The 72089-nt window shown below is 31.5% G+C and overlaps 5 protein-coding genes and 1 long non-coding RNA gene across 9 annotated transcripts; 2 read left to right on the top strand and 4 right to left on the bottom strand.

Moving 5' to 3' along the window:
* Positions 1–8640: 8640 nt before the first annotated feature.
* LOC140178768 (uncharacterized) lies at positions 8641–8997 on the bottom strand. Its single transcript, XM_072216016.1, has one exon. The coding sequence runs from the start codon at positions 8995–8997 to the stop codon at positions 8641–8643; it is 357 nt and encodes a 118-aa protein (XP_072072117.1).
* A 130-nt stretch (positions 8998–9127) lies between these two features.
* On the bottom strand, positions 9128–12132 carry LOC140178767 (uncharacterized). Its single transcript, XM_072216015.1, has 6 exons — positions 11972–12132; positions 11736–11929; positions 11420–11567; positions 10767–11356; positions 9708–10063; positions 9128–9307 (listed from the first exon to the last, which is right to left on the bottom strand). The coding sequence occupies exons 1-6, from the start codon at positions 12130–12132 to the stop codon at positions 9128–9130; spliced, it is 1629 nt and encodes a 542-aa protein (XP_072072116.1).
* A 29629-nt stretch (positions 12133–41761) lies between these two features.
* Positions 41762–46714, top strand: LOC112744477 (wax ester synthase/diacylglycerol acyltransferase 4). The gene is made up of 5 exons (XM_025794122.3): positions 41762–42202; positions 42948–43517; positions 44113–44466; positions 45443–45580; positions 46349–46714. The coding sequence occupies exons 1-5, from the start codon at positions 42005–42007 to the stop codon at positions 46508–46510; spliced, it is 1422 nt and encodes a 473-aa protein (XP_025649907.1). The 5' UTR covers positions 41762–42004; the 3' UTR covers positions 46511–46714.
* Positions 46715–47333: 619 nt separating this feature from the next.
* On the bottom strand, positions 47334–52804 carry LOC112744476 (uncharacterized). The gene is made up of 5 exons (XM_025794121.3): positions 52421–52804; positions 52272–52321; positions 49096–49219; positions 48731–48838; positions 47334–48245 (listed from the first exon to the last, which is right to left on the bottom strand). The coding sequence occupies exons 1-5, from the start codon at positions 52596–52598 to the stop codon at positions 47626–47628; spliced, it is 1080 nt and encodes a 359-aa protein (XP_025649906.1). The 5' UTR covers positions 52599–52804; the 3' UTR covers positions 47334–47625.
* A 1352-nt stretch (positions 52805–54156) lies between these two features.
* On the bottom strand, positions 54157–66000 carry LOC112744475 (uncharacterized). 2 transcript variants are annotated; one of them, XM_025794120.3, is made up of 4 exons: positions 65498–66000; positions 64608–65089; positions 55642–56251; positions 54157–55003 (listed from the first exon to the last, which is right to left on the bottom strand). In XM_025794120.3, the coding sequence occupies exons 1-4, from the start codon at positions 65564–65566 to the stop codon at positions 54539–54541; spliced, it is 1626 nt and encodes a 541-aa protein (XP_025649905.1). In that variant the 5' UTR covers positions 65567–66000; the 3' UTR covers positions 54157–54538. The 2 variants fall into 2 exon arrangements, with proteins under 2 accessions (XP_025649905.1, XP_025649904.1); XM_025794119.2 differs by having other exon boundaries at positions 54157–55006; positions 65498–65695.
* A 2725-nt stretch (positions 66001–68725) lies between these two features.
* Positions 68726–71752, top strand: LOC112744474 (uncharacterized). 3 transcript variants are annotated; one of them, XR_011871470.1, is made up of 7 exons: positions 68726–69324; positions 69499–69843; positions 69986–70210; positions 70321–70454; positions 70658–70730; positions 71353–71395; positions 71494–71752. It is a non-coding gene; the product is annotated as an uncharacterized lncRNA (long non-coding RNA). The 3 variants fall into 3 exon arrangements; XR_003172792.3 differs by having other exon boundaries at positions 69499–69915; XR_003172793.3 differs by having other exon boundaries at positions 68730–69324; positions 69499–69865.
* Positions 71753–72089: the final 337 nt, after the last annotated feature.

The raw sequence follows: 72089 nt of genomic DNA, 5'->3' as shown, positions 1-72089 counted from the left end.
GGTTTATTATTATTGTTATTATTAGAGGTTTAATTAGCTTTAATGTGTACAAGGCACCATATTCCCACATCTTATATCACCCACAAAGTGGGCTGTGTGAAAGCTGATCAAAACTACAACCAAATTGAACTTGGTGATTGTAAAAAAGCAAGTGGGTGGAATCAAGAGGGAGAAGATCAAATTGAATGGAGATCATTGTTTGAAATCTCTTGGAACAGAAGGTGATCCTGCTGTTGTCTCATCTGATTGCTCATCAAGTGACTTAAGTAGTTCTTGGAAGTTCATATCTCATTCTGGTTTGCATTTACAAGACAACAATACTGGATTGTGCTTAGACAAAGATAGAAACTCATCAATACTAGTCACAAATAAATGCATTTGTGTTGGAGATGATACTGGGTGTTTGGATAATCCCCAGAGTCAATGCTTTCAATTGGTTACAACAAATGTTGAATAATTATGTTATTTCTATCATAATTATATATAGAGGCCATTATGTGGAGAACATCATCATCCTCCATTGGACGTTAGTGTTTTATTCATATTTATAAAAAATGAATACATTCATTCTCTTATTATTTATTAAGTGAAAATAGCCTAAAGTTAGGAAGTCATTATTTCACCACTTTAGAGGTAGTCTAATCCACGATGATAAACATTTTGAAAGAAAAACAATATCCAACATTTCAATAAAGGGAAATTTTATGGTGAGGACGTCGAAAATAAGCATGTGATATTGATGCTCCGTTTTAAATTTAGACGGTAACGCATATAAGTTTTATTGATTGTGGAGCAACTCTGAATTTTCGTTTTTTATTCTTCGCAAGTGAGATTAATGATATTGATTCATGATTAAATGTTCATGTATGAGGCATATTTGGGTCACATAAAAAAATTTAGGTAGTAAACTAAAGTGGAAGAGATGCTTTTTATAGAGTGTGGACTTTAGTAGCCGTCATTATTTGAAATAGAAGAGAGAGGAGACAGTCAAAAAATAAATTTTGGTTAGGTTGGACAACATAGTTTTTTATTCTACAAAATATAATAGACACAAATATAAATGATGACTAAAAGAGGGGGAAAACAAAGATCAAAATTTTAAGTTAAATAATTAAAAAGAATAAATAATAAATTTAACTGTCTTTTTTAACATATTTTTTTTAATATTACGTACATATAAGTTGATTTAAGTAAAATGAGAATATTTTACTTTTTTTTTACTTATTATAAATGTATCTAAGAAAATCTGTAAAACTTGTATCTTATCACATATAAACATGTTATAATATTATATTTATATTGTGTATTATATACTATTGTTGAGGTAAAAATTGTTCACATTTTACTATCAATTAACAATATTTAATATGACTGTGAAAAAAATATTAATATTAATATTCATATACTTTGTGCATGGATTTATGACACAAATAATTTATATGGCAATATAATTTAATTTTATATTTACACCAAATAGATAAATTTAAATTCAAGAAGTTTAAAATTTAGCTTATTAATTAATGAATATTTTGAACCTAATTATATTAAAATGATTATTATTATTTTGTAATATTTTATAACGGTGGTTGGTTTAATCTATTATATATTATTAAAATAATTTTTGTACTTAATAATGAAGCTAGTATGTCATGTTTGTAAGAGTGTTTTTAAATTATTCTTTTCAATATTAAATCAAATCAATTATAATAAATAAATTATAAAACTAATTGATTTAATCAATTCATATGGTTAAATAGTTTTTGGATAATATTCATTTTTATAATTTTAGTTAGAATAACAAAAAAATTTATTTTAATTAAAAGTTAAAGCTAATAATACTAATCGTCTCATAATCATAGTTACTTTATTTATCATACTCAGTTAGATTTTAATAAAATTAATTTTCTAATAACTATAAATAATTAAATAGTGGAAAACAATAATAACTACGTACTTTGAGGTACTCCGAGGTACTCCATTGTTTATTTTTAATTTTAAATTTTGTATGTATTCATATAACAAATTTATTTTCTTTAAGTTTTTTTTTTATCTTAATCTTATTTTTATCACTAAGATAAAATTTAAACCACAATTTCATCAGAAAGCTACAAAATTATTTTATTCAGAACTAATTTCTTTAAGTCTTTTTTTTATCTCAATCTTATTTTTATCACTAAGATAAAATTCAAACCACAATTTCATCAGGAAGCTACAAAATTATTTTATTCAGAACTAGTCGATCAGGATAACAACATCAGGTAGACGAATACTTCAAGATCCACCTAGCTGCTGTTCTTGGAGTCTGAATCTAGATGTAGGGCACCAGATAGACGAGAGTGTAGTTCAAGATCCACGGCCGCTTATGCTTGCTGTATTGTTGGATTCGCATCACAACAACTTTCGGTTCCTGTCACGGGATAATTTTCTCTTGTGAGTCTCCGCTGTGTTGCACCTTAAATTATACTTTTGTCTACCTATTCGGAATCCAGTTGCAGTAGCGAGATATTGTCATCTTTGAATGAAATCGTGGTTTGGATCTTATTTTAGCGAAAAAAATAAGATTAAGATAAAAGAAAAAGACTTAAAGAAAATAAATTTGTCATGTTAACGTATACAAAACCTAAAATTAAAAATTAACAATGGAGTACCTCAGAGTACGTGTTTATTGTTATTATTCACTAGTTATAGCTATTAAAAAATTAAATTTATTAAAACTTAACTTAATATGTTAAATAAATTAATCATAATTATGAGACAATTAATATTGCTAACTTTGATCTCAAATCAAAATAATTTTTTTTGTCATTTTAACTAAAGTTACAAAAATAAATACTATCAAAAAATTATTCAATTATATAAATTGATTAGATCAATTAGTTTTATAATTTATTTATTATAATTGATTTAATTTAATGATTGAAAAGAATAAATTTAAAAACACTTTCACAAGCATGACATACTAGCTTTATTATTAAGCACAAGAAATTAATTTTAATAATATATAATAGATTAAATCAACCACTATTATAAAATATTACAAAATAATAATAATAATCATTTTAATATAATTAAGTTCAAAATATTTATTAATTAAAAAACAAAATTTTTTACTTCTTGAATTCAAATTTATTTATTTGGTGTAAATATAAAATCAAACTATATCGTCATAAAAATTATTTGTGTCATAAATCTATACACAAGGTATATGAATATTAATATTAATATTCTTTTTGTTTTTTCACAGTCATAGTGAATATTGTTTATTGACCATAAAGTGTGAACAATTTTCACCTAGATGATTGCATATAATAGACAACATAAACATAATATTATAATATAGTTATATATGATAAAATACAAGTTTTGTACATTTTTTTAAATACATTCATAATAAGTAAAATAAAAAGCAAAATATTCTCATTTTATTTAACATAAACTACATCAACTTATATGTACGCAATATTAGAAAAAATTAACATGTTAAAAAATATAGTTAAATTTATTATTTATTCTTTTTAATTATTTTTTAAACTTAAAAGTTTGATCTTTATTTTTCTCCTCTTTTAATCATCATCTATATTTTTGTGTCTATTATATCTTGTACAATAAAAAATTATATTGTCCAGCTAAAACAAATATTATTTTTTGACTATCTCTTCTCTCTTTTATTCTAAATAATGACTGTTACTAAAGTTTAAATTCTAGAAAAAGTATCCCTTCCACTTTAGTCTACCACCTAAATTCTTTTAACTAGCTCAAATATATCTCATACATGAACACTTTTTTTTTGTATTATTTTTTTCTGGTGTTACCCATATATAAACACTTCATCACGAATCAATATCATTAATCTCACATTCTCACTTGTCAAAAAAGAAAAACGAAAACTCAGAGTTACTCCACAATCAATGAAACTTACATGTGTTACCGTCTAAACTTGACACTTAATATCAATATCACAAGCTTATTTTTGATGTTCTCATAAAAAAAAATTAATTTTAAATTTTTTAATTATTGTTAAATTTTTTAATTTTAATTTTTTTTATCCTAACTTTTAATCTAAACTATCAACTAGGTTTCGGTTCGGTTTGCTGATTGGTTTCTGCCGATTTTACCAATTCTAAAACATTTTTTATAGTTTCTTATGCAAATCAAACCGCAATTTCATTAATTTCTAATTTGACCGATTCAGTTCGAATTGATTTTTAGAACCTTTTTTTATTCATAACACACATATCACACATTTAAATATTGTAATTTTTCTCAATTTTTTATATACATTTTGTTAGAGATATGCATTTATATTGATTTTTCCTTTTAACTTAAGTTTTTGGAATGAGTGGTTTTACGATATGATATCAAAACTCTATGTTTAATTCTTGATTAATTCTAAAAATAAAAAAAATAGTATAAGACAAATAAAAAAAAATTCGTATAAAAATAATACAAATACAAAAGAAACTCTTGTTTAAGAAGAAATATTAAAAATATAATTATTTATGGTGTCTCATCCTATCATCTTAAATTTTTAGAATAAATAATTTCATGATACGTTTAAATAACTTTTAAATCCAATTTCCTTTTTTTTTTGGTTAGATAAATCCAAGCCCTTATGACTAGTCATAGGATTATTGGCGCTCATGTTAATTTCCAAAAGCTTTCACACAAAAGGAAGGGGCTAATTTTTTTTTATATTGGAGGAGTGTGTGAGTTGTGCTTGGTTATGATTTACACAGGTGTTAGACACAGGTGTGGGACAGGGAGAAATCGGACCGTCCGAGTTCTTTATTAAAAAATTCGATGACCACAAATTGAACCGTCCGATTAGTTTTTGCTTTTGTTTTTATTTAAAATGAATCGGATCCTCCGTTTACATTTTTTGTTTTTTTTTCTTTTTACTGAAAACGGACCTGTGTTTTGAATTTTTGTTTTTTTTTTATTTTTTCTTTAAAAGAAAACGGACCCTCCGTTTTTAGTTTTTTTTTTTTAAATCAAAACGGATTGTCCGAATTTTATTAAAAAAATATTTTTTTGTAGATCTCCTCTAATCGGATCGTCCGAGTTTCTTGTTCTAAATCCCTCGGTCCGATTTAGCCTACTAACACCACATGCAGGAAAAGCACCCCTATTCTCCACAATGCTGTATCACCCAACACATTTCTCCATATTAAAAATAAAAAGTGAAAGGAAGGACTTTTTTACCTATATACACACGAAAAATTTATTTATTCCCACTCATAAATGAAAACTGTCCTCAAAATGCGCAGCTCCATTTCATACATAGTGGCCAAGAAATGAATTTCAACACCATTTCAGACTAAGTGCTCACGAAATGGGAGCACTATGTCAGGTACAGCAGACACGAAATGGAGATCCCATTTTATGGGTGGCAGTAACGAAATGGACAGACCAAATCAAGGACGACAGACGCGAAATGGACAGACAAGTGTGTGTTTAGATTCATGTTGGTCAAACTGGAGTTTGAATAAAAGTGATTTTGTAGAATTGATTTTGGGTAGAAGTGAGTTTGTGCCAACATGATTTATGTTTGGCAATTTTTACCAAAATTAATTTTGATAAAATAAATATTGTTTAGATAATATTAGTTAAAATCAGTCCTAGATAAATAATTAATTAATTACTAAAAAAATATAATATTAAATTATAATATTATTTTTTAAGTATATTTAATCTTTTTTATATTTTTTTTAGGATTTTTTATATAGTATTTTTTTATAGTACTCTATTTTAGTATATTATAATTTTTTATTATTATAATAAAAATTAATATTTATTTATAAAATTAAAAATAACATATAAAATTGATAATTTTTTAATTTTTTATATTAAAATTAATATTTATTTATTAAATTAAAAATAATATATAAAATAACATATTTTAGTACTTTTTTTAAGTACTCTTAATAATCTTATTTTTATTATTATTTTAGGTTCTAATTTTTTATTTGTTATATTTTTATTATTATTTATAATTAATTTTTTATTTAATTTATCATTTTTAATAGGAACAATAATACATATTATAAAAATTAAAATAATAAATAATGCACAAAAATTAGAATAATTGTTTTAATATTCTCAATATTTTTTATTTAAAAAAAATTATGAAAAAAAACAATAATAACTAGCAACAAATCTAAACGTACATTAAGTAAACGCAGAAGCTACAATTTATTGCTTTTAATGAACGAGCTTTTAGGATGCAAAATCACTTTAGCCTTCAGAAAAGAAAAGTTGCCAAACATAAAAAAACAGCGTTCAAAGCACTTAACCGCGTTCAAGAAAAGTTGCCAAACATCAAAGAACACAAAGCACTTAATGCACTTTTATCCTCTCCAATGTGTTTCACAAACATACCCTAAATCAGTTAGAATATGTAAAAAAAAAGTATGAATAAACTGTACACCCACTAAAGTTATGCAAAGATTCACTAAGAATATTTTCTCCTATGTTAGAACTTAGAACTTAGAACTATGTTGGTAATTAACCTTTCTTATTTATCCTTTTTCTATATTTCATAACTTGTCTCATTGAGCACTCTTATTTAATGATGAAAATTTTTTGCCATCTTGTATATAGCAAATTGTGAAGAAGAAAAAGAACGAAGTCAGTCACTTGTTGGGCCATTTCGTGGCTGGCTCCTCGGAGGTCTGCATTTCGCAGGTGTCAGGGACGGATTGGACTACTTCGTGGGTGTCTCATCTGAGGTGCTCTATTTCATGGTTGCCTAGCTTGATATACAGTCTCTGACATGCACAGGTCCGCTTCTCCCCATTTCTCGTGGAGCAGGATGGAAATGGTGGGTTAAACCATTTCGTGGGTGCCTCAATTGAAATGGAGCTGTGCAATTTGAAAACTCTTTCTATGAATGTGTATTTTGGGAATAAATGATTTTTCCCTGCGTATATAGGTAAAAAAGCCCAAAAAGAAGCACTTAAACAAACTACTATAAATAAAAACCATGAGCAGAGCGCATGCACATATAGCTTCTAACAAAAAGAAAAGTATAGGAAACAACTCTCCTACAAACTAACATAAGCCAAATCTATTATAATTTAAATTTTATAAATAAATAAAAATTTAAAAATTAAAATTCAAAATTCAAAAAAAATTATTTTTTCATTTATTCTAATCACATTTATAATACACAATAAAAACTAATCCATTTTCATTCATTTGGAAATAGTCAAATCTCTCCCTCCTCAAACCCGTCGTCTCCACGAATTTTTGACGTCGCCATCCACCGACCACCGTCGCATCTTTTGCACGCTGCGCGGCCTCTTCCACACGTTCCGTCATCACCGTTCTTCTTTTGTCGACGCCGTCGCCCACCGTCCCGTTGTGAGGCAGCCATCGCCGGTCCTCCATTCACAATGCGCGATCAACTACTCCGATCCATGGCGACTCCTCCACTCACCATGTCCGGCCTCCGTGGCTTCCTCTTTGCAATGCGCCACCATGAGTCTCCCACCGTACACACAACACCGTCCAAGGTCACCATACGACTCTTCTTCTTCTTCTCCTCTCCTATTTGGTTTTGAATGATTCTTTTAACTAATTTTTTTGTTTCTTTTTCCTAAATTTTGGATGATTCTTTTTATTAGTTTTGGATGATTATTTTTTCTATATTTTTTTATGTTTTTTTTTTAGAATTTGGATGATTCTTTATCTTATATTTTGGTGTTTTTTTAGTTTCGATATTTTTTTTAAAGAGAAATTAAGATTTGCATAATAAATGATAAAAAATGAATTAGAGTAAAAAGAAATAATTAATAATCATTAATTATATATTTTTAAAAAATATAATTTATATAATTAATAATTAATGACAATTAATTAATATAGAATGTAATTTAAATATATTTATTAGTTTGTTGTTGATTATATCCCTCTTAGTTTTCTAGTAGAATTCCTAACAAAAACATCAATCATTGTCTACAAAAGTATTTTTCCTATACGTACTATATCTTGGCAATATCTTTTCTCAACCAAAAGGGTGAAAGAATCCTATTGCTTACCTAGCATGTCGACAAAACAGAGAGATTCACATCAAGGGCGGATAGTATTGTTAATGTTGTTGTGATATCAAAATGGTCAAGGTGGATGCCCATTAATATGGACGGCTGATTTTATTTTTAATATTTAACTAGTGTATGACCCCGTGCTCAGCACGAAAAAATTTATAAAAGTAAAAAAAATTATATGCTTCGATATTTAAAACAAAAGTACAAAATAATTATTATTTTAAGAAATTTATAAAATTTTTATCAAAATCAAAGTTTAACTTAAAAAAAGTGAGTAATAATTATTTTATATTTTTAAAGTAAAATAATTATACACTGATACAGAATTTAAAATAAAATTAAAATATTTACATTAGAATACTATTTTTTCAAAGACTTCTCTATAAACAACATTGATGGTTGAATTTGCAGACATTCTTACGTGATCCATAAGTAAAACTTTTAAACCTCTCTTACTCTTAACTCTTGAAAGTGCCATATATAGTTGGCCATGTGTAAAAACTGGTTTGGACAAATACAATCCAACATGAGATAAAGTTTGTCCCTGAGACTTATTAATTGTCATGGCAAACGATACTATTATGGGAAACTGTCTTCATTGGAATCTAACTGCGACGGTTTCATTTGTTGGTAACATATTCATTCTTGGAATCAAAGCAATATGACCAACATTGTTACCCGTTAAGACTTCATATTTTATGACATGATTTCCAAGCTTCCTAACTTGTAGCCTTGTACCATTACAAAGACCACTGGATTTGTCAATATTCCTCAGTAACATCACCGGAACACCAACCTTGAGTATTAATTTATGTGGAGGCAAACCAGAGCAATTTATGCTATTCAGTAATTCAGGACTATAGATATCTAGTTGACTCTCCATATTCCCTTCATCCATACAAATGGAATCCGAACTAAGATATAATTTTTCCCCTCCAGGAATGATAGCCATCAGATGGTTGTTGACCTCTTCAACGATGTCTAGTGTGGGAGCCAGTATAGTTCTTGCTTTGAAAAAAATCCTTTGAAGACATGTTTTCCAAAATATTTGGATAAGAAAAATGAACCAACTCATCAAATGCCTAGTCCGAAGAAGGAATAACAATATCTCCTGGAAGACATATCTCAGATTCACCATCCATATTGTCACCTATTAGACCATCACCAACTTTCAATAACCACTCACCAAATTGCTCTGTCTCATCTTGATCTGAAGCAGTCGTCCCTACAGAGAGTCTCATATTTTTTGTTAGTTTGAGAACCTGACAAAAATTTCAAAGGTAACACGAATTCACAGTTGAATGAACGATGTCTTGTCTCGATCCTCGTGGAATGACAGGAAGAATTTGTCTAAAGTCTCCACCTAGTACAATCACTTTTCCTCCAAAGGGAAAATCTTTGCTATATGTTGGAGAACACCTCATGATATGACCCAAGCATTTATCAGCGCTTCATAGCAGTACCTACTAACGATTGGAGCCTCATCCCAAATTATAAGTTTGGCTTTCAACGGCAACATTGCTTGAGGGGAACCAGGTTTGATGTTACATACAGAATCCTCAGTTATATTCAGCAGTATTTTGAACCTTGAGTGTGTCGTTCTTCCATTGGGAAGAAGTAAAGATGCAATACCACTCGAAGTAACATTTAACACTATATCACCCCTTGAGCGAATCTCAGCAGACATAGGGTTCCAGAGAAATATTTTTCCAGTATCCCCATGACCATACACAAAGAAAAACCCTCTTCATCATAATACACAGCTGTAACAATTTTATCGAATGCATATCTCTGCTCAGGTGTTGCGATGGCTAACATGTCTGAGGCATTTTTCTTTAAATCATCCATGTTAAAGTTTAGATCTTCCCTAATAACACTTTCGGTTAACAAAGAACTATCAACTTCAGTTGCTAAAGGCATAGGAGGATAGTCTTTCAAGGTTTTACTATAGGAATGTAAGATATTGTCTATATCCATTAAGCACAACTGCTTAATCTCATCATCTGACATTGTTAACTCTGCATATTATACAATACTAAAAAAATTCAATTAAACTAAAAATGATCAATAAGAAAAAACTTTTATCACTGTAATTAATAAAAACTCACCCCTCATGTTCATCACGGCTCTCTGTCGATACAAAATATCATCTGAGAGTTCATGCCAACATCTATCCCAGACATGTTCTGGTCTTGAGATATTGTTGGATGTTAATAGAATGACAAATAACCTCCTAACATATGATCCTGAGGCCCATGAGATTGCTTCCTTAATTGCATCAATAAATTCTTTGTCATCTTACAAGAGTTCAAGGACGAAGCATGCATCTCTATACATAGTATAAATTGTTCCTCCTACTGTTCTTATATCTCGAAAACTCATACATCCTCTTTGAGTATTCAAGAGAAGTCGTTGGTAATATTCTTCAGTATTTGCTGCAAAAAACTTGGTTAAAATCCCACTTTTAAGTTGTTAAATGGATTAAGCTACGCTATTTTAATTATTATGTAGCTACACATCCGCATAAGAATAAGTTTCCTAAAAAATATAGAAAATAAAAAATTGTATAATCTACAGATTATAACTGTTGAAAGTTATTTAAATATTTATTTTTTAGTGTAGATAAATCGAATAAAATGGACGTGGGGTACAGGCTATTAAGATTTTAAATTTAAATCATTAAATAAGTAAGATCAAAATTGAATATAAACTTGTCATTACCTGCAGGTACATGAGTCAACCTTCCAATTGCAAAGCTTTTCTTTCGAGGAAACCACTTTGAAGAATCGTCCTTCCAAACAAACTTGGTTGGAAACTCAAGATAAGTCAGACTTCGAGCATAGGGATATGACATGTTCGCCGCCATCCATCCCAAAAACATGGACTTATGAGATATTGCTCTTTCGACGATATCATTCACATTAGAAGTTTCACCAGAAACCAAAGGTTGCTCATCCTCCAAATGGAATGGAAGTCTAATCACAAATGGTTCTTTCTCTTGGATTTCGTATCCAAATAGACGCCAGACTGCCTCACATGCCGAAATGTACCTACAATTGTAGTAATTCCTAATTTCGTCAACAACTTGTGTGGCTTCTGACAGATCACCAGCATTGTATAGAGTAACTGTTACGCAGTCATTACCCTTGTGTACATACTTAAACAGATACTTAATAGAACTTGTTTGACATGTATATTCCACCTTTATGTGGCACCCAAACTTGAGCAACAATTCTGGATTATACGGAACAATGAACTTATTGTCTAGTACACATTCCCTTTTCTTCACTGTTTGACCGTTATCAGTATACCTTTATTTGGGAAATCTGGCCTCATCAATGAGTGTTCGCTGTCTAAACTCTTTAGGATAGAACTTTGAACATGATCCATTCTTCATGCAAGGTGAATTCTTGTTGTACGGACCACATGGACCATGTACCATGTAATTTTGAATAGCTCCATGTAGATTTGGCCTTTCATTTTCATCAGGAATCTCAGCTGTTATATGTTTGTCTATGTCATCTGGTGTTTATGGCTTGAACTCGTTACTCATGAATAAAAGGATATGTGCATGCGGAAGCCCTCTCTTTTGAAACCCTACAGTGCAAACGTCTGAAAATTGAAAAAGACAAATGAGCAAAGCATTACAACATAAGATTTTAATAAAGCGTTGCATAAACACAGACTTACATCCCAAAATTTTTCCAAAGATTTTTTCCTCTTTTAGGTCATCAATCAAACCATCAAGCTTGATCTTGAAAACTCGACACAATATATTAGGACGGTCTTCTGCCTTCAATCCAATGGAAGTCACTTCTTTTTTTATCTCATCCCATTCAGGGTTACAGGTCATGGTGATAAAATAGCTAGGATATCCTGCATATCTGCAAATTGCAAATGCATCTTTACAATTATTCATCATATACCTAGGTCCACTGGTAAAAGTACTGGGAAGAATGATTCTTTTGCTAAGCCTTGCAGCATCTACATCCCCGATTATAAGATTTTCATGTAGACATTTGTATTTATCAACCCTCAACTGTGGTTGTTTACACCTAAAGAATTTTAACCTCTCTGATTCCACCATTGTGTAGGCATCTACCAGAAACTGTTGGAATAATCTCTTTGATCTCAAAATTAACGGAGATTCACCCGTCCTTTTTTGTAGTCGAAAAGCAAAGAATTGTCACAAAGTGATTGTTTTGTTTTTCTTTGTAGGCCTAGCAGAGATAGAATCTGATGTTTCAATACCTAAACAAAATCCATCCTCCCCATACGAAAACAACAATGGATATTGCAAGGCTAAATAAGATGGATGAAAAACATCAATCCGCTGGAGCTTTCTAGATTGACTCTCTATAATAATATCTCTATCTTTGCTAAGTTGTTCGACATCGCCAATAATCAATGCAGCCACTTCAGATGCAGATGGCAAGTTGTATGTCTTGCCATCTTTAGTCCTTTTACTAATCAACTTAAACTTTATGTTTGTGCAATTTTTCTGTTGGTACCTATCTCTTGCATAGCGAAAATTTTTTGCCAAACTATTATATTTGTCTAGCATGTTTCTTAATATTGCAACAATTTCTCTATCCCGCTCATTTATAGCTTTATTGGAGCTACGAAAAAAATAATAAAATTTATGTTATTTTCTCTCACAGATAAGAAATAACTAAAAAATTTGACTGTTTGCATGAAAATTACCGAAGTGTGCCTATTCGATTATCAATCTCATTTTCTGTGTTATAGATATATAGCTGGGCAAATGTTGGTCGCAAACTATCAGGAGGAAGTAAGCTACCAATGCTATGGTAGTTTTGACCCCAAGCTTAAAAATTGGAGGAGCAGTCCCATTGTTCACCCCTCGGTCAATTTTTCTGGCCATTGATGTAAAATAAAACATTGAATTAAATGTCCTTATATTTTTTCGTTAGATTATTAGCGGGTCCTTGTACACTGGAGTATGCTAGAATTGTAATAAATCTATGTTATATAAATGATTTTCAATGAAGTATACATTTTGTTAAATATTGGTGTATGAATCATTTGGCAATCATTAATTATACGTACTATTTGTTAACACGGACAGTGGAGTTCTTGTCAATGAGGGATCCGTCCGTAGAGTTAAAGATTTAGATCTTATCTCTGATGTAGAAGGTCTTACATAATTAGGAGTATTTTTCTGTCAAATTCCATGTGAGGCACAGTGTAAACCATACATAGATAGTTGCTTCCCTATGAATGAGTAATGAGAAATATATAGAAAATTTTAATCATTAAACTGATATAAATTAAATTTAGATAAATATGAGTCAATTACAGTGAGAAAAATGTCACCTTTATCTTCACTGGATTGTAAACTGAGAATATTAGATGAGGTACCAGTTTCTCGACACACTGTTCTTTGACTTGTAGTAATCTGATGCACATTTTTATGTACGTCAAAATTTGTATTATTATTGTTCTTCGACACTTTTAAGTCAATGAAACCCTTTTATTTGGTTAATTATGTTTAACTCTTGCTATATGTTATGCTTTGAAAGAGATGGTTAGGCTTATTTAAAATCAATTATCTTTAACTTATTAGGCTAACTGAATCATGAATGATAGAATTCAACAACAAAATTTATCAAGAAATAATACAAATAATTAGTTTATACCATTATTTTCTTAGACAGAGTATGTAGTGTGTCAATGTTAAAAAAGTATCGTGAGTCATACCTTGGTACATAGAACCCGTAGTCTTCAACGCAATTGGGACAGAAATATCTTTTCTCAAGTTCTCTTAAGCCACGACGACACTTCTTACATCCTTTGTACCACCAACCAAACTCGGTCTCAACTTCCTTAATTGTCCCAGCAGTAACAAATACAGCATCCTAAAATCAATGGATGTAAGGGTACAACACAACAATTGAGATTATGATCCAACAAACATTAGACATAATAATTGAAAAAAAAAGGAAGATTAATAAAGAAAGAATTTTACCTGATTATGCTCCTTTATCTCGACAATTGTTTTGTAGATTGACATACGCAAAAAATCTTCCTCAATTGAAACAGGTTGATCACAGACCAGTAGCATTATGCTTTGTCCGTCAACAGGATCCAATTTGTTCACCCTTACATTTTTAAATCAAAATTTATGAAATTTGCTAATAGTTAAATAATCAAAAGCCTTGTATAAATATTCTGCTGGCCACACTACTGATCTATACACTGTACCTTGTAAAGAAATTCCTGGCAGCTGGAAACTCAACATTGATAAATAGTTTCGAATTGTAGATTATGTTGGAAACACCCATGACCCCTACAAAAAGGCATAACAAATTAAAGAAAATACCAGAAGCATATGATGACACAAAACATGCATTCAAATACCAGTAAAATAAATAAACCACTATAAAATTTCATCTTGCCCATTTGGAGAATAACCACATAGGTAAGACATGGGTGTTCCTCCAAATATTTGATCAAGTTAAAAGCCAAAGTCTGCCACAACGTTACCCTTAATTTCTGTCCACCCCTATAAGAAATAGGAATGCTTGTAAAGTAAAGAGAGGCACAAAATTGCAAAATAATATTTTAAAACAAAAGCTACTATAAAAAAGATATTAAGCATTACTCAAGATCATCAAGTTCTATCATGATATAACTTGACGGCTTCCCGTCCCATGTGAACTCGACCAAGTTACCCTTAGAGGCAAGTTGACCTATCACATCTACAAAATAAAGGCACCAATCTTTCCATTAACAAAACTCTATCTGCTCAAATTTTTGTCAAAAAATGACATATCTTTTTCAAAGTTTCATCCATGTTGAAATCAGATTTTTTTAATTTTCTTAAAAATAAAAATATAAAAGACTGTTAATAAATAGTTAGAGCCTAGAAATTGAAGTTCGTGAAGAAACGAAAAATAAATAGGTTAGTACTTGTTACCAACGATTCCTTTAAAGGTACTAATTCTTTAGTTGTTATATATATGAAATCTATGTTTAGATGTGTTAAAATAAAACACAAAATAATAGAAAACAAAGCCAATAATTAATGAATTGAAGAATAATTTTACTAAATAATACAATTTTTTTAGTACTATACCTATAACAAAAAATGACGCATCAGCCAATTCAAATGACATACATTAAATATAGACATATTATGTAATACAAAAATTATGATAAATTATTTTGCGTTAAATATAGACTTCAAAGAATTAAACAACACATGCGTGATAGATTACTCTAACAAAGTACTTACCAACTAAATAACCATTTTCTTTAGACTCTGCATGAATTTTTTTGAACGGAACAAAATTGAATCTGTTCAATGAAACTGAAGAGTCTTGTACCGGACGCACATTCGTGTCCCTGTTGAAGTTTATTCTAAATTCGTGTCTAGTAGGCTTGAACTTGATGGTATTCAAAGAAATTGTGAAATTAGTGACCACGTACACGTTGCCCTCAGCGAGTAGTAGGCCCTCGAAGATAGGAACAAATATGCCTTTAATAGAGCATTGAATTGTATCCCCCTGAATGCATTAGTTTTATAGAGTCATAGATAAATGAGGTTTATTGCTCAGTCATTACGAAAATAAATCTCAAATGCAAAGAGAAGATTTTACCTCTTCATCAAGGACAACCATCTCAATAGGTGCCTTCACCCCAGAATTTGCAAAGTGAGAAACGGTCCAAAGTCTAATGACATGTACTTTGAGCTTTCACACCTTATGCTCTGGACCAGCATTGATAAACTTGATGAGATCATACCTAAAAATCAAAGTCTTCATATTTAGTGAAAGATAAAAAAAATATTGTGAAATTCACCACATGGCACATGAATTCACCTAGCTGCCATTGCTACCTGCCACAACAAAATTACTCAAATATTATGAATTTCAATACAGATAAATAGTAAGTATGGTGATCATCCATGCTATATTATAGAGAGTCACAACACTGTTCAGCCCCAGTATTGGTAAGGATTGCAAAAATCTTGACGTTTCTATCAAAATCCAACTAAGAAAAAAGACGAAAAATTTTTGGACTATTCAGGATTAAAGAATCTGAATCATATCAATAAAATAAAATAATTATCAAAATTAGGATAGAAATTAACGGCCATTGCTACCTGCCACAACAAAATTACTCAAATATTATGAATTTCAGTACAGATAAACAGTAAGTATGGTGATCATCCATGCTATATTTATAGAGAGTCACAGCACTGTTCAGCCCCAATATTGGTAAGGATTGTAAAAATCTTGACGTTTCTATCAAAATTCAACTAAGAAAAAAGACAAAAAGTTTTTGGACTATTCAAGATTAAAGAATCTGAATCATATCAATAAAATAAAATAATTATCAAAATTAGGATAGAAATTAACGGCCATTGCTACCTGCCACAACAAAATTACTCAAATATTATGAATTTCAGTACAGATAAACAGTAAGTATGGTGATCATCCATGCTATATTTATAGAGAGTCACAGCACAGTTCAGCCCCAGTATTGGTAAGGATTGCAAAAATCTTGACGTTTCTATCAAAATCCAACTAAGAAAAAAGACGGAAAGTTTTTGGACTATTCAGGATTAAAGAATCTGAATCATATCAATAAAATAAAATAATTATCAAAATTAGGATAGAAATTAACGGCCAACATTTATTGTGTTTCATTTACATGGTAAAATGCGGTTTAATTTTGAAAAATCAAAATAAGAAGCAATATATGCTAAAGAGGAAATCACCGTATTTACATGCAATAATTAGGTACTGTAAATCACAAAAAATTTTGAAAAGGCATGAAATTATTTTATTTTTGTATGTTGGCAAATCATCATGTATCATAAATACTGGCATTTCAAGACGTACAGAATAAAAAGGGTATGAAAATAAGATTTGATATATAGCACCAATTTTTTGTTTCTTAATCTGATATAATTCCCAAAAGGTTTGTTAACAGTTGCAAACCTTCAATATGACCAAAGGATGTGTTGATCGCAGCAAGCCATTTATCTCTTTCACCCTGCATCTGTTCTATAAGCATTCTCTTTTTATGATCCTCAGTCAATTGCTTCATGCGCTTGACCTTCAGCCTCTGCTATTGCTTTAACTATAATATTTTCTTCTTCTATCTCAGCACGCTCTCTCTAAGTCTGACGCTGCGACGGCTGCGGGCTTACGATTTGTGGAGTTAGGGTTCTTCTTTCAATTTCAAAATTTCACGTCAATTTCAGAGAGGAGGGGAGAGGAGTGTGGGAGTGGGAATGGGTTACGGGCTTAAGCCGTTGGGGATTCAGTTTTTTTTTTAAGTCAAAACGGTACCGTTTGGAGGAGTTATTAACAAACTAGAAACCCTTTAAAAAAAATCGACCAGTTCTAACGGTTCACCGATTAATCACATATATGACCGATTTTATAATCAATTTTTTTGTCAGACGGTTTACTCATAACATCTGTTAAGTCATTTTTAAATTTTATAAAATTATTTATAATAATTACAAAAAGTGCTCATAATAAAAAATTTTAAAATTTTATAAAAATATTTTATTTAAAATTGTTAGTAAAATCTTAGTTGTACTCTGTTTCAAAATAAATAATTATAATGATATTAGTATTTTATACAACAATCTATATAAAAAAAATTCAAATTTTATACAATATTTTTTCGTTCATTTTTAATTGCTCATAAATACAAAAAAAATATTGCACGGAATTTAAATTATTTTTGTATTAATTTTTATATAAAATATCCATAACATTATAATTATTCAGAAGTTGCATATAATTCGAACCTTATAAATTCAATTTACTACGTATTTGCCTAAATCGAATTTATTCAATTCGATTTATATAGAAATGTAAATTCGATTTATTTAATTTAATTTATTTTTGTATGTGGTATGATCGATTTGATTGAAAGAGCAACAATTTATAATTTTATCTAGCATTAATAAATGCAAATTATGATTTGATTCTTCTATAATTTTATCTAGCATCAATAAAATTCTACTATCATTGGTTTTAAAAAAAATAAAATCTAAAACGATGGTTAAAAATAAATAAAAAGGAAAGATATAATTCTTCTATAATTGTATGCGTTTTTTTTATTTGCGTTTTTATCACAATCCACAAGTTCTATGTTTTATAAATTAACGTTAATTCATATATAGTATATAAATAATTTAATTAGAATAAATAACAATTTATTTATTTTATTTTAGACTTTATAAATGAAAAGACTAATTCACTAATATAACGAATTATAATTAATGTAATATAATTAATTAAGTAATATAAATTATAATAAATTATATTAATTATATTAATATTTAAATATCTAATTAAATCAATTAGTTGATATAATTAAGTCAGTGCAATAAATTATATTGAATGAGTTAAAACAATTAAATCGGGAAACACTCTCTGAAGCATGCCACGTCAGTTTCATCATTAAGTGCAGACATCCGATTTTTATATAATAGAATAGATTGTTTTAAGGTAAATCAAATTAATGAAGTTGAAAAATGTAAAATGTTTTTTTATAAATAGAGAAGTAACTGAGGAACAATATACACCATTCTCTCTCTTTCTCTGTGTGTGTTATTACATATAAATATATGAATCATTTTTATTGAGCTAATTATATTAATGCTAGAGTCTTCTATTTATACTTCTTTAGTTTATATATCATCGTTATTTATTCTACAACACGTTATCAACACGAGACTCTAACCAAATTTTAGAAGACTCCAGGTAACAAATTTTTATTATGTCGAAACTCTCTCATCTTGAATTTAATTCTCTTGATATATCTGAAAATAATTATTTATCATGGATATTAGATGCTAAAATCCATCTTGATTCAATGGATCTTGGAGATACCATTAAGACTGAAAATAATACATCCCAGAAAGATAAAGCCAAAACTATGATTTTCCTTCATCGTCATCTTGACGTATGATTGAAAAATAAATATCCCACATTAAAAGATCCTGCAAATCTGCGGAAAGACCTTGAAAAAAGGTACAATCATCAAAAGACGGTGATACTTCCTCAAACTCGATATGTTAGAGAAAATTTTTTCGACCTTCCATGCCTCGAATGTGCTCCTGTAGTAGCAGTATCGAGAAAAAGACTTTAAAAAATATTCTGAGTTAATTTCTTGCCTTCTTGTTGCTGAACGCAACAATGAATTGCTTCTAAGGAATCATGAAGCGCGCACAGCTGGCGCCGCCCCATTTTCTGAAGTAAATGCAGCAAATCATTACCCCAGAAGAGGTAAATGATAAGATTTTGGTAATAAGAAAAATTATGAAAGGAAGAAGAATTATATTCACAAGAAAGGATCTCACCAAAAGTGGGATAAAGAAAGGAACAATGGGCAAAGTAAATCAATTGAGGATAAATACTTCCGTTGTGGTGGAAAGAGCCATTGGTCACGTACCTGTTGTACCCCAAGGCACCTAGTGATGACAAGTCATCATATCATGTTTTTCTATGCTTTTCATACAAGAAATTGATGATTAGTGCTTAAATATTGAATGCTTTTGTGCTTAAATGGTATATTTCTTTGATCTTTTGATTTGATAAACTTTGTAGGAAATATGTAGAAAAAGAAGCAAAGAAGCACAAATTAAGCTCAATTAAGCTCAAAAGGAGCAAAGAGGATTTGCAACCCTGACCTCTTCACACTCCAATAAGAATAACTTGAGCTACAAAACTCCAAATGAGGTTATTTTAGTGGCATTGGAAAGTAGGGATCTAGACCTTTCCAAGCATATATGGCATTGCATGGTGGACACTAAATCTGAGGGAGAAAACTTACCCCGAAAGTGCAAAGATGAACATAGTATCAACCTGCAGTAAGGCCAGCTGACCTCTCCATCTTCCAAGGAGGATAACTTGAGCTGTAGAGCTTTAAATGATGCGCTCTCAAATGCATTTGAAAGTAGACATCCAAAGCTTTCCAACGATATATAATAGTATGGGGTGAACATTAAGTTTGGGCCTCAGAAGCTGGTGCTAACTTTGGCCTCTAATGCAGCGTTCACTAAGTGAACGCCACGTTCACTAAAGTGAACGTTTTCGGCCTCCAAAACAGCGTGACCATGTCTTCTTCAAAGGACCATAACTTGAGCTACAAATATCCAATTGATGCTCTTCTAGTTGCATTGGAAAGCTTACATTTAGAGCTTTCCAACGATATATAGCAATCTATATTTGGCATGAAATTGAAGCATAAATGATAGGCATCTTTAAGGCCCAAAAACCACACTCAGCAACACTTTTAGGCCAGCGTTCACTTTGGAAGTGAACGTAGCGTTCACTCTTTCCACCTTTTTCGTGACTTTTGGCCAAGGAAGCAAAGCGCAATACTCAAACAAGACCCAGCACTCAAAGAAGGCAACGTAGCGCTCAACCAAGGGAGCGCTAGACAGCACTCAACCAAGGGAGGCACGCACCAAGGAAGGGTAGCGTTCAAAGAGTGAACGTGCCGTTCACTAAAGCAACGCTGGAGGAACAAAGGCGCACCAAAGGCATGCCTTAGCAAAGTGAACGTGGAGTTCACTTTTCCACGGAGTGCTCTCCTGGGAGGGAACCAAATGCACCCAGACCCATGCCACTTGAACCAAGCCATCCGGATCCACTCTTCTTCAAATCCAAAGCAAGCAAAGCCCATTAACATGACTCAAAGGCACAAAGAAAAGCTAGATTAGGAATTTCATTTGTAATTTGTTTTTAATTTCAATTTCATTTTCATTTTGTAAAGCCTATATAAAGGCATCAATTTCATTTCATTAAGGAGGCTGGCTCTGCTAGAGAGCAATAGGAGTAAGAGTAGGATAGAATAGAAAGCTCTCTTTGATACACCTTTATTTTTCTGCACTTTTATTTTTCTGCACTTTACAATTCAAGCATCAAATTCAATTTGGCTTATGAAATTTCAGTTTCTGAATCTTCTCTTCTGCAATTTTACTTTCTGCCATTTTTCATTTAAAGCTACTGTGATTTGAATTTAATTTTCCTGCACTTTAAATTTCCTGTCACTTGTTCTCAAGATCTCTTCAATTGCTTGCTTTACTGCTTCATTTAATTTTCCAACACCCAGCCCCTTTTACATTTGATGCAAGTTACTTTTCTTGCTCTTTAAGCTTCTGTCAAATCTACATTCTACTGATTTACATTTACATGCAATTACATTCCTTGTTCTTTAAGGTTTTGTCACTTTACTTCCTGCAAGTTAGATCTTCTGCAATTTATCTTTCTTGTCATTTAAGCTTCTGTAATTTATATTCTGCACTCTAATTAGCTTGACTAAACTAATCACCTCACTAAAGTTTCTTGATCCATCAATCCCTGTGGGATCGACCTCACTCTTGTGAGTTATTACTACTTGATGCGACCCGGTACACTTGCCGGTGAGTTTGTGTGGAAATCTAATTTCCACTCCATCAAGTTTTTGGCGCCATTGCCGGAGATTGATTTAGATCGACAATGATTAAGTGGGTGAGAAGTCTAGATTAAGCATTTTTCTTTGTTTTTGTTCTTTTAATTTTCTGATGCCAAGGTGTTTGAGTTATTGCCTCACTAAGAAATTCTCCTCTGTGATATGAATTTCAATTTTTATTGGTGATGTGTTTTATAAAATTCAAATGGAGTTCAACTCATCTTGTGATCAATCAAATTTTATGGGATATTACCCACCATCACCAATTGATTATTCTAATGGTGGTTGGGAATATCACCAAGAAATCACAGATCTTGAGCACTCCAATCAATGTAGATATGCCTCAGAACCTCAAGATGAGCAAGAGAATCATATGGGATATTTTCCACCACCACAAATTGATTTAAGTCATTATTCTAATGGTGACTGGGAATATCACCAAGAAACTACAGATTTTGAGCAATCCAATCAGTGGGGATATGCTAATCAAGATAATTCCATGGAATACTGCCTAACATCACAAAATAATTCATGTTATTAAGCTAATGGTGGATGTGAGTATCAACAAGGAATAAACGAGTATGAACACCTCCCAGAGCCACAAGATGATTCATACTGCTATAACAACTACTCAGATTGTGACTGGGAGGGTCAAAATCAAGGAGATCTCGATGATCCATACTTTGTTCATCAAGAGACATCATCACTGGAGTGTGCTTTCAATAAGTTCATGCAAGATTGTCCCCCAATGCCACAAGATGATCCATACTGTGATGAATTCCACAATTCTTCAAGTTGTGATTGGGAGGATCAAAATCAGAGAGCATTCAATGTGTCATACTCCATTAATCAAGAGCCATCATCACTTGAGCAAACCTTTAATTCATTCATACAAAATTGTCTAACCTCACCTCCCAACTTCTCATGTGAAAATCCTTCATCACTTGATGATACCTCAACAAAAAATTTCCTCTACGATCCATACCAACTACAAAATTCATTCTACAATCCACAAAATTTATTCCATGCCCCTCAAAACATCACCACAACACATCCATGCCCACAAAAATATTCTCAACCTTCATCCCTTGAGCTAGCATTTGAATAATACTTGCAAATATCCATAGACTCTTGGAAAGAACAAAAAATCCTCTACAATAAGATGGATGGATATTTGGAGCAGACAAGGAAAAACAAAGAAGTGTTAAGCAAGAAAGATGAAGAACAATTGGTGGATGTGAATAAGGAAGTGGAAGAAGCGGCCACTGCATCAAGTGAAATTTCAATGAAGGAGGAGGTGGTGGAGGCATTTGAACCTGCAGCTGCATATCCACAGAAGTCACTTGAGATGACAAAGGAACATGAAAACTCACAACCCTCACAAACATCCCTGAACCAAAAAGTCTCAACAATTGAATCTGTGATTGAAAGATATGAAAAGGAGATGAAGAGATTTTGGGAAGAACAACAAGCCTCCTCTAAGAAAGTGCTATTAAGACAAATGTTGAGTGTAAATGAGGAAGTGAAGGAACAAGAAAGTGAGGAAGACAAACAAGGAAGCTCATACTCAAGTGAAGTAGAGAATTACATAGATGAAGGGCTCATTGAACCACCCATTCAAGAGGCTCTTGATGAAGAAAACACTCCAACCATCACACAACCACCAAGTATTGATATCCAAGAAGTGAAGGCAACTAACAAGAGCACCAATCCTACCCCTGATCCAGCAAGCAAGCTTAATCAAGCCATTAACAAAAGGAAGCTTGCTGAGGAGAGACCAAGACAGGGGACAATAGCTGAATCTTCTCCCCCATTGAGGTCATTCCTCTTAACAAACTAGAAGAAGAAGAAGAAGAAAGTGAAGAACAACATGTCAAGCTAATGACACTAAAAGAGCGCTTGTTGGGAGGCAACCCAACCGTAGGTAACAATTCATTTCTTTGCTTTGTTTACTCTCTCTGTCTGCTTTGTTTATTTTCTTTCTCTGCTTTGTTTAAATTCCAATAAATTGGTGTATGATTATATTCTAAGTTTGGTGTTGCCTTGCAACAATTTATTTTCAATCCTTCTGGATGATTGCATCAAATAAAAAATGAAAGTGTCACACGATTCTAAGTTTGGTGTGCCACTTATTTTCTATGCAATTTATTTAGCAACACCACTTGTCTGCATAATCATAATGCCCTTTGCAGTGTTATTTTTCTTTTTAGTTCGACAATTTTAGTTTTCTCTTTGTTTTAGTCATTTCCTTGTTTTTAATGCTTTCTTTTATTAACTGTTTTTGTTAATATATCACCAAGAGATCCTTATTCATGACAGATTCTTCCCTTGGTAATGGCATTTAACATACAACAGTTTTCTTTGTTTAGTTTTAGTTCAAATAAATTGACATATGGTTGCATTCTAAGTTTGGTGTTGCTATGCAACAAAATTTGTTCCCAATCCATACTGGATACTTGCATCAATTCCAAGTGAAAGTGTCACACTAAGTTTGGTGTGCCACTTATTTTTTTTATACAATGTATCATACACACCCTCTTATTTTTGCAATCACAATGTCTCTGTTTCCTGTGCCTTGATGGTTATTCTTAATTTTGCTTGCTTAAACACATGTACTACTAACATTTTATTGTGTAAGACACTCATGATCCATCTTAGTCCCATCACCATTGTTCTGATTGTTCCTTGAGGATTAGCAAGCATTCTGAGTTTGGTATGGGAAGGGAGAAGAATAGTAGGAAAATGACAACTATAGAGAAGATGAATTACAAGATTGTAAAGTCCCTTTTCCTCTCATTTTTTTCCAGCACTTTAAATTGCATGATTGTCTTTATCTTCTCTATTTACATGTGTGTATGAATAAGCATAGCCTGAATTTTGATCTGTAACATGTTGCTATGCCACTATGACTACCAACTTGAGTTTTGTAAAGTTCAAAGCAGTAAAGTATCATGATCATAAACAAACAAGGTCATTAAAGAAGAATTTAGCATGTGCATACAAGTACTGGAAAGCTAGTATGATTAACTGTTGCTCAATTGCATTGGATTTTATTTAATTGAAGTTTTCATCTAGGACATTTTATGAAATTTTTTTGAAATCATGAAAACCTTGAAGGAAGCAAATGCAAATAAGGCAAGAAAGAAAAAGAGAAAGAATGAGAAAGTTAAAGGCTCTGAGTACCAATGACAATTCATTTGTTAAGTACTTGTGGTGTTTATGTATCAGGCAAAAAGCTTGAAAACAAACCACTTAGAAGTCAAGGCTAGGCTCAAGTACAAAAGCACTCCCTCAAAGCTCAAGGTTCTGAGCATCAATGATTAGAGAGTCAAGAAAAGAAACAAATGAGCTTAATGAAGTCCTCTAATTCAATGCATGTGGTGCTTATGTATCAAGTGGTAATACTTGAAAACAAAGCATTTAGAATCGTAGCTTTGTTATCAACTCATGGGACAAAGCACCCAAAAGGAGAAGCTAATAAGAGAATGTAAAGCTTGTTTCAAGAAAGAAATATAAGGAAAAGATTTCATAAATTGAGCTAGATAGAAGCATCAATCATTTACATTTCTTTTGTGATTGTAGCATGCATGGAAAACTAGCCAACCATGAACATTAACTTGCTTTTCTTCTTACCTTGGTTTGTCAAAATGTGCTGCATGATTCTTTTCTTGCTTGGGGACAAGCAAGGTTTAAGTTTGGTGTTGTGATGACAAGTCATCATGTCATGTTTTTCTATGCTTTTTCATACAAGAAATTGATGATTAGTGCTTAAATATTGAATGCTTTTGTGCTTAAATGGTATATTTTTTTGATCTTTTGATTTGATAAACTTTGTAAGAAATAAGTATAAAAAGAAGCAAAGAAGCACAAATTAAGCTCAATTAAGCTCAAAAGGAGCAAAAAGGATTTGCAACCCTGACCTCTTCACACTCCAACAAGAATAACTTGAGCTACAAAACTCCAAATGAGGTGATTTTAGTGGCATTGGAAAGTAGGGATCTAGAGCTTTCCAAGAATATATGGCATTGCATAGTGGACACTAAATCTGAGGGAGAAAACTTATCCCAAAAGTGCAAAGATGAACATAGTATCAACCTGCAGTAAGGCCAGCTGACCTCTCCACCTTCCAAGGAGGATAACTTGAGTTGTAGAGCTTTAAATAATGCACTCTAAAATTCATTTGAAAGTAGACATCCAGAGCTTTCCAACGATATATAATAGTATGGGGTGAACATTAAGTTTGGGCCTCAGAAGCTGGTGCTAACTTTGGCCTCCAATGCAGCGTTCACTAAGTGAACGCCACGTTCACTAAAGTGAACGTTTTTGGCCTCTAAAATAGCGTGACCATGCCTTCTTCAAAGGACCATAACTTGAGATACAGATGTCCAATTGATGCACTTCCAGTTGCATTAGAAAGCTGACATTCAGAGCTTTTCAACGATATATAGCAATCTATATTTGGCATGAAATTGAAGTACAAGTGATAGGCATCTTTAAGGCCCAAAAATTACACTCAGCAACACTTTTAGGCCAGCGTTCACTTTGGAAGTGAACGTAGCATTCACTCTTTCCACCTTTTTTGTGACTTTTGACTAAGGAAGCAAGGCGCAACACTCAAACAAGACCCAGCACTTAAAGAAGGCAACGTAGCGCTCAACCAAGGGAGCGCTAGACAGCAGTCAACCAAGGGAGGCACACACCAAGGAAGGGTAGCGTTCAAAGAGTGAACGTGCCGTTCACTAAAGCAACGCTGGAGGAACAAAGGCGCACCAAAGGCATTCCTTAGCAAAGTGAACGTGGAGTTCACTTTTCCAAACGGAGCGCTCCCCTGGGAGGGAACCAAATGCACCCAGACCCATGCCACTTGAACCAAGCCATCCGGATCCACTCTTCTTCAAATCCAAAGCAAGCAAAGCCCATTAACATGACTCAAAGGCACAAAGAAAAGCTAGATTAGGAATTTCATTTGTAATTTGTTTTTAATTTCATTTTTATTTTTATTTTGTAAAGCCTATATAAAGGCATCAATTTCATTTCATTAAGGAGGCTGGCTCTGCTAGAGAGCAATAGGAGTAGAAGTAGGATAAAATAGAAAGTTCTCTTTGATACACTTTTATTTTTCTGCACTTTACAATTCAAGCATCAAATTCAATTTGGCTTATGAAATTTCAGTTTCTGAATCTTCTCTTCTGCAATTTTACTTTCTGCCATTTTTCATTTGAGGCTACTGTGATTTGAATTTAATTTTTCTGCACTTTAAATTTTCTATCACTTGTTCTCAAGATCTCTTCAATTACTTGCTTTACTGCTTCATTTAATTTTTCAGCACCCAGCCCCCTTTACATTTGATGCAAGTTACTTTTCTTACTCTTTAAGCTTCTGTCAAATCTATATTTTGCTGATTTACATTTACTACAATTTACATTCCTTGTTCTTTAAGATTTAGTCACTTTACTTTCTGCACTTTAAATTTACTACAATTTCGTTTCTGTTGGTTCCATTTCACTCAATTCAACACTGCTAGCTTAACTAGACTAATCATCTCACTAAAGTTGCTTGATCTATCAATCCCTGTGGGATCGACCTCACTCTAAGTGAGTTTTACTACTTGATGCGACCCGGTACACTTGCCGGTGAGATTGTGTGAAAATCTAATTTTCCACCCATCACCTAATTGATCTTTATCAAGCATCTTTGAAAAAGGATGATAAAGGAAAGGAAACAAATTTTGTTTCAAATGATGCTAAAAATTCCACCACTCATTATGATGTATCTTATTTCTTTGAGGATCCTGAAGGAAATATTGGCCATTTGATCAATGATGAAATAGTTTAATATGTGAAATTGTTAATTATTCATGTAAATAAATAATGTAAAAAAATTCTTGTTAAGTTTTATTTTCTATACATCTGAATAATGTATATAAATAATATTTAATAAAATATTTATTATTGAATGTGCCAAGATAATAATAATAATTTTTTTTATTATATACTATACTTCTTAGAAAAATATTTTCAATCAAGAAAATAATTTTATGCGTATATACTTCTACTTATTTTATTATTATTTGTCTTTGAAGAGAATGGCAAGGACATATAATGAAGATATTTGCCTTGCAGATAGTGCAAGTTTGCATACCATTCTCAAAAGTAATATATATTTTACCCATCTTGTGCCAAAAGAAGAATATGTTAATACTATTATTGGCTCAGGCAATGTGATTGAAGACTCCAGAAGAGCTATAATTTTGTTTTCCGAATGAACAAAATTCATAATAAATAATGCACTATTTTCTACCAAGTCTCTAAGAAACTTGTTGAGCTTTAAAGATATTCGCCGAAATGGATATCACATTGAGACTATGAATGAGGAAAATCATGAGTATTTATGTATCACAACTCATGATTTAAATAAAAAGGTAACATTAGAAAAGTTACCATCACTTTCATCTGAGTTATATTATACCAAAATTAGTGCAATTGAATCACATGCCATTGTAAACCAGAAGTTTACTAGCCTAAATAAATTCATAACTTGGCATGATAGATTGGGTCATCCGGAAACAACCATGATACGGAGAATTATTGAAAACTCTAATGGATATTCACTAAAGAACCAGAAGATTCTTAAATATAGTGAATTTTGTTGTGCTGCATGTTCTCATGGGAAGTTAATTTTAAGGCCATCACCAGTAAAGATTGGATTTGAATCCCCTGAATTCCTAGAAAGGATTCAAGGCGATATATGTGGACCTATTCATCCACCATGTGGATCTTTTAGATATTTTATGGTCCTAATAGACGTATCTTTGAGATGGTCACATGTGTGCTTATTGTCTTCTCGCAACCTGGCGTTTGCGAGATTACTGGCTCAAATTATTCAATTAAAAGTACAGTTTTCAGAAAATCCAATCAAAGCAATTCGTCTTGTAATGCTGGTGAATTTACTTCCCAAGCATTTGATGCTTCTTGTATGGTTAATGGAATAAATGTTGAACATCCAGTAGCTCATGTTCACACACAAAATGGATTAGCAGAATCACTTATTAAATGCCTCCAATTAATTGCTAGACCCTTGCTTATGAGAACAGATCTCCCAACCTCAGTTTGGGGCATACTATTTTACATGCCGCAGCGCTTATTCGTTTGAGGCCAACAAGTTACCATCAGTTCTCTCCTATGCAATTAGCATTTGGCCAGCAGCCAAATATTTCCCATTTAAGAATATTTGGATGTGCGATATATGTTCCCATTGCACTACCTAATCGCACTAAAATGGGACTCCAAAGAAAATTGGAGATATATGTTGGATATGATTCTCCCTCTATAGTGAGGTATCTTGAGATACAAACTGGAGATGTATTTAAATCTCGGTTTACGGATTGTCATTTTGATGAATCAAAATTTCCAACATTAGGGGGAGGGAATAAGTTTCCTGAAAAGGAATTTAATTAGATTTCATTATCGTTGATGTATTTAGATCCTCGATCAGGGCAATGTGAACTAGAAGTTCAAAAGATTATACATTTGCAAAGAATAGAAAATAAATTGCCTGATACATTTTTCGATACAAAAAGGATAACCAAATCTTATACATCAGGGAAAAATGTCCCAATTCGAATTGATGTCCCAATCAGACAAATAGCCGCTGAAGCAAATTCACGCCAGAAGCGTGGCAGGCCTGTTGGTTCCAAAGATAAAAATCTTCGGAAAAAAAAAGAGGTAACTACTATTCCTGTTGAAAAAGACATAGTAAAAACACTTGCAGTTGTCCAAATTTCTGATATAATTTTAATGCTAGAAGACGTTCAGGTTCCCGAAAATTGTGAAAATAACGAGATCTCGATAAATTATGTCTTTACAGGAGAAAAATGAGACCGAAATAAGATAATTGTCAATGAAATATTTGCATATAATGTGGCATTAAATATCATGCATGAAAGTAAGGATCTTGAGCTAAGATCAGTCGAAGAATGTCGACAAAGAAATGATTGGCCAAAATGGGAAGAAGTCATGAAGGCTGAGTTAGACTCACTTGCAAAACGTGAAGTTTTCGGACCTATAGTCCATACACCAGAAGATGTAAAACATGTTGGATACCGATGGGTATTTGTGAGAAAACGAAATGAGAAAATGAATTTGCATGCTACAAAGCTTAACTTGTAGCACAAGGTTTTTCACAGAGGCTCGGTATAGATTATGAAGAAACGTATTTCCCTGTAGTGGATGTAATAACATTGCGTTATTTGGTCAGTTTATCTGCATATCATAAACTACATATGCATTTAATGCATGTGGTAATAGCCTACTTATACGGCTCATTAGATCGTGATATCTATATGAAAGTCCCTGAAGGATTAAAGATATCTAAACCATCCAATGAATATTCACAAGGATTATACTCAGTTAAATTGCAAAGATCTTTATATGGACTGAAGTAATCTGGACGAATGTGATATAATCGTCTGATGATATTTGCCCATGTGTTTTCATAAAGAAATCTGCATCTAGATTCATTATAATTGTTGTGTACATTGATGATTTAAATATTATTGGAACTCTTGAAGAGATTTCAAAAATTATAAAAACTCTAAAAGAAGAGTTTGAGATGAAAGATCTTGGAAAGACTAAATTTTGTTTCGACCTACAGATCGAGCATACAAAAAGTGGGATCTTTATTCATCAAACAACATACACAGAAAAGATCTTGAAGATATTTTATATGGATAAGTCACATCCATTAAGTACCCCAATGATTGTAAGATCTTTGGATGTGGAAAAGGATCAATTCTGTCCTAAGGAAGAGAATGAAGATATTCTTGGTCTTAAAGTACCATATCTTAGTGCCATTGGAGCACTAATGTATCTTGCTAATAATGCATGACCTGATATATCATTTGCTGTGAATTTACTAGCAAGATATAGTTCCTCTCCAACCAGAAGACATTAGAGTGGAATCAAACAAATCTTTCGATATCTTCATGGAACGGTTGATATGGGATTGTTTTATCCATATGGATCCAAGTCACAACTAGTTGGCTATGCAGATGCTGGATACTGGTCTGATCCACACAAAAGGAGATTTCAAATAGGATACTTATTCACATATGGTGGTATATTACAGCTATATCATGGAGGTCCACGAAACAGACGATAGCAGCAACCTCCTCTAATCATGCTGAAATACTAGCGATATATGAAGCTAGTCGTGAGTGTTTTTGGCTCAAGAGTTTGATCCAATATATTATATCATCATGTGGACTGACTGATCATAAGATAGCTCCAACTGTCCTGTTTGAAGATAATACAGCATGTATTACTCAACTTAAAGGTGGATACATTAAAGGTGATAGAACAAAGCATATTTCTCCCAAATTCTTCTTCACTCATGATCTTCAAAATCAAGGGACAATTGATATCCAATAGATCCGCTCAAGTGACAATCTGGTAGATTTATTCACAAAATCACTCCCAAAATCCTCCTTTGAAATATTGGTATATGAGATTGGGATGCGCCGATTTCGAGACATTAAATTATGTCAACAAGAGGGGGAGATTGTACTCTTTTTTCCTTGATCAGATTTTTTTCCATTGGATTTTTCTTGACAAGGTTTTTAATGAGGCAGTCTCCATCAAAAGATATTATACTCTTTTTTCCTTCACTAAAGGTTTTTTTCCATTAGATTTTTTTTAGTAAGGTTTTAACGATGCATAATCCTGAATGGACATCCAAGGGGAGTGTTGTGATAAGATCAAAATGGTCAAGGTGGATGCCCATTAATATGGGCGGCTGGTTTTATTCTCAATACTTAACTTCTCAAGGCAAACTAAATTAATGAAGTTGAAAAATATAAAACTTCTTTGTCTATAAATAGAGAAACAACCGACGAACAACACACACAAAAACAATAAAATACCATTCTCTCTTTTTATACACTATTAATAGTTTCTCTCTCTCTCTTTATTACTACATATAAATATATAAATAATCTTTATTAAGCTAATTATATTAATGTTAGAATTTTTTATTTATACTTCTTTAATTTATATATCCTCTTTATTTATTCTACAAGAGTTAATTCACTATTATTATTATCATATTTTTTGTGTTTTGGTTACAATAAATAATTAAATACTACCTAGCCGGATATTTTGTCCTCTAGCATTTAATATAATAGGGTATTGCTTTATTTTGGTATTAGAAAAAAGTAGTTTATTAGGTAGCACAGCAACCCAACAAAACTTCGGACAAAACAAATTTGGACGATTGTTGAGTTTTATTACATGAATTAATTAAGATCATTAAGATTTTTAAAATAGTTATATAATATTTAAACAATTTTTAATCCTAAGTAGTTATACTAAGACAATGGACAAAAAAAGAAACATTAATAAAAATATAAAATGTGTATTATTTGAATTTTGTTATATCATTTTTTAAAGTCACATATATATATATATATATAAATTCTGTATATCTTATCATAATCTTATCAAACTTGTAAATATCATAAAAGATTTTTATTCTAATAAAATAATTTTGTATGATGAGTCACTACTTCTAAAAAAAGAGGCGTAAGAAGATGTGAAGATGATTTAATCTTATTGAACTTGATTTTGTTTGAATTAGGTCAATAAAAATGACCGATCCAATATGTAAAACACTCTGATTGTCACAAAACGAAAAAAGGAAGACGAGCACAAGGTACATTAAAAAACTTCAGCAAATTAAGAATCCATAAGAGCTCGCAGGTGGTGTTAGCAAGAGCGTGATATTTGGCCTCGGTAGAAGAACGAGCAATAGTGGTTTATTTTTTAGTCTTTCATGATACTAAAGAATCCCAAAAAAAAAATAGCCAGTTAAAAACCTACGTGTATCCGGATAATTGACCTAATATGAATCGCTAAAACTGCAATTTTGGATATTAGAACTTCGAGAAAAGAAAAGTCTCCTGTCAAGATTACTGGTCTTAAGATGCCGAAAGACAGAGACATTTGCTTTGTAATGAGTTTGAATTGGTGCAGTCGTGCAGCTAAAAATTGACAAAGTTGATGAGTTGCATAAGTAATATCTGGAAGAGTAAAGGTTAAATAAATCAAGCGACCAGCGACAATAAACAAAAGGATCTAGAAAAAGAGAATTGTCATATTGAAAAAGTTTAATTGCACTACCTATAAAAACACTAATGGGCTTAGCTTCTAAAAGCTCAAAATGAGTCCAAATGTTTAAGTAGTATTTATGCTGTGAAAGTGCAATTATTTTACTAGAATGAGCCATCTCAATACCCAAAAATATTTTAAAATTTCAAGATCTTTAATTCTAAAATAAAAGTCTAAGGTTCGTCTAATGGCCGTCAGAAATAGAATTTTCAATAACCACAATACCATCAATATATATTAACAAAATAGTAAATACATACTTTTCTATCCACAATTTTAATAACTAGACTATAATAAAAAATAATCTGTTGATACCCACAAGAAAGAAGATGAATGAAGAGTTTTTCATACCACATTCGACTAGACTGACACAACTCATACAAAGATTTATAGAGACGACAATATTAAATTGGAAGATTAGAAGAGAGGTCCAATGGCAGCTCCAGTATACCAATTCGGATAAATCATCATGGAAGAAGAATGCATTATTGACATCTAGCTAACTGAATTGACCATTGTTTAATAAAAACAAAAGCTAAAACTATGTGGACAATGGCTGGTTTGACAACCGGTAAAAATGTCTCCAAAAAATTACCTCTTCAGTCTGTGTGAAATCTTTGGCCATCAAACGTGCTTTGTATCTTTTAATTGAGCCATTTAGATGACGTTTGATTTTATACACCCATTGACAGCCTATGGGTTTCACCTTTGAGGGACACTGTAATACCATTATTACTAGAATGTCATGCTTCTGGTTGCACCACTCTGATAGCGAGAATATTACAACAACTTTTAAATATAATTTTACATAGTAGGAACCTTTAATTGAAAATTGGCTAGACTTTTTTTTGAAAAACCAGAATGTGTACAAAGCCATATCGCAAAACCACAACTCCTATCCTTTTTATAAAATTATACTAATAATAGCAAAGGCGAGGAAAAATATCAAAGATAATACAGTTATAAAGCACAACCCAACAAGCACATAATTCTCTTCATAAGCTTTCTCAACTCCTATCCTTTTTATAAAATTATACTAATAATAGCAAAGGCGAGGAAAAATATCAAAGATAATACAGTTATAAAGCACAACCCAACAAGCACATAATTCTCTTCATAAGCTTTCTCATCCGTTTCTTAAAAAAGATAAGGGTATAGAGGGTAAGAACCTAACCACACGGTCTCGTTAGTGGAGTTTTAGGATTGTTATAGAATAATATACATATATAATAAAAAATATGTTTAACAATAGTAATGATCATTGCTCATCTTATAAATCTTTTTCTCCAATTTAAATTTATTTCATTCTTAAATCCATCTAATCCCTTATTCATTAATTGTCTAACCTCAATCTTAATTTTAAAGTTATGTGATTATCCATTTAAAATCAAAATCATCAATCACGCCACCACAAGTCAATGTATATATCAAATTTTTATCAATTTACTAAAGTATATAACTTATCGAATTACAGCCTCCATTTCAAATAGTTACGGCATCCGTCCCTAATATAATCAAACCACGGCCTCCGATCCAAAACATAATCAAATTACGGCCTAATCCCAACTAGTTTTTCATCTTTTTGGATTCATCATATCCAAACTAGTTTTTCGTCTGTTTTTTCTTAAAGCGAATTTATCAGGTAGCAAAATTATTGAACCAACAACACATACTGATACTATCTTAATAATTTTCTTATATCCCTAATTGCCACCCATTCCAAACTCTATTATCAAATAATTACTATTTTTTACTTTTTAGTTAATTAAGGTGTCATTATTTATTTATCTATTGAAATTCTTGTATTTCGTTTGGGCTATTGTAATTCTTGACTATCATGAAAAGCCAAGGTCAAAATCATAAAATTCATGAATATATGTTATCTCGTTTCTTAATTGGGATGGATTTATTGTTACATAATGTTAATTATTTAGTTTGTTGTCTGCACGCTTTGAAAATTAATAATAATTAAACTAGGCCTACTACTTATTTCTTTCTCTTAGATTTGTATGTAATTATATTATATAATTTTTAATTACATTGTTAGTGATATAATTATTTATATTGCCTTTTTTTGTTATTTTAAATTTTTGGGATAAATAATTTTATGACATAGTATCAAAATTCTGTGTTTAAAAGATCAAGAGTTTGATCTTTGATAAATTTTAAAAATAAAAAAAATAGCATAAAAAGAAGACTCTTACTTGAGAGAGAGTATTAGAAATATAATTATTTATGTTATCTTTTTCTATTAACTTAAATTTTGGGATGAGTGGTTTTATTTTATTACATATGCTAGATGTAGTTTCATGATATTTTTTAAATCGATAGGTCAATAATTAATCCGTTATAAATTTAAATTCTATTTAAAAATTTACTCTTGACACAATGAATTGTTATATACACAAAACAAAATTAAACTTAATTGTAGTTATATAATTTGTAACCATGCTACTAACATCCTTGTGGCTCGTAACTCGGTGCGTTAAGTTGGAGTCTTAAATTTGGGTGTAGTATATTAAAAGATTTAGATCCTCTAAATTTTAAATTTTATTTTAGAGAATAAAATATAATCTATTACCATTTATTTTATAGGTAGGATCAAGAAAAAATATGAAAAAATATTTAATCATAAAAGATCTTACTTTATCCTCTAAAGTAAAAATATAAAATTTAGATGATTCAAATTTCATATTAAAAATTTAAAATGCATCGTGATCTTTTGTTTCAACTAAAGCTTCATCTGCAATTAGGATTAACTTTTTTTTTGTACACTGGAACTTTTTTTGTCCGCAACTAGGATTAATCAATTATTAGAACTAAATATCGAAGTAAGCATCAAAGTGGTTCCTGAAGTTATCCTCGAGGATCAAAGTAATTCTTGAACTTAAAAATTTGTCTAGATCGTCCCTGAAGTTGATCTCCGGTACTCATAATGGTCCTTCCGGTGAATTTCGTCCAGCTGGCGCAACCGAAAAGCTGACCTGGCGTTGTTGGTGACACGTTAGCAGCCCAAAACGACGTCGTTTGTGGGGTGGCGCCAAAAAGACATAAAACGTCGTTGTTTTATGCGAAAAAAACCCCCTCCCTCAACGTTACACTAACGTCTCGTCTCCCACACTCAAACACACACACACAACACAAAGCAGAGCTCTCTTCTTCTCCGTTACCCTCTTCACTGGAGCCAGTGCTATTACAGTCACCGGAGCGTATTTTGGTGGAGAACCTAAGCTCCAGAGGATCGCTTTCATCATCTGCATCAGACAGAGAGTTGTGAAGACGGGTTTCTCTGATAAAGGTACGCAAAAAAATATTTAAATGTGTGGTGAAGCTCTGTTTTTTGAATTTTGTTGTTAATCTATTCTTCACAAGGGGAAAAAATATTTTCTTGGAGTGTTTTGTGTCGGAATGCATGCTTGTGTTTTGGGGTATTGGCTAGGGTTTGTTCAGGAGGAGGTTTCTTAGTGGTTAGGCTAACTAAGGGAGTTTTTGTTAAGATGGAAACTTGTTTATTTTGTCCAAGGGTTTACTACAGTTACAGTTTTAGTTATGGAGTTAGTAAGTTGGTAATGTGGTTGAAGTTTAGGGAGGCTAATATAAAATTAAAATTGTTTAAATTGCAGATGGGTGATGATTTGATTACCATCCTATTTCACCATGGAGGATCATTCATCATAGATGTTGATGGAGGTGTGACTTACAATGGTGGAGATGTCTCTGAGTTTCCAGGAGTTGATACAGACAAACTGGATGTCTTCTTTGTCCGAGACTACCACAAGGATCTTGGATATGACAAGGTCACTCAAACATGGTAGCTGGTTCCTAATAGGCCGTTGCAAAATGGTCTAAGGGCTTTAACAAATGACAAGGAGCTGTTGGAGATGTGCTACCTTTGTCAGCAGAACAAGGGGGTTGTTCATGTTTACTATGAACATGGAGTCTCAAACCCTCTGTACATTGAGGAAGCAGAGGTAGTTTCATCTAAAGGGAAGGAGCTCTTGGTGATACAGGATTTGAATCCCACCCCAAACCCCACTACCAATGATAATGCCGAGCCAATTCCCACCACAGCAGCATCTACTCCAACCTCTGCACCAAATGACACCACTATTCCCACCGAAAAACCAGATTCAACTACAAAGCTCCCACCTATTTCAATTACTGTTAGTAAACTAGCAAAAAAAATACACCCCCACTCCACTGCAACTCCTATGTCAAACCCCAATCCACCCCCAAAAACAGTGACTCAACCCAGTAAAACCAAGCTGAAAAACCCACCCAAAAAAATGTCACTACCCACTGAAATGCCTAAACCATAGTCGAAATCAAAAGAGACCAAGAAGTCTGTTGTACCAAGGAGAGGGACTAGGAATGTAAAATCTGCAGCACCAAAACCAAATGAAAGGAAGCCATTAACAAGAGCAGCTGCTAGTGGAACTAGTGTAAGACGTAATGGTAAAGGAAAACAGCCCCAAACAGAACATGTGGCATTGTCTAGCTCAGAGAATTTCTCAGATAGTGAAGCGGGTGATGGTTGTGAGGAGGATGAACCATATCGGCCTGATGGTGATTTATTGTCTAGTGAGGAAGATGTGGGTGTGGGAAAGAGACTCTGTACATGTGGTTTTTGGCAATTGAGTGGTGATATACTTTTACTTGTTTCTTGCTTTGTTATTTTTTTTCTTGACTGTTGGCTTAATATTGGTAATCTTTGGACTTGTGATAATGTTATTTAGGGATGCCGTGTGTGCATGCTTGTGCTGCATTGGCAAGGGTTGGTAGAAGACCAGATGAGTTTTGTCACCAGTGGTTGACAATGGAAGCATATAATAACACATATGCCTTCTATATCAACCCAATTCCAGGTCAAGCCCTATGGAAAAAGTCACCACATAACAGACCACAAGCACCTAAATTTAAAAAGAAACCAGGTCCACTTACGAAAAAAAGAAGAAAGGATGCAGATGAGGAGCCAAGTGGGGGTAAAAGGTAGAGGAAGAAGATGAAAAGAATCTATCAAAAAGGTCACTGTCGTTATTGTGGTGAATCGGGACACACGAAGAGAAACTGCAGAAAGAGAGCTGCTGATGAGGTGGCTGCTGCAGCTGCTAAGGCTGCTGCTGCTAAGGTTGCTGTTGCTGTCCAACCTCCGGCTGCTAATGGTGGTGAAGCCACCGTTGTCCCAGAACCCCCACCAAAATTCAACTTGAAGCCAGTCAACCACCATTGTCACAAACCGATGACTCTCAAGAGGTTCACAAAATTATATTACATTCAATCTTATTATGTGCATGTTCTTCTCCACTTTTAGTAACTATTATACATGTCTTCACTAATAGGTCTTGCCTCCTCCTGTGAGGCCACCAAAACTGTCTCCCAAAAGGAAGTCATCCAAACAAGAAAAGGCAACTCCAGGAAGCAGCTTTCAAGCAGCAACCACCCCACCTGCTGCCACCCACCAGCAACCAGTCAACCCACAACTCTTCCTCCGTCTCATCCTATGCAAGGTGCATCACAGGAGACCGTAACAAGACTTTTTAACTTCATGAAGTTTGTTCCGAATCCTGGATTCAGACCACCAAAAAACAAAAAATGAAGACTAGGTTTATTATGTTTAGGAGAACACTATTTTGTTTAACTATTTTGATGAAGCAGTGTGCTTTCTGCATTTAGAACCCAAGTGTTGGGGATTTTTTTGTACAAAATTTGTGTTCTCAATATGTTGAGAACTTCTGATATACTTGCAGAATATTGCCCTGGCTCTTCCTTGCCTATTTTGAATATGTTTTCTGCATTAATATATGATTATGGATTATGACCTCATTGAACTTGAGCTGTGCCATATTTTCTTTTTGTTGTTCTCTGATATGCCATTACGATTAAAAAAATTAGAGGATTCCATTCGTACTGCAGGAACAATTATTTACATATAACCTCTACTTTATTCAAATTCCAAATTACTCTTGGACAGTCATGTGAAACAGTTTAATCTGCATTCCTTTCAACTAAAATGAGAAGTGCAATTACATGAACAGAAGAACATATGCATATCACATTTCACTTAGTTTTTGGCTAAACACAATTGACTCTGCTGCCTATCCAACCTTAAGACAAGCACAACAACTGTAACCAGCAGCAGCAGCATACATGTAAACAAGAAAATTCCCCCCATTTTCAGAATTCTAACTTCAGACTCTAGTCTTCCAAGTTTCCAAGCAATCTTCATCTTCCATTCTTCGTTGTCGTTTGAAGAGCTTGTTCTACCATCACATGTCACCGCATCTTCTTTCAGAATTTTGTCCACCCAAATAAACAACCCACACCACCTCTTACCTGCAGTCTAAACCCAGAAAAGTGAATCAACCAACCTCTAGATTTACCAAAAGGAACATCATCAAGCACTTACATTGTAGTTTGGGCAACCCGCGAACAGTCTCCTGGATTAGAATCCGTCGCTGACCATCGCAGCACTGGTCTCGACCCGCATGCATACCATTCTGGCAGACGCGCATCTCTGTTTCTATTCATCCTCCTCATGATGCTTCCAAATGATCTTGGGTTGTTGGAGCTCCCAGCTGCGTTGCTTGCGCTAGCCATAACGTCTGGTGTTCGAAGATGAAGACAACACTGAAGAATCACCTCTGGTGCGATGGAGAAGAACGGAGAGAAGACGAAAACAGCATGTGCGATGGAGAAGAAAGGAGAATAGAGTCAATTTGGGGGTTAGGGTTTTTAAACTAAAATTAGGGACCAAATTGACTCTAAAACGTTTACTAGGCCACGTCAGCTAGCCGTTGGGCTGCTAACGTGTCACCAACGACGCCAGGTCAGCTTTTCGGTTGCGCCAGCTGAACGAAATTCACCGGAAGGATCACTATGAGTACCGGAGATCAACTTCAGGGACGATCTAGACAAATTTTTAAGTTCAAGAATTATTTTGATCCTCGAGGATAACTTCAGGGACCACTTTGATACTTACCTCACTAAATATCCCGTTGTTTGTTGGCATGTATTTAGGGCAGTGCGAGTGCACGATTCATGGTTTCTGAATATTTATTTTTTTGGACTGGTAAATATTTTTATTAGAACTACGTTTATGTAGCAAGTATGTTAGTGGGCTAGACATGGGGTTGAAAGAAATTAATCTAAGTTTGTAATATTGATATATCATTCATAAAGTAATTAATCAGCATTAGTCATATATATAAAAAAAAAAGGTGATGTATGAAACGAATAAAAGATTGAATTTATTATTATTTAGCAATATACATGTCGTTCAAGCATTTTGTGGTTGTATATATGGTCAGGTTTTGTTATTTAATTTGGTGGTTAATAGTTGGCTAACAATTAATAGTGTGACTGCCATGGATGGGGATGTAGTGATTGTTGAACCTAATATCAGGTGTATATTATTGTTAATTCCCAATTGTCAATTGTATGTATGTCATCCTTTCAGCCATGAATTGAAAGGAAAAAATAAAGCATCCACAAAATAATTATTATTTAACTATATATATCAGCTCAACGCGCAACCCTAAACTTTTTGAGTTCTTGATTTCCATATATTCCAAACTAGGTAAAGGAATGTGTATGAAAGCGAGTATTTTGACTTTGACAAAGACTGCTACATGTTTTGAACAAATTAAGAACCGGCGATAATGTAAATAATAATAGAATAACAAAATATTATATATATATATATATATATATATACTTAAAAATCAGTTATTAAATTAATTATTATATATTTATATATAAATATATTATTAATTTTTTTAAATATATATTATATATTTTAATATATATTTATACAAGTAATTAATTTAATAACTTTTTTACACTTAATATAGTTGATAGAATAAATATAAAAAATTATTTTTTAATTAGTTAATACTAAAATTTTATTTTTAAAATTTAAAATTTAAGATTAAAATTAAAATTTAAAAATTAAATTGTATAAAAATTAACAAATATTAACTGAAAAGAGTTGCATATCTTTATAATTACTACTACTACTACTACTACTACTACTAATAATAATAATGATAATAATAATAATAATAATAATAATAATAATAATAATAATAATAATAATAATAGTTTATCTTGTGTTTTAAAAATATATTCTAAGAATATAATAATCAAAATATTTTAAATTTTTTATGTATTTAATATATTAAAAATATAAAATACTATTTCTAATAATTTTAATAAAATATTTGTTATAATTGTTTTAATGTCTATTTTTAGAACATATTTTAATAACTAAAAATATTATGTAGAATGAAGAAGAATAAAACGTAATATTTTTTTAAAATAAAAACACATAATAAAATTATCAATTAAAAAAGTTTTTATAAAAAACAATACAAAAATTAAAATTTTAATATATTTATTATGCATTTATTAAAATAAATTATTTAAAAAATTTAATTATTAATGATCTTTTTATTTATTAAGTAAAAAAAAGTCAAAACTCATAAGAGAGAAAATCATAAAAATGCACAGATCGAGGCTGAAATTGGCCGACAGTTTAATTGCGTACTATTTGCGGTTTGAAAAATGCACGTAACCCAAATTGCATTAAAGGCTTTTCGCACACAAAACTTGATAACGTCTGAACTACTTTTTAAAATTTATAAAATATAAAAACAGGTTCAAACCATATCACATTTATCTCAATATCAAAATGCAATAAATAATAGCACATTCATTTAATTGAGTAAAGGTTGCCAACTTGCCATTATTGAAATGCGCATATGAAAGTGTTTCTTTACCTAAAATAAAGTCTCATACAAATATAATTGTTGTATTGGAAAAAAAAGGAAAGGAAAGCATATATATTTAATAATTTTGAGTATATTATTATTATTATTATTATTAAAAAACTAAGAAATTTATATCAAAGCTTACTATTTTCTACTATTGTTATTGAAACCCTTTAAAAATAAAAATAAAAATCCCCATGATTTTTAGTTTTTTACAGAGGCTTGAGTGTTGAACAGTAAAACCTTTCTTGTAACTAAATTGACACCTAAATTTCTGGTGACTTTAGTTGATCCGTCACGCTTAATTATATAAACGTGTTCATAGCAGAGAAAAAACGACCAGCAATTCAACTTTTACTACTTAAATAATAACCGCCTTGCTGTCACAAAGTAATTGAGCCACGTGTCTTTCTTTTTTGACTTATCCTCACCTTACCTTAATTATTTCCTCATATACATCCCATAACGCTCTATACTATATATAGTAGTTGCATTTCCTCTGACACTCATGTCCCAATTAGCACTTTAGCAGCATATAATAAAGTGGTCTTAATTTGGAAAAGTAAGTATTATTATTGTTATGGAATATCATGAAATAATAGAGGAGGGAGTAGAACCAGTTAGTCCTGTGGGACAATATTTCAACAGCTCAGCACTATGCATATACATTATTGGAGTTATAGAATTTGAAGTTCCAATTCATGGTTTGCTAATGCAGGCTATGTCTCTTCTCAAACATGTTTTTCTTCCCATCAATCCACGCTTCTCCTCCATCATGGTAAGAAAGAAACACATTGCTAGCACTTTAGTTTTTGTTTAAATTTTTAAATTTTAAAAAATATTATTCATATATCATAATATCAAGTCTTTTTCACTACTAGTTCGATTTCTATTGGACTTTTTTTTTTCTAATAAAAATAAATTTTATGAAAAAAGTTGACCAAAATATTCTTATTTTATTTTATTTCCAAAATGTTGATAATTTTTTGTTTACTCTCTATACAATAGTGTATATATGTTTGGAAAATTTTTAAATATTCAAGAAACATTAATATTTTAGTAATTTGAACCGTTAGTTTTAAATAATATTATATATATTTTTTATATTGAGACTAACGGTTCAAACTATTAAAATACCAATGTTTTAGAAATATTTAAAATTATTTTTAATTAATTTGTTTGTTTATGTTGTTCCTAAGAAAACTTGCCAATGAGTAATAGCTCAAATGACATAGACTCCTCATACTCAATTAAGAGGTTGCGGGTTCGAGTCTCCTATCTTTCCAAATTTTAGCCAATGAGTAATAGCTCAAATGGCATAGACTCCCCATACTCAATTGTCTCATATTTTTGGTAAAAAAAAAAAAAAGAAACTTGGTAATTTGCGACGATTTTTTACCTTCATTAAATGTATGTATTTGTGTCCTACTATTTAATTGCGGCAGTTTTTAAGAAATATATTGTGACAGTATTTTTTTTTATATCAAGTTTTAACATTGACACACATCTTATATATGGTTAAGGTGCAAGACAAAAAAGGAGAGAAAAGATGGAAGAAAGTTGATGTAAACTTGAAAGAACATGTGAGAACCCCAATACTGCCAGAAACACTAGAATCAAATGACAAGTGGTTTCAAGATTACTTATCAAGAATATCAATGGAAGAATTACCACAAAGCAAGCCCTTATGGGAAGTTCACATAGTGAATAGCACTACAAGTGATGCACATGGGAGTGTGATATTCAAGCTTCACCATGCACTTGGAGATGGCTACTCTCTAATGGGTGCGCTTCTCTCATGTCTTCAAAGAGCTGATGACCCTTCTCTTCCTTTGTCTTTTCCAACTCTCAAGCCTTCAAAGCAAGAATCCAAGTCCACCAAGGGAATTTGTTCAAGCTTTTCTTGGTTGGTGTCTTCGGCATTTTACACCGTGGCAGATTTTGGATGGAGCATGTTGAAGAGTAGCATCATTAATGATGAAAAGACACCAATTAGATCTGGGAATGTTGGTGTTGAGTTTCAACCGATTTCTATATCAACCATGGCTTTCTCTATCAATCAAGTCTCAGATATCAAGTCTAGGCTTGGAGTGGTAAGACCATTATTACAAGTGTTTATTAACTAGATTAATTTAACTAATTTAATTACTTTAAGAATCACACCTTCAATTAATGATAAAAAAAATAATGATGAATACATTGACAATATATATGACACAAGATAAGAATAACATTTTTTGGATCAGACTTGTTGACATGTACCTTAAGATCACATTTTAAAAGCATTAAAAAAAATATAATTTTTATATATTAAAAATTATTATTAAAAATATAAACACCTCTTTACTCGATTGAGATTGAGTAAGTTTAATTCAATTTTTAGAAGTTAATTTATGAAATAAGAGATGTCTCACACTAATAAACTATCTGAAGATCTTATTCTTAAAAGATACAAGATTTATATTATACATATCTTTATGTTTAGAAATAGTTATGTGATCGAAATTCAACAATATTAATTTGATTCTGATTATGTCATATAATACATTTTTTTAAACATATTTGACTGACAAAAAAAAAATATATTAATAGTTATATCTTTAATAAAATACATAAAAAAATTTATTATTATATTATTATATCATTAATGATCCTTTTTGGTTGTTTAATATATGTTACAAAGTGCAGACAATAAACGATGTAGTAACTGGAATAGTGTTCTATGGGACAAGATTGTATATGGAAGAAATGAACTCCAAATCAAAGACAGCAGAATCCACTGCATTGGTGTTACTGAATACAAGAAACATTGAAGGATACCAATCAATCAATGATATGCTCAACACCAAAGCCAAGGCTCCTTGGGGCAACAAAATTTCCTTCTTGCATGTTCCTATTCCCAAATTAAAACAAAGTAGAACCTCAAATCCTTTAGAGTTTATTTGGGAAGCACATAACATGATCAAGAGAAAGAAACAATCTTTAGCTGTTCCTCTTACCGGCACACTATTGGAAATGGAGGGTAAACTAAGAGGGCAAGAGGTAATTTGCTACATTATTATATATTTGACTAATTAAACTAATTAATTTTGATAATCATGATGATAAGTTTTCTGTTATATCATTACTTCATTAGTTTTATGGTGATTATTTTGTTTATCCTGTTGGAAAAGATTTTGTCACTTTTTACTCCAAATATATATATATATATATATATATATATATATATATATATATATATATACATTAAAAAAAAAAGGAGTGTTTGGGGCCAATAATTTTTGTATTTTGTAACCATTAATTGACCATCAATAGTCTTTTTAATGGTGTGAGATTACATCTAATGATGAGAGATTACTCACTTTTCTCTTGATGGTTAAGTGCTGGCCACAAAACACAAAAATTGTTGGTCCCCTAGACTTTTCCTAAAAAAATAAAGTCGGTAACTTCAAAAATATTTAGAATGTTAGTACTACTAATTAACCTTTAAAATCTATTAAACACTTAATGTAATTATAGATTAATGAGTGGTTTTGAGAATGAATATGTGTATATATTTACTAATATTGATGATGACAATATTTAAAGTTTTTATTCTTCTAATATATTTAATGCATAGAAATTTATAAACTTTTTATGATAATATTGTTAAAGAACTTTTTTATTAGTAAGACCCTGAAATTTTAAATAAAAAGTAACCTAGCTGTAAAAAATGGAGATATAGATTATCTCATCACAATATCTAATGTGCTTGTCTAATATACCAAATATGGATTCATGGGACAATATCAAATTTAAAGTATAAACCTTAATATTAATAAAGTATTCTCTAATATAATATGGTTTATTGGTTGATCAAAGTTGTTGTATGGAGTAGACTAGTAGAGTAACTAATTAAAAACGTTCAAGGAATCATGGAACATACGTACACAATAAAAGTATAAACCTTATTAATATAATACTACTAATCTTTTATGGATGTTTTAATGGTTTTGGTTGACCAATAATGTTGTTGTAGGCAGTAGCTAAACACATTTATGGGACATTATCAAATTCAAGTGCGGTTATTTCAAACTTAGTTGGACCACTACAACAAATGGCTTTAGCTAATCATCCTGTCAAAGGCTTGTATTTTACTCTCGCTGGTGGCCCCGAGGTATAATGTTTATTAATCAATTAATTAATTAATTAAAGTCCATTCTTAGAGTTAAGTACAATTTTAGTTCTTAAGGTATAAGTCAAAAAAATTTTTCATCCTCAATCTTTTTTTTTCATATAAAATTGTCTTTAAGCTTTAACTTAGTTTTAAAATCGTCTTTACCTTAGAGACCAAAATCGTATGGAGGTGGCGGTAGAAGTGAAGACAGAGGTGGATCATAGACAACTTCTTCTTTTTCTTTCCTTTCCCCTTCTTTTTCTTTCTTTCCCTCTTCGCAGATCATAAACACTCTTTTTCTCTTATTTTTTTTATTTTATTTTATAATTTTTTTGTTATGGGTAATTTGGTCCAAAATTTTAATATTTAAGTAAAAATGACGATTTTAAAACTTGGTTTTAAACCCAAAGAACGATTTTATATGCAAAATAAGGTTAGGAACAAAAAAAAATTTTTAACCTATACTTTAAAGACTAAAATCGTACTTAATCCTCCATTCTTATTATTACCTATTGATCCTATGAGAAATTTAAAGCTGTGTATTAGAATAAATAAATTTAATTAATTTTGTTGAATGTAATGGAATTGGAAGACATCTTAATAAGAAGGCCTTTTCACTCATATTCTTACCTTTTTTATTATCTTATTATTTAAACATTTTTTTTGGACATCAACGTAAGACACAATTTAGGACTTATATATATGTTAATGAAAAATACTTACACTTTTTTGTTTCTAATTTTTTATTTTTAAATGTATGGTGTTCAGAGTCTTGTCATTTCAATTATGAGTTATATGGGAGTGCTAAGAGTTACCTTCAAGACCGAAAAAGATTTTATAGATGAACAAAAATTGAAGTCATGCATGCAAAGTGCATTTGAGAGGATACTCAAAGCAGCAAAGGAAATTCCTGACAAAACCAGATATTGATGAGTTCATCAGAATGAAGGTTATTAAAATTTCTTGTATTTAGTTAGAATTATTGGAATTATTTGTTATGTCGCCTTAATTATTTTATTATTCCGTACATGAATTGAAAATTAGTTGAAAAAAAAAGCCCACTCTTAATATAATGTTCATCCTAATTTGTTTGGGATTTAATTAAATGTATATCATCATTTGTTGTTTTTTTAATCTTACTAAATTCTTTATATTTTTGGGTCAGAATATTTTTGGGGTTAACCAGTTTGATGTGATCTGATTATTTTGTTGGGTTGAAGTTTGATATGAGCTTGACTTCTTTAGAGATTATAAACCCATTAACAAGATTCCCAAGCCCAAATTAATTGATGAGCATTGCTCTCTTTTACTTTACATACACGTTCTCTCAACCACATTATAATGGACTCAGCGTTACGGAGTTGGGCTTTTTCCGGTTTGACTTTTTTCGTAAAGATATTAACAAAATTAATAAATAAACTTATAGAAACCAATTTGAGCTGGTCGAATAATCAGTTTATTCATCTGTTTAAGGAAGTGTTTCGAATTCAAATTCTGTCTTGTGCATGCAATAATTTATTGGCCAGCGGTAGACCCTTAAATGAAGCTAATTTAATGCTTTACCCGAAATTGCTAAATTAGGAAGCAATCATAGTTGTTGACTTCGACCACATCCCTTTTAAATGATCAAATATAAAATAAAATAAAAAACTTGTTTTTAAAAAATTATTTTTTTAAAATTTTTTATCAAATCAGGCCTAGATTCCCACAATATATAAATAAAAGGTTAGGAAGCAAGATAGAAAACTAGGTATTGATGAAAGATTATAAAGTTCCACTAATAAAGTAATAATTATGACAATAATAAAAATCGTTCTTATTTTTTATTGCAACAAACCACGAGAACTATGGATGACACGTGAAATCATGTTACACAAATTTATTAAAATTACGATGTATTAGATTAAACTCAGTGCATCATGCACTAAGGTAATTCAATCGTATAAATTTAAATTATAATAAATGTTTTTTTTTTTCCTTTTTACTATTTATACCGATGAATAAATTACCTTAGCGCATGATGTACTAAATTCAACATAGTACACCTAATATGTGGAAAATTTGAAGAGCATAAGATGCTTGTAAGGCTTTTGAGGGGTGACAATAGTTGAAGGGAAATTTGGGTGATTCACTGAATCAGGAAAAGCTTGACTCTCCAAACACAATCCAGCATGAGATTGATACACATATCCACCTTTACCCTTCAAATTACTAAGGTAGTTCCCAGTATAAAACTGCAAACCAGGGGCATTTGTGTAAAGTTCCAACACCCTGCCTGATTTATGATCCTTAACTATTGCTGCTAGCTTGATTTTCTTCTCACTATCAAGAACATAGTTGATGTCATAGCCTTTTGTTGAAGCTAGCTTGTTAATCCTGCTTCCAACAACTTGTGGCTTCAGAAAATCATAGGGTGTTCCTTTCACTGAAGCAAATTTTCCTGTGGGAATCAGTTTGCTATCAACAACTGTGATCTTTGAACCAAAGATTTGGACAACCTCGTCAAGAATGTTGCCACTGTTTTGACCTCCTAGGTTCCAATAAGCATGGTTGGCTAAGTTCACTGGGGTGGCTTTGTTTAATGCTTTTGCTTTCATCACTATGGCCAAATGGTTTTTCCCACTTAGAATGTAGCTCACAGTAACTATGAGATCACCAGGGAATCCTGAAATAATAAACATAATGCAATCTCATGAATATTAGTATCTAGTAAAGGTTTAATTTAATTTAGTTTCTAAAATTATTAGTAAATGTATTTTGTTTTAGTCTTAGAATAATTTTAAATTTATTAGGGACTTACAGTCCAATTCTCATATTAGATTTAAAGTTATAGTCGGTCAAAAATCCTTTTAGGAGCATGCTAGCTCATAAAAGACATAATCTAAATTATATTCATGTAGAATTCTGTGTATATCTTACATGAATTTATCTAAATTATTTTAAAATTTATTTTTTAAATGCTATAAATAAAGGGCTTAATATGTATCTAAAATATGTTATTTATTTTCAATTATTATTTTGCATAATTAGACTATTACTGAATTGAGTATCAGAGTCTTTTATAAGTATACTCGACCACCATGAAAACACTAATATTATAATTTTATTTCTGGCCAATCAATTATTAGATGATTGTGGTTATTTGTTTACCTTCTTCACCATCAAAACTATGGTAACTGAAGGTAATACTTGGGTTCTTGGCATTTCTTTTGTAGCTTTCCACTTTCCAAAGAACATCATTGAATCCTCTGGTTCCACCTAATTAGTAAAAGGCAAGCAAAGTAGAATGAGCATGCATTTTCTAAGAGAAATATAATAGTTGGTAATATTAGAAAGATAAAAAAAAATTAAATTTATCTTATTTAATATTAGTTAATTTTAGTAATAATTAATAATACTAAATAAAATAAATTTTAACTTTTTTTATTAATTTTTTTTTGTTACCAAAAATTTATATAGCTATCCATAGTATAAATATTTTATTTAATGTTAGAATTTAATTAGGTTAAGCATACCATGAAGTGTATTGTTTCCTTCATTAGCAACTAATTTGTAATGAACTCCGTTTAGAGTAAACTGAGCTCCTCCAATTCTGTTTGCAACTCGCCCAACAGTAGCACCAAAGTAAGTTGTACCATTCTGCAAATTATTAAAATCAAAATATGTGACCACTTTGATTTTGGTATATTTATTTCCAATCCTGTTACATCTATATTTTTTAAAATAGATATTATTTGATAATAATATTTTTCTAAACAATTAATATATGTTTTTTGTTAATTAAAAATAAATTGAAATACATAATTAATTAATAATAATATTTTTATATAAATGTCAAAAGTGATCGATGCAGGAATAGTGTTATTATTGATTTCTTTTAATTAACCTTTTCTATCCTTTTTGTCTAATCATTATCTGCAAAATATAAAATATAAAGAAAAATAATGATACAACGCCCTAGAAACCATCTTAAAATTTAATGAGTTTTTATATAATTTTTAAAATATATAACTAAAATTTTAATTAAATTTTTAATTATAGATATTTTTAATTTACAAAAAAATATTAAATTAATTTTAATATTTTTTACATTAAAAATTTAATTATAAAATTAAAAATAATATAAATATTTAATTAAAAATATAAAAATATAATTATAAATTTAATAAAATTATAAGAATCATAAGAATAGTTACCTTTTTAATATATTCAATGTCTTTATCTTCAAAAAGTGATTAGTTCTTTCTTCGTTTACTAATTATTAATTAATAGAATAAAATCATTTTCCAAGAATAGCATGCTCAACTATTGCCTTTTGGGAGAGAAATGCGTCCCTAGCTACATCGTACTAAATAATATCTTTTTTCAACAAAAATATAGTAAAACAACATTTTAAAATAAAAATATCAGTTTTTTAAATGAAAATAAAAATACTCTTCACTTAGATATTTTCCAAAAATAATTATTTCTTTTTAAAAGATGAAAGAAAGCACGACTGTACCAGTTTCCTTTAATATCACACATGAAGTATTCAATCTACCAAAAAGTTAATAAAATAAAATTTTCATGTTTCTTTTTGGTACAACATCAAGTTTTCATGTGAGAAAAAAAAATCAAGCTAGAATTAATCATTTTATTTCATTTTTCATCTATATTATCATGCGAAACCGATAGTCATTATTCTACTCATCAATTATTGAGCCAAAAACATAATTGGAACCATTATATATGACTCCTGTTCCAATCTACACAATGCAAGTAGGGAGCGACTCAGATAAAGATAAAGACGTTAAAAATGTCTTTTTATAAAGATATTTTTTAATAATTAAAATTTAACACATATAATCAATTAAATCGTGTTATTTTTATCAAAATTAGGCTAGACAAATTAATTTGACCGAAAAATAGTAAATCAAATTTTAAATTGGTCTAAATTAATATTATTTTTTATAAAAAATAATAAAATACTCTATTATAGAAAATAACTAAAATATTTTTATTATATATATTAATTTTGAGAATCCTAAATTTTAGTCCTTTATTTTTCTATCGTAGGATTAGGATTTAAAATTTTTAAAATTTAATATATATATATATATATAATAAGAGTATTTTAATTATTTTCTATAATAAATATATTGTAGTCATTTTTTATAAAAAAAATAATATTAATTTAGACTAATTCAAAATTTAATTCACCATTTTTTTGGTTAAATTAATTTGTCTAACTTAATTTTGACAAAAATAATATGATTTAATCGATTATATATATTAAATTTTAATTATTAAAAAATATTTTTAAAAAAACATTTTAAGCGTCTTTATCTAAATAGCTCTATATAAGTATTATATAGACAAACTCACGTTGTGGACCATTATTTGTATAAAAAAAATTATATTACTCTACATATTGCCACTACTAATTATACTCACGTTGTTGACTGAATATAAATATAAATATATCCGTATTAAATTAGTCATCACTAATATTATGCTCTTTTGTCTTTTTCTACTTGTGAAACAGAATCCCGAGAAGGAAAAAAAATTGGGGGCGTTTTAAATTTTGGTTTAATTATTTTTTTCGTTCTATAATTTTATCAAATTTTTAATTAAATTATTATATATTTTTTAATTAAATTTTTATATTATTTTTAATTTTATAATTAGATTATTTTTATATCAAAATATTAAAATTAATAAAATATTTCTTTTAAAATATATACCGTTAAAAATTTAATTAGATTTTTAATTATGAATACTTTTAATTTATAAAAAGATATTTAATTAATTTTAACATTTTTTAGAATAAAAAAGACCTAATTATAAAATTAAAAACTATGTAAAATCCTGACAATTGAAAGAAAAAAAATAGAAATATCTAATTAAAAATTTGATAAAATTATAGAGACTAACGATATAATTAAAGTTTAGATTTTTAATAAATAAGGAAAAGAATTCATAAAAAAAAATAAGAAAAAACAAAGTTGAAAATTTTCAAAGTTATTAAAATGCCAATGGGGTATTTTCTTTTTTATTCAAAGTTAAATTTAATTGTGGACCCACATTTTCTATGGATTAATTGAGTCCACTAAAGTATTAAACTCCTAACCTATATCATACTCTTGTAAGAAAATACAAATTTAGAACCTTAGCTTGTTGAAAAGTAAAACAAAACGAAATTAATAATTTGAAAATTGGTATATGATTTTCGCATAAATTCACTTCCCAATTTAATATTTCTATTCATTTCATTCAAAAGTTATTTTTTACTTCACATAAAAAAAAAGAGAACCAAACTCTTTTATCATAAGACAATTCGTAAAACATTAGTTGATTATTCTAAAAAATAATTAATTATGGTTGAAAAGACGCAATTGCTGACTATAAGTCACATTGTTTTGAAGGATAATACCAGCACATGATGACAAACTATAATATGAAACTTATGTATATCATATCATATTTGTCTTAATTCTTATCTTATAATTAATTAACTCTCAAATCTTATAGCTGTCACATGTGTGAGTCAACCCAATAATATTGTTGAAAAAATGATGAGGAGAGATTTTCCTTATCTCTAACCTTTATGCACCAAAAAATAGAGCAGAAGAAAGGTGTATAGGAAAATCTGAAACAAATTCAACAACAAAATTTTATTTCTTTTGGTATGAAAAATACAAAATAAACTCACAGTGTAATCCTTGATTGACTTATATCCAAGAATAACATCACCCAACTTTCCTGAAAACAGAACACAAAGTGGAAGAAACAATTAAAATTCAGAATGATTATTACTCACAAAATTAGAAGCATTATCAATAAAACAAAATAATTAAATACCATTCTTATCAGGAAGGATGAGAGACAAAATTGTTGCACCCCAATTGGTAACCTTCAAAGAAAGGTCACCTTTCTTGAGCTCAAAAACCCCAATCTTTTGATGCTTGGAAGAACCATTCACAAGCCCTGAAGCTGAGAAGAAGAAGAGACATAGGAGCAATACAGAGATCTTGGTCATATTGTTTTCACAGGAATATGAATTGTGTTGATAAGAATTTGAAGGTGTACTTTTGAGTTATGTAAAGGGTCTTAGGAATCTTGTGATTGAGTAAAAGGGTTTGTTGGGAATGGACAGTGTGTAGAGAATATTGCAGTTTGTGGTTTGAAGCCAAGGTTTATATGAAAGCGTGAGTAGGCTTAGTTGGGCCTAATGATGGACCCAACACATGATGTTGTGATTCTGAGTTGTCTTCATTGGCACGTGGTCCAACCAAATTAGATTAGTCTAGTAGTTAGTTTATTAGTCTGCTTAAACAAGTGTCAGAGATTTAAATCCTGTCTTGTACATGTAATAGTCTATTGGCCAGCGATAAATCTTTAAATAAAACTCAGTATTACGACAAATTAATCCTTAACCTGTAGAATTGAGGAATGCGGTTTAAAAAAAATGGTATGTGGTCCCCACTTCTCATTTCACGAGTCAACCAATGTGTTTGTATTTTCAAGGTTTTTTTTATGGGGAATGAGATCCTAGGCATCCAAGCAAGGATAAGGTTACATGTTTAAAGATTTAAAAATTTAATTAAAATTTAATTAGAATTGAATTATATATAATAAAATAATATATTTAGTTATTTATGTATAAAAAATATATATTATATATATATTTTAAAAATATATTATTTATATTTTATTATTTTAAACTGATCAACCGTTAAAAAATTAGATTAATTTAACTAATTTACTAGATTTTATATCAATTATTTTGTTTTTGACCAATTCGCTTGTAATTATTTTTTTTGTTATGAATCAGATTGGTTTAAAACTAGTTTTAAATTAATTCGGTTAAATCGATCAGTTCGAACTAGTTTCATGATTTTAGTAAAGCTCTTAGGTCCTTCATTGGAGAAATTAAATATTGAATTTGCTCTCTTTTCTATTATTAAGAGAGATTATTGGTATTATAATTTAGCAAGCTTAATTATACTTTAGAAGTTAATGTAAAGAATGGGAGTTGTTTAAAACTTACAAATGCTATGAAACTTAACCTACAACAACTATAAAATAAATTGTAATATTTTAATTAAATTCTAACAATTAGTTAACATATTGAACCTGTTTAACACCTGTAGCAAATGTTGATATCTTATTTATAGACAGTTTGAGAGTTGAGGCACTGATAATTATTCTTAAATAAAACTATTTAATTAGATTATTAGAAGATAAAGTTAGACTATCATAAATTAACTTGAGTTAATTTTAATGATTAGTTCACTAGTTCATTTAAATAAGTGTCAAGGATTTGAATTCTACTTCATACATATAATAATCTATCAATTAGTAACAAATCCTTAAATAAAACTCTAATCCACGATAAATTAGTCTTTCTTCTATCAAGACAAGAAATTGAAAAAAAAATAAGGTTAGACTATTATTATAAAATATAAATGTGTATTCAAAGAGAGCTTCTTGGGCCAGTCTTCAATTAACGAATAATGCTTAATGGACTTTGAGATGGGCTAAGTCAGACCCAAATTGTGAAAAATAACTTACCCACAAGATTGACCAAAAATATATAATACCAAAAAAATGTTGACCAAAATAATTCATTGATCAATATGATTTAGTCACAAGTACACCACAATAAATGTTGGCTCTAGCTCTATATATATTGCACCCAAAGTTGAGTCCATGTTATTAATTAAGAAACACTACATAGTACATACCAAGTTCCCAATATGAGTTTTTTTTTTTTTTTTTTTGTTTGCACCAGGGTATCCATCAGGCCGGAAGCCCAATGACTAATCCATCGGGTACTGCAGAGGCACACAAAGTGGGCGACCCTCCCAAGCAAGCAAGCTCCATTCCCATCCTCCAGTGAGTATCGAACCCAGAAGAGATAGTTAAGGGACACAGACCCTCATCCATCTGTGCCAACTTGCGTTGGTCCAATATGAGTTATTTTACATTGACACAAAATGCATAAAGAGAAGTTCCAGAAGTGAAGTTGCCAAGATTCAATCCAATACCAACCTTATACCCATTACCAAAGTATATACATCCATCACTAATTGACATTCCACCAAAAACAGTGGCACGAGTCTCATAAGACCAAACAATTTCACCCCTATTTGCATCAATTGCATAAATAGGACCCTTCCTATTTGTGGAACCAGCAAACACAATGCCATTAGCCACACTAACAGGCCCACTAGCAGTGGCATTGCTTGGGTTTTCTACTGACCATAATATTGTGCCACTATTAGCATCCATTGCCACCCAACCACCACTAGTTGTGGTCTTGTTCGAGGGTTTAAGAGTGAAGTTTTTGGCATCAGAGTTTGCAATGTTGGTGTACACTATGTTTGTGTCGGTTGCTGCCCCCCAGTATCCACCTCCTGCAAGCCCACCTGGCCCAGCTTCCTGCTTACATTTTCCAAAACGCACCACACTCTTATTATTGGAATTTATATAGAAGATACATCAAGTTCACATATAACATAATAAATATTTTTTTAACAAAAAAAAAACATAATAAATATTTTTGAGAATGCCTAATACTTATTAAAATCTTGATTTATCTATCCATTTTTTTTTACCTATATATCTAAAATAATGATGGACTTAAAAAAATAATTTTCTTATTAATATTAATTAACTGTTGCAAGACTTAGTTACTTACTAAAGAGTAAAGAAGTGTTGAAGGAGAAAAATAATCAATTAATACCTCTAAAAGAACTAAAACCTTGAAAACAAATTGTTTCATTTAATATTTTTTATCATTATTATTCAAAGGAATATAATATTAGATTTTCCCTTGTTAGCTAATAAGAAGATATAAAATTCTATAAAATTATGATATAAGGTAATTTATTGTACATCGCACGCTAACGCAGGACTTGAAAAAAAAAATCGTACTCACATAGTGTAATATATTGTATAAGTATTATAACTTAATAATTGTATACTTGAACTCGTAATTTTTAAGTCGCAAGAAAATAATTCAGAAATTATTTCAAGAATTTTTTTTTCTATAAAAATGTTAATTTTAAATTTGTTACCGTTGACCAAATGATGGTGCCGTTGTCCCGGTGCAAAGCCCAAGCAAAACCACTCTTTTGCACAGCAACAACAATATCTTCCTTTCTTCCCTTTACATGAATGGTGATCATCAATGGTGCCTCAGAAAAATCAGCATCTGGATTAGGACCTGGTGGACAATTAGGAGATGAAGATAAATTATTGCACGCAAGGAACCATACATCATACCCTCCCAATTGATGATACCACTTGATATCACCATTGTCCAAACCCAAAGCAAGAATCGAATTCGAGTGATTCTCCTCTTCAACACACTCGTCCGGGTGTGTTGGCCGTGTCGTAGTTAGGTTGTTCTGTTTCTCTTGACACTGTTCAACGCGCAAAGGCGCCGAGTACAAGTTTCCGGTGGCAATGTAAACATGGTTCCTTGCCTCGTCAATGGAAGGACTACTTCCCCACACGGCGGCTCCGGCGTACTCTCCTAGTTTTCCATGGTTATCCGGCAGCATGTAGGTTTGCCACAAGATGGCACCGGTGTGAATATCTAATTTTGAAAAGCTTCCCCGGAAAATGCAACATTGTTCAATGCTTGTGAGTTCTTCCAGTGAAGATGTACCTACATAAAAAGCCCTATAGATATGGAGGTATAATAGTGTTAGATATACAAGTAGGCACACATTTACGTTATTTTTAGGGATAAGTATGATTTTGGTCCTTAACGTAAAGGCCGAAAATTGATTTCGTTCTCGGCCTTTGTTTTGTTCCAAAATAGTCTCTAAAATTTCAGTTTGTTTTAAAAACGTCATTCGGACGAAAATACCTTTCTCCCTTCACGCCAAAATCAACCACCACCACCACCAGTATCATCATGGTCATCATCATCATCATAAATCAAACAAAATCAACCAGATAAATCAACCAAAATCAACCAGAAGCCCAAGCTGAACAAGAACCCACCACCACCACCACCATTATTATCATGGTCATCATCAATTCAAGCAACATGCACTTTGAACAATAATCAACAAATTCAGCAACAATATTCCAAACTCAAATTTCAGCAACAACAATATTCCACAAAAAATTTCACAAAAAAGTAAAAAATGTCACAAAAAATCTAGAAGAAGAAGGTGGTGCGGTGGTGCAGGGCGGTAGGGCGGCAGGACGGCAGAGCGGCGGTCAAGAAGGAGGTGGTGCAGTGGTGCGGTGCGGTGCGACAGGACGGCAGGGCGGCAGGGAAGCAGCGCAGTAGGGGGCGGTGAAGAAGAAGAAGAAGAAGAAGGAGGTGATGCGGTGGGGCAGGACGGTGCGGTGGTGCGGTGCGATGCGGCAGGACGGCAGAGCGGCGGTGTGGTGGTGCAATAGTGCCGCGGTATGGCGGTCCCCTTCTCTCCTCCCCCCCTTTTTCTTGCGCCCCCTTTCTTTCTCTCCTCACCCCCTGCTTCTTTGTATTTCTTTCTTCTTTTTTTTTTATTTATTTTATATTTATTTTATTTTATAATTTTTTAATAAGGGGTAATTTGGTAATAAAAAAATAAAATTGGTAAAAAGGACGATTTTAAAACAAATTGAAACCTTTGGGACCATTTTATAGCGAAAAAAAGGTCGGAGACGAAATAAATTTTCAGCCTCTACGTTGGGGACCAAAGTCATACTTATCCATTATTTTTATGTGAAGTTAATATTTGACAACGATGAAATAATTTAGAGTAATAAATTTGACTAAATTAAAAATACCAAATGATACAAACGAAAAGAGATATAGCCCCCTCTCTCTTAAAGGAAGTCACGATGCCTACTTGAGGGTCGCCGCTGTCCCAGGGCTGCGGTGACCATCCCCTGCTTCCCTCTTTAACCTTCTCATCTTTTCTTTTCCTTCTCTTTTTCTCTTCCCTTATTATTTATCTATTATCATCTTTATTTTTATAATTACATTTTTATTTTCCTTCTTCACCGGTCACATCACACCACTGCCACTTTACTTTCGTCACCATCTCTTCATCTCTTCTCCCGCGCGCCCCTTCTTTCTGGTTTGGGTTTTTATTTTTGTTTCTGTTTTTTCTTTTAGATATCTGGATCTGATCCAGATTTATATTTCAAAAAATTGCGTTATAGTTGTTCTCTCTTCGTTGTGATATATTAGATTCTTTTTATGGTATTTTAAACTCATGAATAAGGAGAAACATCCAGGAAATATATATATATATATATATATATATATATATATATATATATATATATATAAAGATACTTCCATTAGACACAGTCATTAAAAAAATATTTTTATTAGACACATCTATAAAGACACTTCCGTTAAACACAATCATAAACAAGAGTTGGCAGAAATTGGTAGAAATGATGTTGGTAACTGTTAGAGAATCATTAGAATCAATTTAAATCAATTAGTATCGTTTATACTTATATAGCATATCTGTATATTAATTATAGGATTCTATGTCTTTATTACTTTAATTCATTTAGCACCTATAAATACCCCTTGTATATTGTACTTTTCATCAGACTGAACATACACAAAACACTTTCTTTAGTTTGGTCTCTTGTTTCTAACATGGTATCAAGAGCTTAGGTTATTTTTTTTTTCAAAAATATTTGGTTTATACCTCCGTTATCTTGTTTCACTGGCAGTACTTTGTCCTCCATTTTCGACTTCTTCCCGACGCCTTGGTTCGTCACCGTCGTCACCTTCGTCTTCTACTCGTTGCAAGCTTTCGAACGCCGCCGAAAGTCCGGTCACTGCTTCAAGTTCTCCCTCCCCAGATGCCATCCATAACTGTTGGATCCACGCCCAGGATCAACGGTCCCAGATAGCGCTACGTGTCGTTGCCAGCACCCACGCAGATCCGCCCAGCCCGCATCCAACCTGACCTGCATTCTCTGACCCGCTACCAGCTCAGTGCTCGTGTCAGCGCTGACGCGTCTCCTTCCTCCTATCGCGTGTTGCCACGTGTCTTGCTCTGCTGACGAAGCAGCTGACGTGGCATCTGACGTGGCTGCTAACGTGTTCGACAGTGGGACCCTCCCTAAGGTTTTTGGTGAGCTCTTTCCGATTTTGCCATCTGTTTCCTCATTTTCTGCTCCAAAATTGCAGTTTTCTCTCCTCTCCTTGATCTCTGTGACTACTATTATGGAAAAGTCAGATGTTTTTGCTGTCACAGACTGAAAGGATAAATTCTGTCGAAACTGTAACCGTTCTGAGCACCTCTTCTCCGACTGTCCTTCTGTTGAATGTCGCACATGCCACCAAAAAGGTCATATTAGCTACCATTGTTCACAGCTATTCTGCCGTTACTACAAGCTCTTGGGACATTTAATTACTGCCTGCCCTACTCGCCTACCACGTCCTGATCCACTCAACCCGTCTCCTGTCTCTCTATTTGATATTGCATCTCTTCTTCAGCGTCTTCTCTCCGTTTCTGGTAATACCCCTGCTGCTTTTTCGACCCCTCCAGGTAATTTTAAATGGTACTTTGACTCAGGTTGCTTTAATCACATGTCTCCGTTGCGTAATATTTTCTCGTCCTTGTCTACCACTACAAATGGACCTTCTGTCAATACTGCAAATGGCTCCCTCTTGCACGCAACACACAAGGGTTCTATATCCCAGTCAACTCTTAATCTTCCTGATACTTATTATATTCCAAAATTAAACTTTAATCTTATTTCTGTTGGTCAACTTGTTGATCTGGGTTTTGAAGTCACTTTCTCCGTTTCTGGTTGTCGTGTACAGGATCCTCGGACGAGACAAATCATCGGGACTGGACGTAAGGTCGGAAGGTTGTTTGAACTCGAGAATCTTCATATTTCTCCTGTACCAAATCTCTGTGCTGCTTCTTCTCCCTCTACCCTTCACTTATGGCATCAACGTCTTGCCCACACCTCCTTAGGAAAACTACGTCCTCTTGTGTCTCAGGGTGTTTTAGGTTAGGTTCCAAATGAATCTTTTGATTGCATTTCTTGCCAAACTGCCAAACAACCTGCTCTATCTTTTCACAATAATTCATCTCTTGCTTGCTCTCCTTTTGATCTCATTCACTCTGATGTTTGGGGCCCTGCTCCCACTGCCTCTATGGGCGGAGCTCGATACTTTGTCGTTTCCATTGATGATTATTCTCGTTTTACTTGGGTTTATTTGATGACTAATCGCCATGAGTTACTTCAGATCTATATCAACTTTGCTACTATGATTAAAACTTAGTTTTCCAAGGTCATTAAGGTTTTCCGACGTGATAATGCTATGGAATACTGTGATTCCAAACTCTTAACCTTTCTTGCAGCACAGGGTACTTTGTCTGAGTTTTCTTGTCCTGGTACGTCTCAACAAAATGGTAGAGCTGAACGCAAACACCGTCACATCCTTGACTCTGTCCGTGCAATGCTCCTTTCTTCTTCGTGTCCTAAGCGTACTTGGGGTGAAGTTGTTCTTACTGCTGTTCATGTTATCAATAGACCCCCTTCTTCTGTTCTTGGTAATGTTACTCCCTTTGAGCGTCTTTATCATACCTCCCCAGATTATAGTTCTCTTCGAGTTTTTGGTTGTGTATGTTTTGTTCTTCTTCAGCCTCATAAACATAGTAAACTTGAACCTCGGGCTCGTATGTGTTGTTTTCTTGGTTATGGCACTAAACACAAGGGTTATCGTTGTTGGGATTCTCTCTCTAAACGTATTCGTATATCTCCTCATGTTGTCTTCTGGGAGCATCACATGTTTTTTCGATTCTCATCCTTTGAGTCAATTCCTACTACTCAGTCACCTTTGTTTACTAACCCCAATGTTTATCTTTTTCCTAGTGAGGATTCTACAGATTCTATCTCGAGTGACCCTCCACAGCCTCCTTTTCTTCTCCCTTCTCCATCTCTAGATGATTTCAGACCGGACGATGATCCTACTCCTACCGTCATGCCTCCTCCTCCCACTCGTTTTTCTAGGGTAAGGAATCCTCCTCCTCATCTTCTTGATTATCATTGTTTTTCTACTATCCTTCATCAACATGAACCTAAGTCATTCAGAGAAGCCTCCACAAATCCAAATTGACAACAAGCAATGCAGGAAGAAATACAGGTACTTGAAAAAGTACACACTTGGGATTTGGTTTATCCTTCTTCTGATCAGGAAGTTGTGGACAGTAGATAGGTATACATGATCAAGACCCGCTCTGATGGCTCTATTGATCGTTATAAGGCCCGCTTGGTTGCTCAAGGTTGTACGCAAGAGTATGGTATTGATTATGAAAAGACTTTTGCTCCTGTCGCTCGTCATACGTCTGTTAGAGCTCTTCTTGCCATTGTCGCGGTTAAAAAATGGTCTATCAGTCAGATGAATGTGAAGAATGCATTTCTTAATGGGGATTTGAAAAAGAGAGTCTATATGAAATCACCTCCGGGATATCCTTGTCCTGATAGTAAGGTTTGTCTCCTTCGCAAGGCACTTTATGGACTTAAGCAAGCTCCTCGTGAATGGTTTGACAAGTTCAGCACTACCATATGCAGTCTTGGTTTTACTTCTATCCCTCATGAGAATGTCCTCTTCATTCGTAAAAGTGAATGTGAAGTTGTTCTTCTACTTTTGTATGTTGATGACATGATCTTTACTGGAGATGATGTTGATGGTATCTCTGATCTCAAGACCTCACTTCACCGTACCTTTGAGATGAAAGATCTTGGTTCTCTTAGCTATTTTCTTGGTCTCGAGGTCATCTCCACTGATGATGGCATCTATCTATCTCAAGCTAAGTATGCTTCAGATCTTCTTGCTCGCGCTGGGATTACACATAGTCGCACTGAGTCTACTCCTCTTGAGCCTAATGTTCGATTTACCCCTATGGATGACACTGTTTTGGATAATCCGACTCTCTATCGACAGTTAGTTGGGGGACTCATCTACTTGACTGTCACCCAACCAGACATCGCCTATCCGGTTCATGTACTTAGCCAGTTCTTGTTAGCTCCTCGTACTACTCAATATGCGGCAGTTCTTCGCATTCTTCGCTACATCAAAGGCACTCTATTTCATGGCCTTTATTTTTCTGCCCATTCCTCTTTGGCTGTTCAGGCTTACTCCGATGCTGATTGGGCTGGTGATCCTACTGATCGTCGTTCTACTACTGGTTACTGTTTGTTTCTTGGCGACGCTCTCATTTCTTGGCGTGCTAAGAAGCAAACGTTCACTGCTCGCTCAAGCACAGAAGCTGAATACCGTGCCCTCGCTGACACCACTGCTGAGGTTATCTCGGTTCGTTGGCTTCTCGAAGATCTGGGTGCTCCTCAATCGTCTCCTACTGATGTTTTTTGTGATAATCGCAGTGCTATTCAGATTGCACATAATGATGTGTTTCATGAACGCACCGAACACATTGAAATTGATTGTCACTTTGTTCGGCAACGTATCCTTATTGATGCTGTTCGTCTCATTGCTGTTGGAACACTGGATCAGACTGCTGATATCTTCACGAAATCTCATCACCCGACTCGTTTTCGAACTTTGGTATCCAAACTCAAGCTGGTATCCTTAGCTCCCACTTGAGTTTGAGGGGGATGCTAGAGAATCATTAGAATCAATTTAGATCAATTAATATCGTTTATATTTATATAGTATATCTGTATATTAATTATAGGATTCTATGTCTTTATTACTTTGATTTATTTAGCACCTATAAATACCCCTTATATATTGTACTTTTCATCAGACTGAACATACACAAAACACTTTCTTTAGTTTGGTCTCTTGTTTCTAACAGTAACGTAATGGGATTGTTTTAAAAATGGTATTACAAGTATGGGATGAAAATATAATGAAAGAAACTTTTTTTCCATAAAAATATTTTTAAATTTAAGAAACTTTTGGATCTATTCGAAAAAGAAAAAAAAATATTTGTCTATATAGTAAGTTTGCAACACTTTTTATGTAGTTTTAAAAATAATAGAGATTATAATTTATCTTTTTTTATTTTTAATATTTTTTGTAATCGAATTATGTATTTACTCTCGTATCATAATTTAACATAAAACTTATTCATTTTTGTTTTTGTTTTAGATCTTATGTATTTTTTGCTATTTGTAAGTGCTATTCGACTATTTTTTTGAATGAGAGATTTTTTTTCTGTTAATTTTTTTATTAAATTATCATCTAGCCGTTTTTATTTATCAATAATTTTATACAAAAATAACTGCATATGTATACCAAAAAGAAAATTCAGTAAAATTTGAAAGAAGTTAACTAATGACAACTTTGTCTTAAACTCTTACGTACGTAAAATCTATGACGATAAAGGAGACACAAAAAAAACAGCTCCCAAATACAAAATAGTGCTGGTCTATCTAACCTTGTTATTTCTTAATATGCACATGCATATCAAATTTAAAGTCAACTTTAATAATGAAACGTATAAAATAATTTATGAAAATAAATAAAAAGATTGGTTACGTGAAGTCCACGACGACACATTCAATTGACAAAAAACCCCTAAGCAATTATATAAGATTAATTGGCCATATTGATTGAGTGTGGCATATACAGAGATAATTAAAAATTAATACAAAAAAATCAAAATTTTTTATTTAATATTTATTAATTATTATTAAAATTAATAAATATTAAATAAAATAAATTTGATCTATTTTTTTATCTCTTTAATATTATCGATAATATTATTATAGAATACTCAACAATGAAACAAAAATAAAGAATTTATTTCTTAATTTTGAAAAGTGCAAGAGAGCCTCATTAATTCACTATTCATTAGCTTAAAATGCTACGATTTCTTTAATTTCATCTCATTTTATTAAAAGTCTTATTATGTCTTTTTTATTTTTCTAAAATTAAAAGTGATACTCGAATCCACAATTTCTAAACTGAGTATAAAAAAATTATGCCATTTGAACTATAGTTCATTAATAAAAGTCTTATGTCTCTTCTTTTTATTTTATTTAAAGTTAGGAGTGAGTTTCGAATCGACAACTTCTAAATAAATATGGGAAGGTTATACCATTTGAGATATAGTTCATTGGCAAAATCTTATATCTCTTATAGATATGTTCTTTAGATATATAATTTATAAATATATAAAATATTTCTCACTTCATAAACTAACTTTTAAAATTAAGTTAGACTTATTCTTAATTTTAATATGAAACTAACTCTAATGAACGATTTTTCTTTTCACACGTTACACCTTTTTATTTCAATACATTTGTCAACTTTTAAACAAATTAACATTTTAAAATAAATTTTCATTTCTAATATATTGAAATAAAATAACTATTTTCTTAATAACATTCTTATTTTAATTATGATAATTAATAAGTAAATATATTCTTATTTATTTATTTAGTGATAATTTTGTTTATTGATATAATATAACATTATATATTATTAAATTAAACTATATTTGTTATTTTTCTTAATAAGAATGGAGTAGTTTTAAATTTTACAAGAACCTTATTGATATTAGGAGTCCAATTTTTTTTTTTTAAATTTCCCCAAAAATATATAAATATTCATAGATAAAAAAAAAAAACTTTTCAAACTTCTAATACATCTTATACGAATAAAACTCTTTTAAAGTGATTAAACTTTAATTTCTTTTTACTTTACCCTCATGGTATATTTTGTTATATTTTACTAAATTGTACGTAACACATGTTAACTATTATTTTTATAAGAAGATATATTTAGGTAAGTAATAATTATCTTTTTCTATATGATATAATAATAAAAAGTTAAAATCTTATTTAAAAAAAAAATAAAGATAAGGTAAAAATTCAGGTGCAACTGTATATGAAGTTAATAGTTAAAAATCGTTAGATGACAATTTAATTAAATCTATTAAATCATTTAACGATTCTCAACAATTAACTTTACATGAAGTTAATTGCACTGAGTTTTCACCAAAAAAAAAAAAGTTTATATAAAAAATTTATACAAATTCTAAAAAGACTCTTGAAATTAAGAAGAGATATATATACCAACCCTTTATAGTAAGTTCCGGACATGGTCAAAGTACTTGAATCATGACTATCCAACCTTGTCTGCCAAACTAACTCTCCAGTTAATCTCTTGAGAGCAATAACCACAGCAGGACCATAGATTCCAACAATCACAAATTCATCAGCTATAGTTGGTGTTGCCCTAGCCACTGTCCAATTAACACCACCAACCAACCCTGTTGGTGTTAACCCTGTCAGTTCTTGCAAGTTTTGCTTCCAAACAAGGCTTCCATCACTTGCTCTTACTGCAAAGATTTCACCATTCCATGATGGGAAATAGAGAATTCCATCAAAGATTGATGGGGTTGCAGTTATGTCTTTTCCTGCGTAGAATTTCCATTTTAGGCTTAAGCTTGAAACGGTTTCACGGCTGATTTTGTGTTCTTTGTTGGCATATCTTCTATTGTATATGTCTCCACCATGGTTTATCCAATTTTGTTGCTCCTTTGTGGAATAAAGCTTAAACTGAAATCACTCAACACTTGCAAACTCAGTTTAATAGAGTAGTAAATAGTAAGCATAAATACTCATAAAATTATATTCAATTCATAAAGAAGAATAAGTATAGAAAATTAGTTTTTAATTAGTTAATATTAATTATTTTTTTAAAATTACAAAAATTTTCAAGTATTTAAAACTTAAGAATTATAATTTGAAATTTGATATTTACGACTTAAAATTTGTCATTTAAATTTTTTTAAAAAGGTTAATTAATATTGACATAAAAGTTTGACTTTTTAGTTGAATTTTTATCTAATGGATAAGAACAAAAAAATTTCATAATAAATCGATGAGAATGAAAATTAATTTGAAGCAATTAAGTATATAGTACAGCGAAACAAATTAAAATTGTTACATAGTATATATCCTTACATTAAGAGCTTCGGATAATGAAGTTGCTAATAGGCAGAAAACAAACACCGAGATTACAAAGCTGGCCATTTGCTTCAAATAACGATGCAACTCAAATGTAACCGTGAAAGTATTCAAAGTGTTTTCCACCCTCTAATTTGCTCATATATCGTTGTAGGACCTAGACATTGCTTCAATTGATACATCTAACTCATGCACCAAAGGCCTCCTTTTATAGGCTCCAAAAACAAGCACCATAGTGCAAGCTATCACCACCTATTGGAAGTGCCAAATTTCTTCCAAGTACGGTGTCTAATTTTCTTTGAATTTTCTTTTACGGTGAAAACTTAAGTGCAGTCAATTTCATGTGAAGTTGATAGTTGAGAGCCGTTAAATAATTTAAATAATTTGACTAAATTTTTATCTAACAATTCTCAATTATCAATTTTACGTGAAGTTGACTCCACCTGAATTTCAATTTTCTTTTATTTCGTTAGTGTAATATTATAAAGAGGGTATGATATAAGAGTGTTGCGAGGAATAAATAGTTAAATACTAATTTTAATTAGATAGACCCTTTAGTACTCATTAGTTTTATATAGCTAGAATGGTAAATGCGGTTAAGTTCTAAGAATTTAAAATTTTCAATGTATCGAAGGAATTAAAGTTAATAATTAATGACGTCTTTGTCATAATATATGTAATAAAATCACGTTTTTTTAATTTAAATTAATAAAACAAGACACATAAATAATTATATATTTAACACATCTCTTTCAAATAATTTTTTTTTATATTTTGCTTGAATATTTATATAGATATTTTTTTTCTTTTTTATTTGTTATATACTATTTTTTTTTCTTTAAAAGTTAATAAAAATAAAATTCTAATTTTTTTAATCATATAACTTTTATTATTATATCATAAAATTATTTTTTTTAAATTAAATTAATAAAAAATTATATAAATAATTATATCCCTATCAATATAATGTAAAGAATTTACGCCTTGCTGCCAATGATGAAAAAGACATTACCTTTTTTTTACACGGATGCATGCATAATAATTATTTGATCATCCATATCTCTTTGTATATAAAATCAAAAGTCAACTTTAATAATAAAATGAGCAAAATATTCTGTGATATAAAAATTAAAGAATATGTTTAAAGATTATGAGACTCAATTTATTTTACCAAAATAGTGGGCTATTTTCATTCAGTGACATGTATACATATAGAACACTCAACAGTGACGACTGACGACACAAAAATAAAGAATTCTTTTCCTACTTTTATAAGATACAAGAGTCTCATTAGTTTAAAGTTTAAACTTTAAAGTGCTGCAATTTCTTTCATAGCATTTTATTACTCTTTTTATTTCAATATATTATTTATCATGTTTTACACAAATTTAAATTTTAAAATAAATTTTCGTTTCTAATTACAGATTGATTATTTTCAAAACACTCTTAATTTAGTTATGATAACTAAGTAACTATTAATCATATATTTATTTTTATTTTATTTTACAAGTATGATCGTATATATATATTTGAGAAATCAATTAGATAAGGATAATATTTTTCAACTTTTAGATTGCGAAAAATATAATAATTTTTTCTATTAATTCTGTCTAGAAATGCAACACATTATTAGGTGTCGAAATTTTTATATAGTTTTTACTTCTTTTGCATAAAATAAATCATGATTTTTTTTATTCGGATATTTTTACTTTATTAATTTAAACTTATTATTATTGTTTGATTTTTCATTATTATAAATTTATAAATATTATTTTTTATAGGAATATCATATATAACTTAAAATTTTATAATTCATTTTATTTTTATCAGATAATATTTGATGTGTTAATAAGTATGAAGTTATTTGTACATAAATCGTAATAGAGTATTGGATAATGCTTGCCTCTATTTATAAATCATGTTAGACTAGTGGATTTTATTTACAACTTTAAAAAATTTATTGGCCTAGCATAATTTATATGTATTTATATTTGTTACTGAATCATTCACGATTTATGTGTTTTTTTTGTAAAATACAATATCCTAACACGATTTATATATTGATGATGAAGAAAAATATTATTTATTTTTTAAAATTTAGTTTTTGGTATAGTTGTCAAAATTGAATCGGTGATCTAACCGATCAGACTACTGAATTATTAGTTTAATCGGTGGGTCACTAGTTGAACCGATTGACCTGGCAGTTCAATATAAATAAAAATAAAAAATAATTAAAAATTTAAAATTAAAATTTAATATACATATTTTCACTAACATTTTAAGAATATCTAGCTATTCTAAAATAATATGAAATAGGAACAATAAGTATTTTGTTAATTTTACTCTATCATAAAAAAATTTATTTTATTTTTATATTAAAATAACTATTATTTTTAAATTTTAATAATTTATTAATTAGTTTATATCTTCTATTATACTATTATATACTATAAGTATTTATTAAAAAATAATATTAATAGATATTATATAATTATGAAAAAAAAAATAAGTGGATTTATAATTATTGTTAAATAAAAATATAATTAATTTAAGAATGAGCAAGTTTATAACCTAAATTAAAATCTATTAAATAGAAATAAACTATTTGATGAAAAATATCTATATGTGTTATAATTTTCATATATATTAAGAAGAAACATGATAGTCTGGTGATGATTGTGAAGGACATTTCTCTTATTGAGGATGAGGACAGGGGTTTGAACCCTACCTCAAACATTTTCAAAATATTTTAAATTCTAAACGGTTCGATTGGATCGGTCTTCACCGAATTTGACCGATTTTATTAGTTTACTCACTACAAGAAAAAAGGTCTGTCGGCACACTTTTTTTTGCCACGCTTTTAAAGCGTGCCCAAAAGTGGTCTATGGGTACGCTTTTACGAGAGTGGCCACTGATTTGTGATTTGGCCACACTTTTTTTTGCCACGCTTAAAAAGCGTGGTCATAGAGGAAAATCGGCACGCTTTTACGAGGGTGGCCACTTATTTAAAATTTGGCCACGCTTTCTTATTGCCACGCTTGTAAAGCGTACCCATAGAGAGAAATCGACACGCTTTAAAAACGTGACTAATTTTTTTCTAACAGTCACATTTTTTAAGCGTGCCCATATACTGTGTTTATATAGGCACCCTACAAAAACGTACCGATAGAGTGCCACCCTATTTTTTACACACTTCACTTTTTTCTAAGTTAACTTTTAACCTATAGAAGTTGTAACTGCTCATACACTTCACTTTTATTTCCAGATTCATTTTTAACCTAGAAGATAACCTAAAAGCAAGGCGTCGCACCCAGCAAGCCATCGCACTAAGTTCATCACTGCCTATCGCCAAGACCGTCGCACCACACAGCTCGCCGTCATGTTTATCTAACCCTCACACCCAGCCCTTCATCTAGCCCTCACACCCATCCCTCTCTCTGTCGCACCCAATCCCGCACCATCAACGATCTCTCGCGCCCAGCTGTTTCTCGACGGTCTCTCGCACCCAACCGTCGCACCATCGACGCAACCCTCGTTAGATTTGGAACCCTCCATCGGCGCTGCTCCGTCCACGCACCATCAGTGGTCTCTGTCCCGGCGTGCCCTCCTACTCTCTCAGTGGTCTCTGTCTCGCAAACCCTTGTTGGATTCGGAACCTCAATCGTTGCTCACTCTATTTCGCAAACCCTCAATCACCGCTCCTCCCTCCGTGGTTCAGCACCCGTCGCGTTGCCGTCTCCCTCTCTGAAGTCGTCGCGCCGCCGTCTCCATCTCCCTCACTCGTCGCACCTCCGTCAGCCATGTTCAACGTTCACAATGCCGTGGTAAATTATTTTGTCAATTTTTTCCTTGATCTGATTATTTGATTTTTGAATTTGATTTTCTTGGTTCTTCATTTTTTTATTTTTCTAAATTTCTATTTTTTGTTCTAATATGATCCGTGGTTTAGGATTTTTTTTTCTCTAAACTTCTTGACATTTGGTTCTGTTCTGCTGTAGCTGTGGTAGTGCTCAGCTACTGATATGTCAAAGAAGGAAGTGGCGGCAAGAGTAGTAATGATAATGAGGGTGAGGAAAATTCATTTGACATGAATGAAGGAGCGGCTATGAGTGATGATGAGGAATTGGAAGAAGAGAATAATAATGAAGCAAAGGAGGAGGAGGAGGATAACAATGAAGAAGGAAATTCAGCAAACCCAAGTAGCAGCAGCACAGCATCAAGAGAAGGGAAGAGAGGGAGTGGTGTGAGACAATATGTGAGATCAAAGATGCTAAGGCTTCGTTGGACTCCTAATCTTCATCTCTCCTTTGTCCATGCTGTTCAGAGGCTTGGAGGTCAAGAAAGTAATTCCACTCTCAAACAGTTGTAAGACTACACTTCAATTTGACTTGGGAGGAGTTCAATTTGATAAAATGGTCTGTTTCAATCTTTTTTTAAGTGATTCTTCTGTCTTGTGTCTATCCTCTGAGTATGCTACTATTGTAGGTTCCTTATATTACAATTGCTTTGACGGATTCTAAACTTGGTGCGGAAGGGGCGTAAAGAACTTTTTGATTGGTTATCTAGGCAACTTTCTGTGCAAAGCAGTTTTGCTGAAGCTGCACAACTTCTGAAGCCAGCCTCTGCTGCAATGACAGTAAGTTTTGGACATTCATGGACCAATTCTAGCTTTAGTTCTTGAGAAGTTGAAACCATATGGAGGCCTTCAAGGTAGGGTTTTGTATCATAGCTCATTCTTAATCCACTTTGTTGCTCAGGGTTAATGATTAACATGAGTATTCTTATGTTTATTTTCTTTCCCATGCAATATTTGTGCTTAGAATCATTTGAGTCTGCTAAGGCAGTTTCAATGGGCGCATCAAAAGGTGTTCAAAGGCTGGGAAATTAACAAGTTTTGAATTTGGATTAGTTTTGAATTGAGGACCCACGCATTGAGCAGATTCAAGATCTAGAGGTGAGTCCATTTTTAACCAATGACCATGTGTATATTTTCTGTGATTTTTGAATTGTAATAAACTACTCTGCAACATGCTTGTGATGCAGAGTGATATGATTAGGTACTTCAGAGAGTATTTATATAGGAGACTCTTAATTGATAACTTCTTGAGAAATAAAGAAATATGATTTTAATGAGATTATTACAATTTGTGCTCTTAGAGTAGCTGCCCGCTGGTAGTTCTGCCCCCTGCACAGCTTCCACGGTTTTGGAGATTTAAGCGAGACTATCAAGGTATCATAACTTTTTTCTAGGTTTCATTTGTATGTTAACTCAGTGCTGTGAATTTTGATGAGCTTTCAGATAACAGATGATGCATTAATGTATAGTGGTATTGGCTGTAATTGGACACTACCACCATATGGTTTGCCACTATTCTTCTTAGTGTGAAATTCCACTACTTAGTAATAGCTATATGTTTGTTGTATTTGTTGAAACCTCAGCTCAGACATCGAGTATTTTTCTTTTTTTTTTTAATGTAACTGGTGTTTCAAGTTTGAACATGCTCAACTAGTGCCAACTTATATGCATCATTTGATTCATTATGGCTGCTTGCTATCGTTGCAGTCAATGCAATGTTTACATTCCATTTGTCAATGTTTTATGTGATTTTAATGCATACTTTTCACTAATGCTTCCTTGATGCCGGCATGAATTTTTTTACATTAATTCAGTTAATGAAATGATTTAATGAGATGAGATGAAAATTTTCATTTGTTCACTTTGCTATTAGAAAAATGTACCTATATTTTTTATTTGGGAACCCAATGTATGAAATTTAAATCTGCCTTTAGCCTCTAATATTCTGAATTCCGATGCTATACCAAGTAATGAGAGTTAATATTAATATGTTCAGGTCAGAGGTGATGTCTACACATATGACTCGGGTCTTGTTGCAGGTACGTATTATTATAAAAAGGAGGCTACTAGTTTTGATTACTAAGTGATAAATTTGACATGGTTGAAATTAGTACTGAATTTGCAATTTGTTGTATAGTTCTCATGCATACAGGTTACTGTTGCTCAACAGCTTCTCCATCTCCAACAGCTATACAAGAGTTGCGGGCAACCATTCGTGTGCTACAAATTAGTCCGGATGTTGTTTAGGAATTAGATTAGATTTTTTATAACATAGAATTGTAATTTTTTTAAATGTTTATTTTGGAATTTGAATTTATTTTTTTTAAATATTTTATTCATGTTTTATCATGTACATAATTCATATAAATCAATGGAAGATTAATTTTTTAGTATTATATTTTATTTGAAAGATTAACTTATTAGTATTTCTATTTTTCTTATTTTTCCTTTTTTTTTATTTGAAAAAGGATTAGGCCACGCTTTTGAAGTGTAACGACAAGTTTTTAATTTTTGGCACGCTTTAAAAGCGTGGCTGTATATCCATCTTTCGGCACGTTTTAAAAGCGTGGCTGTATATTCATCTTTCGGCACGCTTTAAAAACGTGGCTATAGGGTTATACATACAGTCACGCTTTTAAGCGTACCAATAGATAAAAGCGTGGCAAAAAGTAAAGTGTACCAATAGATCAAGAAAAGCGTGCCGATAGATCAACCGGCACGCTGGCAGATATG

Source organism: Arachis hypogaea, chromosome 14 (genome assembly GCF_003086295.3).
Source record: "Arachis hypogaea cultivar Tifrunner chromosome 14, arahy.Tifrunner.gnm2.J5K5, whole genome shotgun sequence".
Taxonomy (NCBI): domain Eukaryota; kingdom Viridiplantae; phylum Streptophyta; class Magnoliopsida; order Fabales; family Fabaceae; genus Arachis; species Arachis hypogaea.
This window is presented reverse-complemented; position numbering and strand designations above follow the sequence as displayed.

Bases quoted from the DNA above. Each gene is read 5' to 3' on its own strand.
- LOC140178768 (XM_072216016.1), bottom strand. From the start codon at position 8,997: ATGGCTATCATTCCTGGAGGGGAAAAATTATATCTTAGTTCGGATTCC.
- LOC140178767 (XM_072216015.1), bottom strand. From the start codon at position 12,132: ATGGTGGAATCAGAGAGGTTAAAATTCTTTAGGTGTAAACAACCACAG. The intron at 11,930-11,971 runs GTATATGATGAA...TGCAATTTGCAG, and splicing joins ACTTTTACCAGTGGACCTAG to ATATGCAGGATATCCTAGCT. The intron at 10,064-10,766 runs GTAATGACAAGT...TATAATATGCAG, and splicing joins GTTGACTCATGTACCTGCAG to AGTTAACAATGTCAGATGAT.
- LOC112744477 (XM_025794122.3), top strand. From the start codon at position 42,005: ATGGAATATCATGAAATAATAGAGGAGGGAGTAGAACCAGTTAGTCCT. The intron at 43,518-44,112 runs GTAAGACCATTA...TACAAAGTGCAG, and splicing joins TCAAGTCTAGGCTTGGAGTG to ACAATAAACGATGTAGTAAC. The intron at 44,467-45,442 runs GTAATTTGCTAC...ATGTTGTTGTAG, and splicing joins GTAAACTAAGAGGGCAAGAG to GCAGTAGCTAAACACATTTA.
- LOC112744476 (XM_025794121.3), bottom strand. From the start codon at position 52,598: ATGACCAAGATCTCTGTATTGCTCCTATGTCTCTTCTTCTTCTCAGCT. The intron at 52,322-52,420 runs GTATTTAATTAT...TTCTGTTTTCAG, and splicing joins CATCCTTCCTGATAAGAATG to GAAAGTTGGGTGATGTTATT. The intron at 48,839-49,095 runs GTATGCTTAACC...TTTACTAATTAG, and splicing joins AGGAAACAATACACTTCATG to GTGGAACCAGAGGATTCAAT.
- LOC112744475 (XM_025794119.2), bottom strand. From the start codon at position 65,566: ATGGCCAGCTTTGTAATCTCGGTGTTTGTTTTCTGCCTATTAGCAACT. The intron at 65,090-65,497 runs GTAAGGATATAT...GAGTGATTTCAG, and splicing joins CATTATCCGAAGCTCTTAAT to TTTAAGCTTTATTCCACAAA. The intron at 56,252-64,607 runs GTTGGTATATAT...CCATATCTATAG, and splicing joins TCCGGAACTTACTATAAAGG to GGCTTTTTATGTAGGTACAT.